This window comes from Leptidea sinapis, chromosome Z (genome assembly GCF_905404315.1).
Source record: "Leptidea sinapis chromosome Z, ilLepSina1.1, whole genome shotgun sequence".
Taxonomy (NCBI): Eukaryota; Metazoa; Arthropoda; class Insecta; order Lepidoptera; family Pieridae; genus Leptidea; species Leptidea sinapis.
In genome coordinates this window covers 11,300,746-11,372,834 of record NC_066312.1, presented here as the reverse complement: position 1 = coordinate 11,372,834, position 72,089 = coordinate 11,300,746, and the positions used below count along the sequence as shown (strand labels likewise).

Below are 72,089 nucleotides of genomic sequence, written 5' to 3'. Positions count from 1 at the left end.
CATATTTATATAATCTGCTCCTTATTTTATAACGATAGAATAGAAGGCATTTCTAAAATATAGTGGTGTATTTCATAAGGAAGCAATAAGTTTCATGGAATTTCTCATTTAACTTTTCCGATATGATGAAAAATTGTATAGATAAGCTCGACTCCTATATTTTTTCATGTTTATTAACTATCTTTATTCAGTTTTAATACTGATCCAAATGTAAATATTTTCTAGTAAGAACCCATATATATAACATATTTTAAATTTATTTATATGTACAATTCCGTTACAAGATCAATGCTTCTAAGAAAAGTGTTATTCGAAAATTACTTCAACTTTTGAACGTCTTGTGGTATTATTCGGACAATTTTTCCTATTCAAATGTTAACTGGGTTCAGTAAAGATTATTAGAGTTCACATTATATATTTTCATGTATTACCAGAGGGAGGATGAAATAAAATTAATTTCTTTTCATCATATTTCACAGTGGGTCCAAACTGGAGGAGAAAGTTATCTTTAGAGGAAGCCTATGCAGAAAATAGGGATATCTTGTAAATTTAGTTTTATATTTCTAGCATTTTTATAGTTAGTTTCGGAATTAAAGGACTTATTATCATATAATCATAAAGCATGCAAATACAGGGGTCTAGGCTCCGAATATGATTTTGTCCGATTCGGTGTCGAGACCAGGTTGGTTCGTGGGGTCTTAGTGCTTTTGCAGGAAATAGCAAAAAGGTTAGTCGACATCACAGGAGACCGAAGAGCTGGCACCTCGGATAAAAAATTAGTGTAGCTATTCAAAGGTGGAACGCTGCCATGGTCTTAGGAATCTGGCCTCAAGGGACTCCTTTTAATAATCTATTTTAGTTATTATATTATATTTTTTAAGGTTTTTAGTTTTAGGTTCATTGTTCTAGTAGATATTTTTTTTATTTATGTAGTGTAAATAAAGTTATAAGATTGGCTTTGTATGAATGAGTGGTATAAATTATTTTTTAAATATATAGCATATAATTATTATATATTGTCAACAAAACACACTAAAGGACAATAGTACTGTGATAGCCGGCTTACCTTGTGTAGTAGGGTTGATTGGCATCATACGGATGTCGAGTCAACACTCATCCCGCCAATTTCACCGGACACTTCACTGACACTCGGAACTTGTTTGCGCGGTGAAAAATAAACAAATCAATATATATTTGAGGAGCAAACGAGCGCTTGTGGACAGGAAGCCAGCATAATACAGAGGCCTCCGGTAGGGCAGAACTGGAGACCACGCCTGGGGGCGGAGCAAAGGCTCGCCTGCGCGGATTATCACCCCCAAACATCCCGACTTACCACTCCACCATCGTAATTGTGACAACAAAGGATGAAACTATGAGATGCTTAATGTGACATTTTTGCAGCGCGCAGAGTTTCGTGGCAACTTGATTTAATGCTACTGGCCTTTCAGCTGTATCTTTTCTATCCAAATTGCATCCATTTAATTTGCAAAATATGAATTACGTAATTAAAAACGTGATTATAACGATAATCTTTAGTTTTCAACAGCAATAAGTTAAGCGTGCTGCGTGGGTACCTATACCTAAAATTTAAAATTTCTTTCATATCTTACACGTGTATTGTTATAGTGCATAACTCAGCTTATATTGTCATCTTCGATTGAGAATATGATTTTCATTCAGTGATATGCAAACATAGGGTGACATCTCATTGGGTGATATATATAGATCAAATTTATATCTCAATAACCTTTCGATTTACAAAATATACGAAATAATACTGTTATTAAAAATCACATAAAGGGGTATAGAGTTCAAAGAATCAAAATCACACCCAGCTTACAACTTAACTTAACACATGAAAATAATATGTTAGGGCACTCATAAAGAGTTGCTAGAAAAATAATAAATAGTATCTACAAGGTCTAGTAGTATCTTAAGTATGTTTTCTGCATAGATCATTAATTATACGTATAGATAGGTCATCAAAAAAATTTAGGTTGACAATTAACCTCTATTTTGAGCAGTGCACGGACATTAACACAAAGTGACATTCAAATCGCGAGTGTAATACGTAGCTTGTCACGTACAGTAAAGTAATAAACCTGACCTGTTTTCATCGGTTGTCTAGCAGCAAGAGGCTCTATCTAGACGTATAAATTATCTAAGGCTTTCTGTTCTCTTTCTGATTCTATTCCATTCCGTTCACTTTCTAATCAAAAATAGTTAACCATTTTGTTTTTTTTTTCTATTGCGTCATGCGATTTCAAAGCATCTTCTTTTAGTGAGAGAGGTGCATTGTCTCAACATCCACACGTTGGTAAACTTGTTTATTATGAGCACAAATAAAACTACTATTTAAGACCTGCCTTGTGTTATTGGCATTATCGGTGACATTGGTTCTCCTACGCATTCTCCTCATTTCTGATTCAATCTCGCCGGGAATCTCCAACGGTAGCCCTCTGCATTGCACTCTAAGCAACCTATGTATATGGTTTTATTATTCCGAATTTTTTTATGTCTTTCAATGGGCTCGCAACGTGCTTGCCACTAAGCACGTCTGGACAGGCAGTTTGTGTTGTTGTTGTACAAAAAATGGCAAAGTGGACCGAAGACATAACCTATAAATTTGTGCAGGAGTATATAAAACACGAATGCCTTTACAAATGTAAAGCCATAAGCTTGCACCATGAATGGGTCATCTATTAATCCATTTTCGAACCTATATTTTTCGTCTTGCATGTTCAGCTTCCAAAAGTTCTACGGATTCTGATACCACCGCGTTTAACACTTCTTTAAGTACATCTTGCAACTGCAAGCGCGCTTCTCTTTGTTTGGACGAACACTAGTTGCGGATCGACACCTAACAACTGAATTTACTAACCAGACCCACTAAACACTATACACCTGCACTAATCATCCTCAATAACTAATCACTTTCACTCGCACACACATTAAGTAGGTACATACATAGCTCTAGGTAAGTATCTACTTAAGAAAGAGTCAAATCAATATAGATAAGTATTACGCCAATTAGGTATGTAGAATTACAGTAGATATTTTAGTTAGGTAAAACTTAAATCAAGTTATTACTAGACAGTTATAACATTACTATTATTCAGTTTTACTAGGCACCTATTGAAACAACAATTTTACTCAACATATAGATTGATAAATGCTAATTACAAGCTTCCACATATGTTTTTAAAGTACTTAAGCTGAGACTTATACATAACACAAACAATAATGTAATACAACAAATGAATTCTAACTTATGAGCTTAAGTGCTTTCTTTATGTTAGACTTACATCGACACTGTCTTTGGTAAGCACATCATCGGTCAACGGCCGCATGCATCTACGACTACTAGTAGGAACATTAAGTTTAATTTAGCTAAAAAGCTCAGGACTATCAATGGTATTTTGGGCTACTTTAAGTAAAAACGCGATGTCGGAAATGTTTCGCCTCTGATATAATGGGAGTAGATGCATGAGTATACTTCGCTGTGGACATTCAGTCATTGGTATTTTAAATTTATATGAGAGGTAACGTGTGAGTTTCCATTGAATTCTTTCGATGTTGTCTGAATATATTTTATAACAGGGATTTCAAATTTGAGACCCGAACTCTAAGTGACTACGTACGTAAGCGCTACAATGACGTTCTATACATATGGACATATCATTCGCACACTGATAACGGAACGGCAAAAGTGTGCTTAAAGACAATGTAAGCACACTTTTCTCCTTAGTCGTGTGTCAACCAACAAGCCTAAGTGTGCTATAAAAAGTGCTTAAATATTACATTAACGACTCAAAAAAAGACGATTTGATTTATCATCGGTAAGGTTATTTTATTTATATAAGATTGATATAGAAAAAGCGTAAGTAACTTAATAAAAACGAATATTTCCTTATTAAATATGTTACAATTATTGACAAGTCCCCAGACAAGACCCGCTTGTCAGAATGGGACAGATGAAAGCACACAGTCAGAAAGGAAAACAATAGAGTCGCTCTTTTTAACCGACTTCAAAAAAGGAGGAGGTTCTCAATTCGTTGATATTTTTTTTTATGTTTGTTACCTCAGAACTTTCGACTGGGTAAATCGATTTTGATAATTGTTTTTTTTTATTTGAATGCTGGTGTAGCCGAATTAGTCAAAAGCGCGCCAATCGATTTCGATAATTCGTTTTTTAATGGAAAGGATATTATTCAATGGTATTTTGGTGATAGTTTGATTAGGTATTGCTTATGGGATCGATGACAAAGTAACGGAGCTCTTCAATTCTTAGGACCAACGATACTAGGCCGAATCTTTTAAATGATATCCAGACATTTGAGTCACCTACCGTAACGTTGTTATGATCAAGTAATTGTCGTCTTACAGTAAGCGTACGATCTGTTGCAGAATTTCTAATAGTCTGTAATAATATTGCAATGCGTTTACGTTCATTGCTGCATTGCAAAATTTAGGAGATCTATATAAATTTAGAGAAATTAATAGTTAGTGCAGTTCAGATTTACCACAATAAATAAAAAATAAATTAACAAAAAAACAACCGACTTAAAAAACACTATTCCAAAACAATAGATATAATATATATATATAATACTTGCGTATTTTTATACAATCTAATTCTAGTAACAATAATTATTGTTATTTTTGGAGTCAGTGTCGGCCTAGGCAAAAAAAAAAATTAATAGTATAGAATGGTTAAGAGGATAAAAAAGACTGTAGAGTAGTACTTAAAAAAAAATTAAAAGAGCACTTTCTTAACGTCTCCACATAAGCCTTAATATTTAAAGTAGTATAGTTTAGTTATATGTATACAGGTAAGATTTTAACATGTTTTTAGGAATATTATGAATTGATAACTAAGCAATGATATGTGTATTAGTAATAGTGTATAATATAACGAACAAATTAAGTATAATTTATTATAGATGCACAATAGTATAATATTGTCTAAGAGCGTAAACTCGCCAACAAACTGTTGCAACAGTTTGGCGAGATGTAAAATTTAAAGAAATGCGAACGATAGAACAATGTTTTTAACCGACTTCAAAAAAGGAGGAGGTTTTCAATTCGTCGGTATGTTTTTTTTAAGTTTGTTACCTAAGAAGTTTCGACTCTGTGAACCATTTTTGATGAAATATTTTTATTTGAAGCTGTTGGTTCCATGTTACTAGAATCAGATTTATTAATTAGGTTGTACAGGGTGGCGCAATACAACGTGCATATTTAAAATATTGATTAAAAATAAATACAAAAGGTATAGTTAAAATAAAACTGAGGTATTATTAAGAAATAACTTAAGTTTATTTTTTAAAAATAACATCGTCTTAATGATGACCCTATCTACGACGACACTCCTCTAATCGCAAACGGAAGTTATTGAAAACTTTCTTCAGTAATGCTGGTGTAATTGCTGCCATTTCACCACGGATATTCTCCTTGAGCTGATCGATGTTTTTCGGATTATTGCTATAGACTTTGTTCTTGAGGTACCCACAAAAAAAAGTCCGGAGGCGTCACGTCTGGACTACGTGGAGGCCATGGGATATCACCTCTTTTCAAAATCAGTCTGCCAGGGAACATCTGTTTCACAACCGCCATGGAGTCATTTGATGTGTGACAGGTAGCTCCGTCTTGTTGAAACCAAGTCCTAGAATTCACTATTCTTGAATTTTTAAACTCTGGAGCCAAAAAACCTTCAAACATCGCAACATAGCGTTCGGTATTAACAGTGACGTTTTGCCCCCGCGCATTTTCAAAGAAAAACGGTCCAATTATTCCTCTACCAGAGATTGCTGCCCATACTGTCACTTTAGGACTATGCAGTGGTTTCTAGTGCTTGAGTTTGGGATTCTCACTGTTCCAGTAACGACAATTTTGACGGTTTACGAACCCATTGATATGGAAGTGGGCCTCATCTGAGGAAAGGATATTGTCAAAATTGGAAAATCGATTAAGCATTTCATTAGCAAATGCGAGCCTTGCTCCGAAGTCAGACTCTTTCAATTCTTGTGTTAACTGCAGCTTGTAAGGATGCAGTTTAAGATCCAAGTTTAAAATTCGTTGCAAACTTCGTCTCGATAAGTGTAAGACAGACGATCTCTTGCGAGTAGACATTTGTGGATCTCCTCGTACAGACTGTATAACTCTCTCAATATTGTCGTCGGTCCTAGATGTTCTTGGACGACCTTTTGCTTGTGGTTTAAACGTTGAACCAGTCTCTTCAAAACGCTGTACCCATATTTTAATTAAATTAGCACTCGGAGCTTCACTAATTTGCCGTAGTCCATATTCAGAACAATATAAACACCTAGTAACGATGTATGAACGAGAGTTCTCGTAAAATGCGCGCACGCAAAATGCGCGATGCTTCCCGTCGAAGTGACTCATAGTGACTAAAACTCCATGAGCCCGCCTACCCAACGATGCAGACTCCCCCCGCCCGCGCACTTTCTACCCCGCGAAAAGAGATAATGGCATATGCACGTTCTATTGCGCCACCCTGTATAAAATACGCAATTATTTAAGCAATATTGTATTTTATGTAAAGTGAACGCTTACATACTAGTGCTATGTACATGTTAATACGGAAAAATCGTTACATAGTGATAATTGATACTTATCTACATCGCAAATATGTAAAAGCATTATTTTTCAGCTTTCCCGTACATGAAAGAGAATTGACGCCTGTCATACAAATAATTGTTGATGTCCGCTACACTACATATAGCAAAAAATACCCTGGCAAAAGATATCTAAGTCTAAAAGACAATTTTAATTTAATTTAAGGAACTTAACATTTAAATAACCAGTTTAAGTACAACAACAAGTGTAACAAAAGCTGTGAAGTCGTTGGAAAACCTATAAAAATCCTCGTGATTATCAAGAGTTTTCTCTGTTAAGAGCGCGAGTGAAAATGCTTCTTAAGATATGTCATAATCGGTATATTGAATGTGTTGAAGATTCCCTAAAAAGCAACATTAAACATTTTTGGAAATATACTTCATCGCTAAAGCAATCAAACTCAGGATATCCACATATCATGAAGTACGGAAATACTTCGTCCAGCGACCCAAACGCCATTGTTGAAATGTTTTCTCAGTACTTTCAATCAGTTTTCGAGCCTTCAGCAAACGAGGTTCTCTTTGATTCCAGTGCAGTTGGTGAGAGTATCGTCAATGACTCGCATGTTCTAATTAGTCACGTATGCATCTCCCAGGCAGAAATAAGCAGATAACTGCGTACACTCGACCGCAATAAGGGCCCTGGACCACATAATATCAGTCCAATATTTCTCAAACACACACACGAGTCAATTTGTGTGCCACTAGAAATTATTTTTAACAAGTGCCTGTCAACAGGCTGTTTCCCCAGACTCTGGAAATCGGCCTACATTACACCCATCTTTAAATCTGGAGCAAGAAATGACATAGAAAACTATCGTCCCATTTCTATCCTCTCTACAATGATTCCCAAAGTACTAGAAAGACTATTGCACCGTCATGTCCTCTCCAGCTTAAAAAATGTTATTATTTATCAACAACATGGTTTTGTTGCCGGCAGATCAACTCTCACCAATCTTCTTGTATTTACCAACTATATTTTCACCGGCTTAGATTGTAAAACACAAATATACACTATATACACAGACTTCCAGAAAGCTTTCGACAAGGTTGACCATGTATTACTCTTACAGAAGCTATCTTTCAATGGCATAAAAGGTAACCTCTTGAGGTGGTTTGCGGCCTATCTGGGGGACCGCATTCAGTCAATGTATATCGTTCCTCTCCATTTCGCGTGACATCCGGTGTACCGCAGGGCTCTATTCTTGGACCCTTGCTCTTCACTATTTTTATCAATGACATATCTCAGTGCTTTTCACATTGTCATTATTTACTTTACGCTGACGATTTAAAGCCGTACAAAACAGTTACTTGTCCATCTGACGCTGTCGGTATTCAGGAGAATCTTAACAGACTTGATGCATACTGCACACGTAATAAATTATACCTGGCATACAGAAAGTGTAAACATATAGTGTTCACCAGAAATAAAAATATTATCACGACTCATTTTAAGCTCGGCAATCGACAGCTGACATTTAGACCGCACACTAACCCTCGGCAACCATATAGACCATATTCTAATAGCTAGGCTTCATAACACGTATATCCAAGCAATTTAAAGACAAGTGTACTTACACATATCTATATAAGTCCCTCGTGCGACCCCAACTAGAATATGCAAGCCCAATATGGAATCCTTTTTACTCGATCCACGAAAAAAGAGTCGAGCCTGTTCAAAAAAAGTTCTTACGCACATTAAACTATCGTGCAAAAGGAAACCGAGCCCACTATAATGATTTGTTGCTTGAATACAACTTTCTTCAGCTATGTCAGCGCCGCACTATAACAAACTGTGTAACTTTAAAGAAAATATGTACTGGTGAGCTGACATCTTCTGAGCTCCTCAGTCTCGTAGGCTTTCACGTCCCTGCCAGGTCTCTCCGCTCATGCATTACTTTTGAGCTATCGTCCCCAAGAACTAACATTGGGTTTCGCGTGCCATTACACAGAATGTGTAAATCTTACAACAATAGTTTTCTTGACACCGACATATTTTCGTGCTCTCCTGCTGTGTTCAGACACAGTTTAGAATTAAAATTAAAATCGTTCTTATCGTTGCCCCAAGTTTAATTAATTTCATTTGTCTACATCTTTTGTATCAATGCGCATAATCAAATTAGTTACTTCTGTGAATGTTTGCGTTTGTGACTGTATACCTTTGATTTTTCTTTTTGTTATTATTGTATTTGTGAAACATGTGTTAGGACGCATCTATATTTATATTTTGTATCTCTTTCCTATATTGTTCAGTTCTTGTGATGTGTTTGTTATGTTTCCTTGTAATAATAAATAACTAAATAAGTAATAAAACAAAAAAAAATTGTAAATAAAAATATTATATTTGAGTATTATTTTCACTCATTAAATAAAATAAGTTAATGTAACGTACATTAACTTATTAAATCCAAATCCCTTTATAACGTAGAGAAGTAACAAATCTAAACACAAACCAATAAATAAACATAAAAACTTTCCCCTTTATAATATGAGTGTGATTTTTGATTAAAAACGTAAAAGACCTCCGACTGAACAGATCTTTATCGGAAAATGGGGACAGACTGACGAACGTAAAACTTATAGCAACACTCTTTTTCTTCTGGGTTTAAAATAATACCTAACTGCTACTCCATTGATGTCACTGTCCAAATCGGGTTCTAAATTAAAAATACGCAGCTGTCACTGAAATAGTTACATTGCTGCCTATTGACCAATAATATTTTAAAAAACTGGAGAAAACGCATAAATATATAGACATAGCAGTCGAAGGTTAGTATGGTGTCATTTGTGGCATGTGCCATATTTCGGCTTTGATTTTGTATGAGGTGCATTATCTATATGTATAGAACATCATTGGGTATTGCAATAAATATTTTTGACTAGCTGACCCGACAGACGTTGTTCTGTATATAATAAATAAAATAATGTTTTTATATGAATTTATCAATAATATATCAATCAAAAATTACTTCGTAAAATATGCACCCTGCTATCGTAATGAAATTGTTTCACAGCAGAACTGTCAAACCGTGCGTCAATAAATTCTCTCATAGAAATTATGTATGGACACATGAAAGGAAAAACAAATTTGTTGTTTTTATTTAATTTAGCAGTATTTTCCTATTTATTCGCCTTTTAAACCTTCCCTGGACTTCCACAAATAATTCAATACCAAAATTAGCCAAATCGGTCCAGCCGTTCTCGAGTTTTAGCGAGACTAACGAACAGCAATTCATTTTTATATATATAGATAGATAGAAGATGTATTAGGCATGGGTACTGAATCGAATCGAAATTAGAACAGAATACATATTAACAGAAATTACTTAACCCATCATGTACAATATAATATAATAAAACGGATTTAAAAGGTTAATAAACTATTTTAATTTCAATAAACTTACTAAATATAATATAAATATTAAATAAATAAATAAAAATAAAATATCAAAAATCGTTAAAAAATATAATATTATAATTTTTAGTCTACATGAAATTAATCAATACTCTATCACTTTCTTTAACCATTCTTTATTAGCCTATTATTTGTTCTTTAGTGCTTACCTTTCTTTATCCAAATCGAATTTACCCATGACAATTCTCTTGTTCCCATTTGACTAGCCAGATTTTATTAACAACATATTTTACAAGTTTTATAATACATTGTATAGCTTAGAAATGCATTACGCATTTACTCTACGAGTACAAATAATGAAGCAAATTCCCTGAATACACGAATAAAGTAACGACACAAGACCAAAAATAGTTAACAGTCACTTTTATTTTGAATGAATGACATGTCACATGACACTCAAACCAAAACAGACAAAATAGTCGAATATATGTCTAGTATGTAATGAACTAAAAACTACGTAATACCGGAAGTGATTGTAATCACAGATCATCAATGTATGTTTGAATTGTACAATACAAGAAGACAACAGCTAGCAAGTCGTTTTTAAATGTTTTTTATCTACACCCATACTTTAAATCCTTTATTAAAGATTTTGATAACAGTTAGCTTATTGCCAACATTAAAACACCCAATGTCCTAATAACCATTATATCATGCAAACGAGAAAAATTAAAATTCATAATATAAGTTACGCCATAACGCCACATAAAACAGAAGTTTTACAGTTTTGAATTGATATTATTTCCTATTTAAAAATATATTACTGATACATTAAATTAGATGCGTATTTCATTAAACAACTAACCAAAATAAATAATTTTAATAATTACAAATTTAAGCAGAATCTAAATCTTTAAACCTTAAAAAATATAATATGATAACTAAAATATATTATTAAAAGGAGTTCCTTTTGGTAAGGTTCCGAAGATACTGGCAGCGTTCCCCCTTTGAATAGCTAGACTAAATCCTTGTCCGAGGTACCTGCCAGTTCTTCGGTCTCCTGTGATGTCGACTAACCTTTTTGCTATTTCTTAAAAAGCCTTATAGCGCTAGGACCCCACGGACAACGGTCTCGACAGCTGGTGGCTGGATGATCTTGTTACCGGGAGGTCTGCTTGATGAGTTTTTTATTATTATTATTTCCTTTAATGTTAAAGTTATTATATATTTTATTTTATGAAATGCTCACATAATGCCTCTATTTATTTACGGTATGTGTGGATTGATGCATCTACTATATTGTGTTTATAAGTATTAATTTACTTTTTTTGACTTACTCGTGTAAGCCTTTCAGTTTTTGACATTTGAGTATTTTTGTTGCGTCACTTTTCATATATTGTAATTGAAATGATTTGTAAAACAATTAAAATGTAAATCTTGACTTAAAAGGCGGCAATGAGTTTCTTGCTACTTCTTCTCATTAGCTCGACCCTTTACGAAGTAGCGGTAAATTCAATAAGAAACAATATATTTTTTTTTTTTTTATACATTTATAAGTGTCATTTCCGTGACATACATGAATAAAGTGTTTTTAAATTTGAATTTTAATTTGACACCGAATGGGACAAAATCATATTTGGAGCCTAGACCCCTGTATTTGCATGCTTTATCTTTTTCAGCCGCTTTACAATCCGCACCAGCTTTGTTGTTGGTTCCACGTAGATGGGAAGGAGCCAGCGTGTTTGAACAGGTTGCATCTCATACCAGCACCTTCCAAGAAATCAGCCTCATACCGTCAGGTCTCTTGCAATACCAGTCGGCTCAAGTAGACTTGACACGTTGATGGTGGCAAGGGACCGGCGTATGATATCGTTAAGTGCGGCTTGTCTCGAGAAGCGGCCTGCACTTTTTTGGCATGACAGTCCGTGATTTTTCGAGCTTGTCTACATCACTGCCATAGGGACATTTATGAGGAGCGCAGACCGAAACCCCAAGCCGTAGACATGTTGCGATTCGTAGCGTGTCTGGCTCAAGAAATTTTCTTGTATTTGACGAAGGGTACGTACGCGTGCAGCCAGTAGCCGGCCCCATGCGTACGCACGGCCAAAAGCCTAGCACGCGCTGAACCAAGAAAAGTGCATTATGTTTGTAATAAATTAAAAAATTCTAATTATGAATTAGAACAATGGCGATCTTGTGTCTGAGGGGTAACCTAGCTTTGCTCGCCGTTGGCTGGGTCAACTAAAGTTTCATATTATAAAATAGTTTCCACTGAATTCCAATGTCTTAAATAAAAAAAAAATGTGTGTGTATACTTTTGTATGCGCGCAAGAAGTACAACTTATTTGGCGTAACAAAACAAATCCTTAAAATTATTTATTCGTCGTGCTAGTCTACGTATGTAGAAAGAACAATATTGTAAAAATCGCGAAATAAATTATTGAATATTAACGAATACGGCTGTATTGGCTTGAACCCTTTGCCTGTCCTAAACATGGACGAAGAAACAAAAAATAATAATTAATGTCGAAAACATCAGAAAATTTCTCAAAACTTTTATTTTGAGTTGAGCACGCGAAACGTAATAGTCAAAGACATTTAACATCAAAAAGGTATACATAATGTACATGTTTCGCTTTTAATCAATGTAATTTTGCAGTTATAAACCTATTTAAATATTTGGCCTTTTAGTTTGGCCTTGTTACCAATGCTCTAAATAAATATAATAAACAATTGATGTAATTTGTTAGAAATGTGACAAATGCCAATAATTGTTACTTGTCAATAATTATTTATACATATATAATAATAATCTTACGTTCCGGACATTTTTTACCCCTCCGCATCGTCCCATAAGGAACTTTGTTCCAAAAACAAATCTATAGATGTATTGTGTATAGGAACTAACACCATAGCAATGGTGTAAATTGACATACTTACGGACAAAGAAATCCATGTTGCGTTGTGTCTTCTATTGGTCCACGTTGACAAAGTAGCTGGGACAGCTAGTAGCTGGAATAAATTAATCAAAATTTTAAAAGATCCGTGAAGGATACGCACAGCGCTACAAGGTAAGGTGCGCTAAAATAAGTACTTAATTAGGTGAGTACATACAACATACATAGTTTACCGGCCGTTCTGTTATGTGGTGCTTGTGTGGACTTAGTAAAAACGTGACATTTTAATTTTAATGTGTGTTGAAATAGTACTTTGTGATACAAGGGTAGAAAATAGTTATTATTGCAAACAAGCTGTCACTAGCAAGCCCGAGCCGAAGGCGAGTGTTTTTAATGTAACGAATTAAATAGTTTTATTTTTTAATATACATACGTGCATAGATTAATAGAATAATAACTCATTATTAATTAAATTTTGTAAACTTTCGTGAGACATTATAACTTTATTTATTAACACGGCGTTACTCACGGTTTATCGATGTGGGTATCGACTAGTTTCGGACCATTCGGAGGTCTTCATCAGGGTGGTTCGCGATATATGAGACAGGACGTTATCACAAACCCACTCCACTTGCCCTGATGAAGGGTAAGCCGTAAGTAAAACCATATTAATTAATAAAATTATAAATTCTAAAAATTAAGAGTAAAATTCGTGGAATTAGTAAAATAAAGTTAAATTTGCTGCTGTGCTCCTGCAATTTCAACTCCTATTGAAGATTGCTCAAATCGTTGACTTAAAAATTCATAGTAAACTGCAAAATGATCCCACCTTCTGGATGTGTGGCATTCTTCCACAGTGCGGTTTTCAATGAAAATCTTCCAAATACAATCAAGCTGTAGAATGAGCTTCTTTTAGCGGTGTTTCTAGGACGTTAAGATATGGGTACCTTCAAAGAAAGCACGCACACCACAACGCTCTTGTAATACCTCTGGTGATGCTAGAGATCGTGGGCGGCGGTCATCACTTAACATCAGCGGTACGCTTATTTCTCCTCCTCTTCCACAAAAAAGGCACAAAGGCGCCTATGCAAAAGATTTAGTTTTCGAATCATAATTAAAGAGATAAGATTCTCATTATACTCGAGGTTGATGGTTGCAGCCCTCGCCTACGGCTCGGGCGTATTCAGCCGAGTGTCTAGTGAGCAAGTTGGTCCTACGTACTTTTTCAACACACTTGTGATGAAAAGACAAAGATATATTGCATAAATTATACAAAAAATATGAAAAATATGGGAAACGGCGCGCAAGTTTTTTTGCACGCACCAAATTTATGGTGATTGATTACATATAGCCATACAGCCTACTTATTAATATAATTTATATAATTAAATAAATTATATTATTAATTTAATTTTAAATAAATGTTTTAAGTCTTCATTTATTTTTTCCAAAAGTGTAAATGGATTTTCAGCGTAATAAAACCTCTTTGTTGTTACCTAAAAAAACTATATTACCCGGTTAAATTGAAAATGATCTGTTTACTCTCATATAATTTGCAGTAAGGTACTAACTTAACTTTGTAGGATTAATTCCATTATGCATTAGAGTGTATATTATGCACGTGTGTGTTATAGTCCGGTTGATGGGCTTATGGCCCTAAGAACGATGTGTTAATGCTCACTTTACGAGCAAGTGTAAACAAAGCTATATTTTAGATACCAACCTTAACCTTTTTGTCATAATATTTGTCATAAAGTAAACAATGTACCGAATTTGACATTACATTTCAATACAACAATTTAAAAGCGATTTAAAACAAATATTGTATTGTACTTGTCTTGCTCTTTTGTGCGTCTTTTAAATGATGATGATGCTTAAGTTACGTTCATTACTTTTAGGGTCGGTAAGAACTCGTCATATTCTATCGAAAGTCTCTCTACCCGTGGCCCCATCAAGAAGGATGAGTCATGATGAAATACCAAAGCCGTTCGATAATTTACCTTTTAGAGTCACGAACAGGTAAGTCAGCATTTTTATCTGGGTATAATTTGATAATAGACCGATATAGATTTAACTCCCAGCTGACGAATTACCAAGCACAGCTGCTTGGACCTTACGAGTACAACACAGGACATTACGAGATCTTGGAAAATCGAGAAAATTTAAAATTGGTGTACTAAGAATATGTGATTGAATAATTGATATATTATAATAATATGATATATGAGAGCTTACTAAAATTTTATTAAACAGGAGCAGCTCATTGCAACTAATATAATTAATATGCTGTACAAAATAATTACAGCCATCGAGAATGACTTGATTTTGAAATGTTTGCTGGCCATTAGTTGGTGATCAATTAGCCATTTCTGCTAACAGATTTAATTTTTCTGCTCACAAAAATACCAATACTTTGCTTAATTAATATAATGAATAAATATATAAAGTTGGTAAGCCTTATGGTAATATAATTTATAAGATAGGGATAGGTCTATACTAATAAACGGAGAGTCGTTTTTTTCTTGGCAAAACGACGGAACCGACGGGAAAAACGATTATACCATTAGCACGGACTAGTAAAAAAATAAGGAGTCCGTGTCACCTTATATAAAAGTTTAGCACCAAAACAAGCCGATTAACGTGTAAATGCATAGCCCCACGCACACACTTATACTACTACAGGCCGATAGGCGGCCATTATGAGACAGATCAGTTTGCGTCTCAATAAAATATTTTAATAATGCCGTCGTGCGTTGTGAAAAAGTGTTAAAACGATACTATATAAGTATTTGTGGTCATATATTATTATTTAAGGAAGAAAAAATTATGTAACGGTGCTTCACTTGCTAATATCACGGCGCGGAGTCCTTCTTTTTTAACTCGTCCGTGACCATATGATGCAACGAGTTTTAGAGAAAGATAGGTTTAAGTATATAGTAGTATATCCGGAATCCTTAGATAATATATACGTATAGATAATTCAAATTCAAACATTTTTTATCAAAAATAGGATTCAAAATCACTTATTGAACGAAAAACTACCACCCATTCAAAAGGAGCTTGAGGGGTGTTCGTTTCCAGTGATATACAATCGTGAGCGTGAGACGTAGCTTGTCATGCACACTATAGAAATAATCCTTGCCTTGTTTTAAAGCGTTGCCTAAGAGCAAGAGACTATCTAGACGTATATATTATCTATGCCGGAAACTATATTGTTTGGTCTTAGAAATACCTATATATTCGCAATAGAAGAAATTCAGTCAATGATATTACATAATATGATAATACAATGAGCGGGCACGGGTTACTTAAGTAAGAGAAGTAATTAAATGTTTAGCAATTATAAAATTAGATGAGCCACAAAAAACAGCATTTAATAATTTAGTCAGCATACAAAGATTTTGTTTGCAATAAAAAACATCAGGCAGCAATCCTTATTCTGCAAATAATTTTGATAGTGATTAAATCAAAAATTAAATCACAAATAGGCAGCAATATACAGTCCGTAAAATAACTACTTGGTCAGCAAGATTTCATGATTGATCAGCGGATACGCAGTGTATTTTAGTATCTTGTCATAGTTGTCTTGTCTTATTGCCAATTGAAGGAAATGATTTGATGCCAATTGAAAAGATGAAAAGGGAGATGTGACTGTCCAGTCCATAATTAATAAAAATTGGTTAGGTTAGGTTATGTTAGAAAAGTTAAAACAACGCACGAATCGAGCGTAGCCAGCCGCGGCAGCGGCGGGCAAGTGCCAGCATCGAATTCTAGGCGTTAAAATGAACTTTATTGCTTAGCCTCTGAGAGCTTTCCAAAATTTTATTAAACAGGAGCAGCTCATTGCAACTAATATAATTAATATGCTGTACAAAATAATTACAGCCATCGAGAATGACTTGATTTTGAAATGTTTGCTGGCCATTAGTTGGTGATCAATTAGCCATTTCTGCTTACAGATTTAATTTTTCTGCTCACAAAAATACCAATACTTTGCTTACCATTTAAATAACACCCCTTAAGTTAAATGGCAAGACAACCTTTGCCGTTCAGGGTCAGCACTTGTTTAGACAAAGATATATATAGAATGTAATTAAATTCATTTATTTCATCATTTTGAGCTTTCCATGTGTGTGTTGGTTTGCATATAATTAGTAATTTGTATGTTACACAACAATGAATTTAATGAAAGCTAACAACACCTCTCTCTCTTTTGGGATTTTTTTTTTGTTGACATAATATCATTTCTTAAATTAAATATGTTATCGAATATATTTTATATCAACGACGAGTTGTTCATAGGACAGTTTTTTAAATATATGTAGTTACAAACCTACCTCGGCTGACAACGACTCTAAAAGTTGATGTTAGAAATAGAATAGTCAACACAAAACAGCGTTAGCTATTTTTATTAATATGACGGGTACTAACGATATATATTCTAATAAATTGGTGCCGATAATTCGATCCAATTTCATGAAGCTTTAGCCTTAGCTATTATGTAGAGGTACCAAATGAGACGACTGCGAGATTCGCAAAAGGAAAAGTTCTCAATATTAGGTTAAATACTCCAAACACTGACACTATGAACTTCCTAAATATTTACATGTGGGCTATTGTATTTTAGCATTATCAGTACTTACTCGTGAAGAGACGGATCCTTTTGCCTTTTATCTTTCTAGAGTAAATCTTGCACTTTTTAAAAACACAAAATGGATACTCACTTTCTCATCAGTTAAGTCACATCTTACATCGGAGTCCGATGTGTCGCGACTGAAGTCGTAGACGATCAATTAACATGAATGGCTATTGACACGCAAAACTGTGTACAAAGTACCTCGTTTATATATTGATATACCTAATTTAACATGCAGACTAAAACAAACTGACATTAAATGTAAAGTGTCTATGTCAATGACTTCAAAGCAATTGGTTACCTTTATACTTTATACTCCATACTTTTTATTATTACAACATGTACCTAGTATATTCGAGCACGCAAAGCAAGAAGGAAAATGAAAGCGAATCTATTGTAACTATAACCGATTTTGATTGATAAGTTGTAAACAGTGAGCCACGCTCGGCATTAGCTTTGACAAATTAATAAATCCAATTTGGTCACGCATTATCGGTCATTCAGGTCATATATACATATTCTAAGGGCCGTCAATATACTATCAACAGATAGAGATCTATTACTACCTTCTACTGTCTGTAATTAGCTGTCAATAATCGGAAGCTGTCCCAATATTCCCGTTAGGTGATTCTTATCGCCAGTTTACTGTAAATAAGTCGTCTATCTGAGCGCTCCCTGAGCTTACGCAAAAAAAGGAGGAAATTTAGGGAAAAATTTAATTATAGCTCATGATTTTTTTAACAAAAAGGTTACAAAATATAATAATACAACTTATTTTATATGTTTTAATACAAAAAAAAAATTATATAACTTTATTTTATTACTTTAATTGGCATATTTCACTATACGACTTGCAGCAGATTAAGATTTACTCCTATGTTGCCACTTACTAGTACCAACATAGTACCCAATTTGTAAAATCTCAATGTCAGCAGCAATTAGATGTTATCATGTGCCTAGTTTTAAACATGTCAATAATATTACTTACATGAGAAAGCCACAGGACAAATAAAATGTTAAAGGTAAATAAATGATTACTACACAAATAAATAATGGTACTTTTTTATTATACACTATCATAACTTACCGATTAGAGGTTTCTTTTATATCTCCATGAGTTGGAGCTGTTCCTCAGTTTGGTGGGCTTTGTTTCCTCGGGTCATCATTTTTATAACAGCTGACGGATCACGGGAGACGCACAAAAACTTAAGTTATACAAATAAATACACAATAACACTTGTTTATATATACACTGAGTTTTAAAATATATTTTACTTAAATTGAACAAATATTTATGCTAGATTATTTGCTTTAACAATTAAATTGAATTGAGAAGTTGAATTTTGAACTATGCCTTAGGGTTGCCACAGCAAAAAAAAAGTAAATCGTTGATAGCACATTTTGTTCAATCGGAATCTATATGTGATCGTAATCGTCATATTTCTCTATGTAATTTACACGCGCCTCGTAATTTTCATTCATTGTCTTCATAAGATTCCACTCAGTTACAAAAATTCATTATCACTTGAACTTAAGTCCGACAGCGCAAAGAACAACCCTCACTAAGTATTTGACATAAACAAAAAGGATTTTGCACATATTTAACACCTATTAAGCAATAAAATATTTTTTTACTAGGAAAATAATAATGGTCTGCCTTGTGATCCCCCGAAAACGTAGGTTTGACTAAGACATTAATTACTGACAGCTACAGCTACGGATAACATTGGGACGCGTGAATTGAAATTTCCATACACACTTCTATCCCTGATAAGCTATACATCCTCCTATTGACAGACAGTGTGTACGGATAAGACGAGTTACCGTCGATGAGTTTATTGGGACAGAAAAGTCAACGATAGTTTGGATTTTTTTGCTCAAGTAGGCCACAACCGGCGATAGACTGAATATTGGGAACGGCCGTAAGTCTACGTCCCAGACAGTCTGCATCTGGTGGTAAGTGCTACATCACATTAAAATCTTAAATTGACCCTACCCCAGTAATTTTACTATAGAACTATGCTACGTGCTACCATGCCCCTGCCGTTCCCCTTTCACCCCCTCATGCTCGTCCTGTTGTGTCGGTACGGTTTGCAGTTTCATTACCGTTACATGTCGTGATATTCCCATGCTATCACTGCTTTGTTTTTGTAGTTTTCGTTGCTACGTTTTGACTTTTATTGTAAAACTTCAGTAGTTTCTGTTGTTAAAAATGAATTGCTGTTTGTTAGTCTCGCTAAAACTCGAGAACGGCTGGACCGATTTGGCTAATTTTGGTCTTGAATTATTTGTGGAAGTACAGGGAAGTGAATAAATATGAAAGTGTTCGGAATTAAATAAAAACAACAATTTTGTTTTTCCTTTGATGTGTCCCCCGTCGTCGGATATTTGTTTTGTATGGACATATTTTCTATGAGAGAATTTATTGACGCACGGTTTGATGTGTAAGCTGCTGTGAAACAATTTCATTACAACAACAGGGAGCATATTTTACGAAATAATTCTTGATGTTAATGATATATTAGTGACAAATTAATAAAAACATTATTTTATTTATTATATACAGAACAACGTCTGTCGGGTCAACTAGTTAATTTATATAATAGAAAATACTTTTTGTACTTAACCCAGAATCTTTCATAAATTTTTCATAATAATAATAAGCATCACAGCACAGCACCTTTATTGCAATCAATAATATAGAAAAAATAAATCGTTTATTTATTGATAACAACATCCTAGTGTTGCTTGTTTTGCACACCGTAACAAAGCGACGATGCGACGTCATCGACATCAAGTCCAGAGATAATATAGCCTGGGTAGTATATCAACTCAGCTAAGCCGTGTGAACATGGAATGAAAGAAAAATTAAGAAGAAGTGCGAGTGAACATTGTCGCCTGAGTAAAATGTCTCATTCCACCATAAGAAAAAACATTTTGCGCGGTTCGGCTAACCTACAGTCAAGTATGGCATACTTGTTGTTGGCATATTTCATCATTACAAATATAAAATGAATAATTAGGCTATGCGATGCCACAACAGGCAAAAGGAAAAGCTAAGCTTCACCTGACATGGAATCATGGATTTATGTTTCCATGCAGCGCTGTTTTTCCTCCATAAGGTGTTGAGTGGGAGTGGATGTATTATGGCTCCCCGATTACCTACTTAAACTATATTTTTTTAAAAATGTATAATAAAAAAAACTGTTCTTATTACCCTTGCAAGTGTATGTTAGTGTGTGTGTGTGTGTGTGATTGCGTGTGTGCGTAAGTGTGGGCGTGTGATTTAAATAATCTTGATAAATTATTTGCGTCTAGTTTCAATATTTTTTTGTTTATTTTCAGGTACGTGGCAACCCTAGTGTTTGCATTTCTGTTTGGCGTTGGTCTATGGGCGCCATATCTAATTCTCTGGTATTCCATGGCCAAAAGAACATTCTGAAAATATTACCTTATTCAGTTATTTGTATAATAAAAAGTTATATTTCTTCTAAAAGGTTTTTAATCGAACAGTATTCGTCTTATTAACAAATCCTTTACTTAATTTCCTTTGTTATTATTTAAGACAGCAATCGCTTCATGTACTAATTTGCCCCCACAATTTTTGGCAGCAGGTCTTTTAACAAAACATCAAGACATCTAAGAAAGGAGGAAACGACAGAAAGTCATCCAATTTCAAATTTATGCAAATTTTTTGTCACCTAATGTTAAATGATTACCTCCCCCACACTAAATTGCAAAACCAGAGGAATCAAAGGAGCTGTCGGATTATAGGTTGCTTTTTTTGTAAGAACGTTTCTTAAAAGTACCCGCGTAGTATCGTCCTAGAAACAGCTAACAAGTAAGTAAGGTTGGATACCTCATATCTCCGATATTTATGTAAGGACCGATATGTAGAAAAATATATAATGTATTTGTCTGCACCGTTTGTAAATTAGATCTTATAATAGAATCTGGGAGGAAGTGACGGAACTCCTCAAAAGGTGTACTAAAAGCGGTTTCGGTTTACTTTACAACAAATCAAGTATTTGTGTTTACACCTATATATATCAATAGTGAATAGATTCCTCAGTGAAAAGTTTTCTATATAGGGCACGGAAAAGGTTTTTAGGGTCAGATATTTAAAAACGTTGAAGTCGTAATTCCTAAAGGTGTGCCCAAAACTTTCAAGATTATCGAAGATAGAAACAAGGAAAAAGATATTTTGTTGTGTAAAAAGATGCAAAAATTACTGAAATTAAAAATAAAATAGCTTCCCTGGGGCATAAAAAGAATAGGGAAATCCTAGGCCCAAGGGTGTCGTAAGAGGCGACTAAGGGCAAAGAACCCTCCCAATGGTAAACCATTGGGAGGGTTCTTTGCACAGGATGCCGGCTAGATTATGGATACCAAAACGTCGCCTTTTTCTGTCGTGAATCAGTAATGTTTAAGCACTATCGTGTCTGAAGGAACGCGCCGTAGAGAATGAAATTACTGGGCAAATGAGACTTATCATCTTGTCTCAAGAAGTTTTAGGTTTTTCAAGAATCCTGAGCGGCAAAGCATTATAATGGGCAGGGTGTATCAATTAGCATCAGCTGAACGTCCTACTCGTATCGACCCTTAAACTAAGTCTATGGGTCTACCAACTATCGACCAATACCAATCACTTTCGTTCCCTTAACTTGGCAGATTTAAAGAGCTAAAAATGAAAGCTGCCGTTAAAAAGATTGGTATCCTTTCCATGGTTCCAATATTTTAAAAAGGCTTTTACTTACTATCAAAACTTCAAATAAGTGTTATTGCATGTCTTATAACTATTCCAAATTTATAGCTCACTATTTAGAACTAATCTGGCCATAACGGAGCCATTTTCAGGATCTGTAGTCATGACTGACCCACTGAACAAAATCTTAAGACATAAATTTATATTTGCCGTTTGCTCAATATAAAAAAGATACTTAACTTACATAAATCGTTTTGTGGACGAGTTATAATCTCTGCTTTTCATTTCGACTGCGAGGAAATAAAACAGTAGTATAACATGGACATTTTTAACAATTTTAGCAAATTTGAAGAAATTTATAAACACAGAAAAACAAGACCGGTTTTCCCGCCGCTTTTTTACGACATTGATATTAGGCTTGGGCTCCATACCTATACAGCCTACTATTAAATTAATTTTGTAATATATATATATTTTTAATTAATTAAATAACCTACTGTATTTTAATTAAAATTTTAATATCTTTTATGTCTTAAAAAACACATGAGGCAAATAAATTAAAGTAAATATAATAAAATAAATTCTATCTCTGAACTTTTTATTGTGTTTTTTCTTTTTGTCTTTTTATAGACACATTTATGAGTAGATACTTTAGTGCACTTGTGCACGAAAATCGATTTTGTGCAGCCTATATCGTGCACAAATAAGCAATTTCTGAGCATGAGAAGTGAAAAAGTTTTTTTCTTTTTCACACAAACTATTTTATCATGTACGATAATAGCGCTACCTAGATTGCAATGGAAAAACTATAATAAAAAACAATTAAAACCGATTTCTGCTATAGAGCGGTAGAGGGCGCTTATTACAAAAATAACAAAACAGTTCTAGAACCACATTCTAAAAGTTGATGAATGAGTTAATAAGTTTTATTGCTCGTGGATCTCAGGCAAAATGTTAAGAAAGATATATAATAAAAAATTTGCATATATATATGCCAGCCGTTTGATTGTAAAGAGTGTAATATTCTTTGTTATGTATGTAGGCAAAATATTGATTTATTTAATTCAAATTCAAAATAGATTATATAAATACATTGTAGATTAATTTTTATACAATTAATGGTAGAATTTCAGATCTACTATCTACATTGGTCGGAGACAGATACACAAACTACAAAGTCATTCTATTTCATACAAACTATTTTATCATGTGCGATAATGTCGCTACCTAGATTGCAATAGAAAAACTATAATAAAACCAAATTTTAGAACCAGTTTCTGTTATGGAACGGTAGCGAGAGCGCTACAATGAACTGTCAAGATTAACGTCAAAGCTAGTAGTCTAAAACTGCTACTGCTATAACTAGCGAACAACAGAGGGCGCTTATTACAAAATTAACAAAAAAGTTCTAGAACCACATTCTAGAAGTTGATTAATTAGTTAATAAGTTTTATTGCTCGTAGATCTTAAGCAAAATATTTAGAAAGATAAAATTTTATAAAATATTTACTTATATATATGCCAGCCACTTATCTATACTAATATTATAAAGCTGCAGTGTTTGTTTGTTTGAACGCGCTAATCTCTGGGACTACTGGTCCGATTTGAATGATTCTTTCAGTGTTGGGTAGTCCATTTATCGAGGAAGGCTATAGGCTATGTTTTTTTTTCAAAATTAGGGATACGTAATAAAATTGCTATTTTGTAACACAAGGTGTAAAATCGAAAACCTATTTTTGCGTGCGCTGCAAAAACTATTGACAATAGAACAAAATGATGTACAGGCTATAATATAGGCAATATTTTATTACTTATAAAACTATCGCGTGAATTATACTTTATATGGCAAAACAACGTTTGCCGGGTCAGCTAGTTATTAATATGTAGGCAGAATATTTATTTATTTGATTCAAATTTAAATATTTTTATTCAAAACAGGATTCAAAATCACTTATTGATCGTCAAAAATTTCACAGGAGAGCCGAATATATTGTAAATTCATATAACTTCAAGTTGATGAAAAGACTTTCACTTAATGAAAGTCAAAAACTACCACCCATTCGAATAAAGATAGCCTCAGACCAGAGAAGAACTTTTACATTTAATTATAGCCTGAGGGCGGTCGTTCCATTCCCAAACTGTGGAATCATTAAGAAAGTCATTTATGTTATAGTAACCACACAAACGTTTTTTTTTAACAATTCTTATGAATTTCGAAGTACTTTTGTTTTGTTCATTTTCTGCGATCTTGTTGTAAAAGTATATACATCGCCCCACAAAAGACTTACTAACCCATCCCAGCGGAAACTCCATAGGGAGTGCCGCTTGCGCCTCTCTCTCCCCATGAGAAGGTCGCCTTCGATGTAGGCTTAGAGGGCACCTGCCCAAAGCCAACTGCAGGTGGTGTTTAGTGGGTAGGCACCTAGGTTTCACGTGAGTCCCACATAACCAACGCTGACTTAGGCTGCGTTGGTATGCATGAGCATTCACCACCTCCCTCCCGTCGTTATCCCGGAGGATAACATCATCATCAGGTCGGGAGTGCCTCAGGGCTCAGTTCTGTCCCCGACCCTCTTCTCACTCTTCACGAGTGACCTCCCGAAGCCTCAGAAAGTGCAAATCGCACAATACGCGGACGACACGGCCCTTTATTATAGCGTCACTCGGGGGTGCCTCGCGACTCATATAAGAGTGCTTCAGGCCGCCGTTAATGAACTAGGAGACTGGTTCAGAAAATGGCGGATTGAAGTCAATCCCTCAAAGAGTGCAGCGGTACTCTTTGGTAATACTAATAAAATAAAATCTTTGGCCCCTATACCTATTGTTAAATTATATGGGACCCCTATTCCGTGGGCCCAACATTATAAATATTTAGGTGTTACGTTCAACAGTAACATGAACTTCGCAAAACATATCAGCACGGTTTGCAATAGAGCCCGGTTTGTCCTTATCCGCCTGTATCCACTTGTGTGCAAGCGAAGCAAACTACTGTTCAGACACAAGGTGACATTGTACAAGACCATCGTACGTCCCATTATGTCGTTCGCAAGCATCGTGTTTGCCAACGCGCCGCCGAGCCACTTGCGGCGTTTGCAAGTGGTTCAGAATAGTTTCACGCGCACGGCCACCGGAGCGCCGTGGTTCGTTCGTAACGTAGATCTCCATCGCGATCTTGAGCTGCCGACCATCGCTCAACATTTCAAGGAGCTATCGCGACGCTACTTTGATAAGGTGGCCGAGCACCCTAATATCTTGGTGAGGGAGGCATGTGCTTACACTGCTCTAGACCACAGTCTGAACAAACAGAGGCGACCTCGACACGTACTAGTCGACCCGGACGACCATATTACGATCGCGAACGCGACACCAAACCAACCACACCGCCCTCGAAGACGTAGGCGCGGCCGTGTGCATCAAGCCGCTGCCACTCGTCACTTTGACGATTTCCAGCGGCCACAACCTAATATAATACGATTCACACACTTTGATAGAAGCCCGACGAGATAGTCCTCGTCCTGTAATCGTTTAACACCACTCACACTCACATCACAAATCACACACCTACAATAACACTACACACAAATAGTCACACACTTATATACACTCACACATACTTACATACATATATCACCGCACTCGCCGGCGAGTGCGAAGTCTCGTCAAACCTAGAGTCTACTGGACTAACAGATATATTAGATCGTTAGTGATCTTCTCCATCCAGCCTAGTGAGCAGACGGTCCGAGGTTCGAGTCTCTGTCCGAGACGCCCCGCCCCTTGAGCTACATTTTCGGCCTCCAAGACCCCCGCCCGGCTTCGCTGTAAAAGCCTTCAGAGCTATCAGCACAGAGGAGGTTTTTAATCGGTAGGGGGTGTTTACACCCGAGCCCGACATATGGGCCCCGTTTCGAGGTCTTCAATACGTAAATGTATTTTACTCCTCTCGAAGAAAAAAAAAAACTTACTAACTCGACTTAACGTAGTAGGCATAACAAGTTTATGTCTGTTCTTCGTGTTAACATTATGATTGTCTCTGATTCTAGCTAATTCCTCATTGTGCTTATGTACTAGAACAAAATCTCAGTTGACATCAACATGTAGGAAAAGTGTAATAACTCAAGGATGGAGCACTTAGCCTTAAGCAATTGTATGGCTATATAATAGTAAGGTTTATTGCCTTCATTGTATTTGCCATTTCTATTTGATCCGGTTAATAACTGGCTTTTTATCGTTCTCTTATGGAAATTATGAGTTTTTAAGTTTCAAATTAGGGTGAAAATAATACAAATGGGGAAGTATAGCTGTGGTTCCCAATAATTTTAGCATCTGGTGACTGGTACACAAAGTGAGAAGAAAGTAGGCGGGAGTGTGATGACACCACACTGCTGTGTTATAGTTATCCAGAGCTAACAGTGTGGATCTTACCACATAATTAATAATTTATGTATTTAAGCAGTAAAATGGGGTTTTTGAATTTTCACCCCTAAGAGCATAAAATAATACATGAATGTTTGTATGTTTTTTATAAGGTTATTTATTAATATTATATAGTTTTTGTTTTGACCTTTAAATGTACCCAAATGTTAGTGTTACATAAAATTATTTTAAAAGAGCAGTTAGAGCATAGCAGTGCAAAATATTAATTGATTGTAGTATTTTTTCAAATAATCTTTTTTTTATCACAGTAAGGTATGAGATGAGGTCATTCAGCTGATGGTAACTGTTAGTTTCCACCCATTACAATCCAGTTCCGCTCAGGATTCTTGAAAAACCCGCAAATTCCGATGTGCACAACAATTCCTACTTCATAATCTACTTGAATAAAATATTTGACTAAGACTTGAATATATCATTTTCAAAGTAAGAAGCATAGTTGATGATTTGTCTGCTTCTGGTTGGAAGTAAATATTGTGCTTATGTACTAGAACAAAATCTCTGTTGACATCAACATGTAGGAAAAGTGTAATAACTCAAGGATGGAGCACTTAGCCTTAAGCAATTGTATGGCTATATAATAGTAAGGTTTATTGCCTTCATTGTATTTGCCTCTTCTTTGTTCTCTTATGGAAATTATGAGTTTTTAAGTTTCAAATTAGGGTGAAAATAATACAAATGGGGAAGTATAGCTGTGGTTCCCAATAATTTTAGCATCTGGTACACAAAGTGAGAAGAAAGTAGGCGGGAGTGAGTTTATGTAATGGAGGGGTGAGGAGTGGCTTTCTTATTAATCTGAGACTTGACAATTTTCTCCCAGCTATAATGTTGGCTATTTTAGGTTATGAAAATATTAATATATTAAAATTACCAAATAATACTGCTGGACAGCCAAATTAACTTTAAAGCAATAAGAAGCAAAGCTAAGACATTTTATTTCAGCAGCTGAAATGATAAATGCAATTACAAATTTCGTGGAAAGTAGTTATTAAGTAGTGGGAATAGACTAAGAAACAAAGAAACTCAAAGCTCCACTAAAAGGTTCTCTCTTAAGCAGAGAAAGTAATTTGCTACATAAGACTAAATAAATATGTAGATGACAAAGCATGGGACTAAAAAAGTAAAAAAATGGATTATAGCACATTGCAAAACCTGAGCTAACAGCTACTTTAGTAGACTCAATACAAAAATAATCCGAAAAATTGTATTTCCAGGGAAATTCATTAACCACCTCCAAGTGATTGATATAATAGTAAATACGAAAGACTATCTGTGTACACTTGTCTTTTCAGCTCAAATAATATTTTAAAGATTATACATAATATATAATTACTTATCCTTACTCAGTGATTCATCATTGCAGATCCTAAGTTCGGGCTAACCTGAGATTTTGTACAATTATTCAAAACACATTTAGGTGTGTTTTAACACACAATATAATATTAACTATTCACAATCCATGCTATTATTGAATGTCTAAATGCCTTTATAGTGTGATGACACCACACTGCTGTGTTATAGTTATCGAGAGCTAACAGTGTGGACCTTACCACATAATTAATAATTTATGTATTTAAGCAGTAAAATGGGGTTTTTGAATTTTCACCCCTAAGAGCATAAAATAATACATGAATGTTTGTATGTTTTTTATAAGGTTATTTATTAATATTATATAGTTTTTGTTTTGACCTTTAAATGTACCCAAATGTTAGTGTTACATAAAATTATTTTAAAAGAGCAGTTAGAGCATAGCAGTGCAAAATATTAATTGATTGTAGTATTTTTTCAAATAATCTTTTTTTTATCACAGTAAGGTATGAGATGAGGTCATTCAGCTGATGGTAACTGTTAGTTTCCACCCATTACAATCCAGTTCCGCTCAGGATTCTTGAAAAACCCGCAAATTCCGATGTGCACAACAATTCCTACTTCATAATCTACTTGAATAAAATATTTGACTAAGACTTGAATATATCATTTTCAAAGTAAGAAGCATAGTTGATGATTTGTCTGCTTCTGGTTGGAAGTAAATATTGTGCTTATGTACTAGAACAAAATCTCTGTTGACATCAACATGTAGGAAAAGTGTAATAACTCAAGGATGGAGCACTTAGCCTTAAGCAATTGTATGGCTATATAATAGTAAGGTTTATTGCCTTCATTGTATTTGCCTCTTCTTTGTTCTCTTATGGAAATTATGAGTTTTTAAGTTTCAAATTAGGGTGAAAATAATACAAATGGGGAAGTATAGCTGTGGTTCCCAATAATTTTAGCATCTGGTACACAAAGTGAGAAGAAAGTAGGCGGGAGTGAGTTTATGTAATGGAGGGGTGAGGAGTGGCTTTCTTATTAATCTGAGACTTGACAATTTTCTCCCAGCTATAATGTTGGCTATTTTAGGTTATGAAAATATTAATATATTAAAATTACCAAATAATACTGCTGGACAGCCAAATTAACTTTAAAGCAATAAGAAGCAAAGCTAAGACATTTTATTTCAGCAGCTGAAATGATAAATGCAATTACAAATTTCGTGGAAAGTAGTTATTAAGTAGTGGGAATAGACTAAGAAACAAAGAAACTCAAAGCTCCACTAAAAGGTTCTCTCTTAAGCAGAGAAAGTAATTTGCTACATAAGACTAAATAAATATGTAGATGACAAAGCATGGGACTAAAAAAGTAAAAAAATGGATTATAGCACATTGCAAAACCTGAGCTAATAACAGCTACTTTAGTAGACTCAATACAAAAATAATCCGAAAAATTGTATTTCCAGGGAAATTCATTAACCACCTCCAAGTGATTGATATAATAGTAAATACGAAAGACTATCTGTGTACACTTGTCTTTTCAGCTCAAATAATATTTTAAAGATTATACATAATATATAATTACTTATCCTTACTGAGTGATTCATCATTGCAGATCCTAAGTTCGGGCTAACCTGAGATTTTGTACAATTATTCAAAACACATTTAGGTGTGTTTTAACACACAATATAATATTAACTATTCACAATCCATGCTATTATTGAATGTCTAAATGCCTTTATAGTGTGATGACACCACACTGCTGTGTTATAGTTATCGAGAGCTAACAGTGTGGACCTTACCACATAATTAATAATTTATGTATTTAAGCAGTAAAATGGGGTTTTTGAATTTTCACCCCTAAGAGCATAAAATAATACATGAATGTTTGTATGTTTTTTATAAGGTTATTTATTAATATTATATAGTTTTTGTTTTGATCTTTAAATGTACCCAATTGTTAGTGTTACATAAAATTATTTTAAAAGAGCAGTTAGAGCATAGCAGTGCAAACTATTAATGGATTGTAGTATTTTTTCAAATAATTTTTTTTTTATCACAGTAAGGTATGAGATGAGGTCATGCAGCTGATGGTAACTGTTAGTTTCCACCCATTACAATCCAGTTCCGCTCAGGATTCTTGAAAAACCCGAAAATTCCGATGTGCACAACAATTCCTACTTCATAATCTACTTAAATAAAATATTTGACAAAGACTTGAATATATCATTTTCAAAGTAAGAAGCATAGTTGATGATTTGTCTGCTTCTGGTTGGAAGTAAATATTGGTACATGTTTTACAGCAATTTATGGGTAATAAATGGGTTCAATTTGTTTAGAGGCAGTTAATTATAAAATTAAATGAAATTTATGAGTCTATTACTCTTATGAGTGAGGTTATTACTTCCATCTACATTATTTTGTTTATCTTTATCAAAGTAATCTTTCAGTGACACCAGTGGGTAACATGTCACACTTGCTAAAAGCAACTCTATGTTGCACCCCATTGAGAAATAAATGTTATGTAAAAAAATGGGATTGTGGAATTAATCGAATAATTGAACAAAATAAAAATCACTTCAGTTTTCTAACTTTATTTAATCCATTGCTGAACCTATATAATTAAATATTATAATTATATTATAATCATGGCCATGATGGTTTATCACACTCCTTAACATTGCCACCATAAAGTGCTGATTTATCTCTAAAGTTTGTCAAACGTAGAGTTTCTTGATCATCCAAATATTTTCCAAAAAGAAAACCAGAAATCGGCACTGCAAACCATAAATATTGACGAGTGATTCCAAATAAACCCATCTTGCCTATTCGTCTCTCTGTTCTCTTCCTGCTGCAGTCAGTGCTTTCCACTTTCTGGTGTGGCTCCAATCCAGCCAAATGCAACTAATGGCTATTGAAGGAAAAGCGAGACTGACAAGGTTTTTTCTAAAGAACTGTAATAACCCCATATATCTACAACAAATAATGTGTGTTAAAGAATATTCTTACACAAAATACATTCTTTTTTCTATTCTTATTCATTAAAGTATAAAATAGACTTAAATTAAAACTGAATGTAAAATTTTGAAATCAATGACCCATCATGACGTCAATGATGCCATCCTATCTTAAAATCAGTAAAATTATATGGAAACGACAGTAGGAGAGCAGATTTATTGCGTAATAATAAATAATTAAAATATAAATGATAGTAATTTAGAATACTCCAAGCCATAATTTCTCAAAAAGTTATGAAACAAAAGTTAATTTTAGTAGTAGAAGTAATGAATTAACATAAATCTACAGCCAGAATTAGAATCGAAATTATTCAATTATGTAACAACAATACTAATATACTAAAGAACGCATTGAAAAGTAAGCTTTTTAGATTAGTTTGGACTTCGTAAAACAGTTATTCAATCTATTTATTAATGAATATAAATCAGAAATAGAAATCCTACGTAAAATAAATGAAATCACAACCTTAAATTTTAAGTTTTAACCATAAAAATCATAACAATAGCCTACAGCACATCACAAAATATCACAATCACCATTCAACACAGGTACACCGACCTGTCAGGCTGTCACCTAGTGAAATAAATGTGTCGTGAATATGACATGTTATGTCAGCAGCTGTGCCAGCAGATAATGTGACCATAGTGCTTAAATTCTCTTTGGATAATCCATACAATAAATGTGTAGAGATCGAATTTCTGTATAAAGAAAAAAAATTATCAAAATCGAGTCAAGGGAACGTCAGAAGGGATATAGAACAAGTCCCGATTAATTTGGAATTTTTTGTTTCTCTGTCTGTTTGTACGGGCTAATCTCTGAAACTATTGGACCGATTTAATTTAAATTTTGCATGATGATGATACCTTCTATACCCGGACAACATCTTAGATACTTTCCATCCCGGAAAATCAAAGAGGTTCCGTGGGACAGTAAAAAACCTCTACTTCCAAAGATAGCGTATTACACAACAACGAACATGACATTATTTAATAAAATTTGGCACGTTAACACCTTATATTGCCAGTCAACATCTTAGATACTTTTCATCCCGGAAAAGTAAATAATTCCCGTGGGACTGTTAAAAATCTCTTCTTACTTATAAAACGAACCTTGGCACATAATTTAATAAAATATGGCATGTTGATACCTTAATAATTGCCAGTCAATAATTAAATAAAGCCGAGTTATGATTAAATAATTGAATAAAAATATATAAATTATTAATATCACACTTATTAATATAACATTCTTATTGAATATTAACGAATATGGCTCTATGGGCTCGGACCTTTTGTCTGTACGATGGACGAAGAAAATATAACGAATGTCGCAAACGTCAGACAGAGAACTTTTAGTTATTATTTATTACAAAGTAGTCATAAATGAACAAATACACCTGGAGATTTTCAGAAAATATTACTGAGCAATTTGAAACAATTTTTTAAACCATTAAATTATATTGGTTAAAAATTGTTTCAATTGACTTTTTTGTGCCGGAAGTACTAACGTTACTTCCGTCAGAAAAATATTCTGTGTTACCCCGAAGCCACGCGTAAAGAAGTTTTGATTCAATAATGACACTATTACCACAGTAGAACATATTTCTACTGTGCTATTATTTATTACTCTAATCAAGTTTCACATTATTTTATATTTTACTAAATTTAGCAGAATAAAACTTGACTTTTTTAATTTTTTGTTTATTTTTACATTGGCGATGAGGCTATCAGCTCGAACCGAAACATATTTTCAGACAAGAAAATGTAAAAATAATTAATATTAAAGTGTTCAGTAACCAGATATATTCGAGAACATTCATTCATTTCTAGAAATGAATTTTGATTATATGATACCATTACTTGTAGTAGTTGTTTGTAGTATGTAGTATTCGTGCAGTATTGTAATAGTAATATATTGTAATGTAACAGTAATGTCAACTAGTACTGCTATGTATTAATTATAATTATCTGACATTATTACTAGGACATTTAAGTGGGCCGTAGTAGCCAAATAAAGAATTTCAAATTAAATTAAACTGCACCTGCCCTTTGCTGCTTACATACATTCCAGCTCATAATAGTTTGTCGTTGATCGTTGTTTTTTTATTTTTCCATTAAGTTTTTATTGTTATATTCTGTTTTGTGTTCATCTGTTCATTTTGATAAATTTTTAATGACTAGTTTGGTGTAATTTATTTACTAAGAAATGATTTGCGGACGATACAAAGATCTACGCAGGCAATGCATAAAAATGAACAAATCCCTTTCAAGCTATCCAAAAATGCGTGACACCAACAGCAAATTATTCTGGTATGACAGCAGTCTTCTGGCAAGGAAAGAAAGGAAAAAGGATAGTGACAGGTATTGACATCTTTGATCAAGGTGTGATCAATAGATGTATTCACAACTGAACGTATTGTCTAAATTCTCTTTGTTACCCTTAAACAGTTACAACGAAAATTAATAACTAATATCAAATGTAATGGATCAAACACCAGCTTAGGCCGAATCCTAAAGAATCGTTTCAAAGGAAGAAAATTGAGAATGAATGTAAAGATTTTATCGAGCAATCAAATATTTGGTCGCCGGGAATTGAATACTTGAAAAGCAAGTATCGCTTGAAAGGCAGAACTTTAATATACACGGACTAGTCATATTATGTTGGTTCATCTTACATTGAAGGCGTGGGTCGTCAAGTCTCTGATGGGATAAAGAAAGAAAAAATATGAAAATATCAAAGAATTGTAATCGCGCACACTGTCCTGGAATCCGGTTTCTTACCCTACACGCTTTTTCTTTATGCATAAGGCTATTACATAAATCGGCGAATATCATGATAACATGAATATACACTGGCCTTCAAAAGTAAGGATCACACTTTTAAAATTGGGATAACGTTTTAAGTTCACAAGATATACTTTCGAAATAAAAAGGACTCCAAAGAGAATTTAATTTTGTACATAAAAACTTTAAAGTCGGTAACCTTCTTTTAAGAATTGGCTGAAAAAAAAAACTTCAAAAACAAAACCATTCCTTTTTCAAATTGGACATTTCCGAATTACAATTTTACCATTCACATTTTTCTTTCTGTTTTAATTTTTTTTCAAGATGGATGGGTCTTGTTTTAAAAATTTATGCTAAAAAGCACATAACATTTATTTATCATGCCTCTTTCAGTTAAAGAATTTGCTAGGATCATGGCTTTTCTGGAACTAGGCATCAGCATGCGTCGCACTGCAAGAATGGTGGGTGTGACGGTACGAACGGTCCAGAAGGTAAAGCGAAGGTACGAAGAGACTGGACACCATCGGAGACCTTGTAATGGCAGACCCAAGTGTACCAGTGCCCGAGAAGATCGTTATATTATTTCCACTGTGTTAAGAAATCGCCACCAAAATGCAGTTGAAGTCCAGCAACAGCTACTTCAGACCCGGAGGGGCTACATTAGTGACAGTACAGTGAGAAGACTTGCTGAAGCAAATTTGAAACCCCGAAGACCAGCGAGTGGCCCAAAACTCAAGAGACAGCATCGAGTAGCGAGACTGCGATACGCCCGTGAACACATGTAGTGGGATGAAGAAGAATGGTCAAGAATTTTGTTTGCAGATGAGTCTCGATTCTCCCTTTACACTTCTGATGGAAGGCGAATTGTTTACAGGCGACCTGGTGAGCGATACCTTCATGCATGCATCTCAGAAAGAGTCCAATACGGTGGAGGCAGTGTCTAAAAATGTCTATTTTAATTGTTTTATCTTTTTTAAGTTAAAAATGTTACTAATGTATAATTTTAGTTTCTAAGAATTAAAGCCTATAAAATAACGCCAACAAAACGTTTTTAATCTTAAATCTCTACCTTCTATAGTTAAGAAAAGAATTTAATTTGAAAAGTGTGATACTTACTTTTGCAGGCCAGTGTAGTTAATCATGATAACAGTAATAACTATGAAAAATGGATAAGAAATAAACAATTCAGATGTTGTGGTGGAAAATGCGTCCTATTAAAAATATTGGCCGTTGAGTTTTTGTGTGTTCTTCTCATGAGCTCTTTTCTTTTCGAACATATGGTAGATTAAATAACAGTAATCATTCAAAAGTGCCAATGTATTCATTCAAACTGAATATAATCACTGGATGCTGCGGCTTCCCCTTTACCATCCAGATGGCATGGGAAGCAAAAAAAAATTATACGTTCAGGCTCAGTTGGAAGAGCACTCGGATGGAATCGTTGCGTTGGAGAGATGGAGAGGTTGCGTGTTTGTGTCCCAGATCGTTCTTAAATTTTGCTTACAAACTTTATTTTTGTATAAATGTACTTTATTTTCAACTACAAACTCATAATTTTAACAATACGTTACCAAAAAAGCGTTACTTGTAATTTGTCCAGTAAAAATTAAATGAAATGGGGGAAAATGAATGAGGTCATTATTGAAAACAATAAAAGAGGAATACAAAAAAGTGACGCTGTCATCCACATAGTGGCAGACAAAATCATTATTTATGTTAATGGAAATGAATCCGAATCTGAGTAGGAAGAGCAATTGGGTTCAAGCAAAGAAAGTGATACTTCAATGCAAGCCTTTGGCATAAAATTATAATAATAGTTTTATTATACATACATGTCGGAGAATAAGAATATAAAAGTAATATGGCCTGTATGATTATATTCTACTCTGTGTATTGGGCTGAACTGATGGCGAACGTCATCTTTCAAAGTGTGTTTGAAGTTGACACTGTGTACGTCACTGTCGGTGGCGTGATTGAAGTTAGTTATTATTGTCCATCAGTAGAGCGCTCATTGAGAAGTCGCAGTCGTCTTCAAGCAAGCGCCCGCGCCGGTTGTGCGCACTGATCGACTTAAAACAGCATGGTGGATACCAACACCATGACGCCCGATTTAAAATCCAAATAAATCTCCGAGACACATATTTTTGAATTTTATAAAACTTACTTAACTCTCCTCCCCAGTATTGAAAATTATCACAAAAAAAAACACCCATCGTTACCATAAGCATCGATTCAGCGAAAGAGACCAAATAGATAACGTCATCCAAATTAGTCAAATATATAGACGAACGTTGTGAGATAGTGAGATATCTAACCTTATATAAAAACATAGGTGTGTGAAAGAGACGGAATAGACCATGAAACCATTTTGAAACAATTTACTGTACATTAGTCTACTATCAAATTGGACCGCGTTTTAATTTTAGTATTTTTATCGCTATTGTTCTTTGTTTTAACGGATATTAAATAAAAAATATGAAAGTGTCGTGTTCTGTAGTAGATTGTGTTGTTACATAATAGCAACAATCAAACTACAGAAACATTTCACAGATACTTTGATTCTTCAATCTAATTACGTGATGTTAATTTCGAAGTACATAATATTATGCACTTAAATACTAAATATTACAATTTATATTCACAGTAACCTCCTGAAACCTAATGTTCTCACAGAAGGACTTTACAAAGAACTGGTATCCGCCCACCTTAGATCAGCGTAATGAAATCCTGGTGGCACAATGTTCTCATACGAGGACATTATCGTTCATCTAAATTATTTCGAATATTCGCGGCCAAACAGAAATTTGTTTAGTTACACCCGATTGGAGAATATATGCGTGACTTATTCTTTACTTGACTGACCAGGGGCCAATCAGAAAACATCTCTCATTTTGTTGCTGAAGTGTCAAATATTCGCGCGGTAGAGGTAAGTAAAATCACTATTTATATGTGGATCTGGAATCCAATGACGTTCTATACATATGGACATATCATTCGCAGTCTGACAGTGGAACGGTAAAAGTGTGCTTAATGACACTATAAGAACACTTTTCTCCTTAGTCGTGTGTCAACTCTGTATCAATCAACAAGCCTAAGTGTGCTATAAAAAGTGCTTAAATAATACATTAACGACTCAAAAAAAGATGGTGTGACTTATCATCGGTAAGGTTGTTTTAGTTATATAAGATTTATATACAAAAAGATGAAATAATTTAATAAAACGAATATTTTTTCATTAAATATGGTACAATTATTGACAAATCCCAGACAAGATCCGCTTGTCAGAATGGGACAGATGAAAGGACACAGTCAGAAATGAAGAGAATAGAACTGCTCTTTTTAACCGACTTCAAAAAATGAGGAGGTTCTCAATTCGTCGGTATATTTTTTATGTTTGTTGCCAGAACGCAGAACTTTCGACTGGGTGAACCGATTTTGATAATTCTTTTTTGGCAACCATGAGAAAACCATAAAAGTCTTAAATTTGCTATAAGTGTGTGCGCAACAAATTTACGAATAACTCAATATTGCGCCAATAATAGATATAATATGCACTAAAAAGTATAAAATTAATTGCGTTTTTTTTTCCACCTGGTGTTAAGTGATCACCGCAGCCCACATTCTCTTGCAACACCAGAGGAATCATAAGAGCGTTGCCGGCCTTTAAGGAAGGTGTACGAGCTTTTTTTGAAGGTACCCATGTTGTATTGTCCCGGAAACACCGCACAAGGAAGCTCATTCCATAGCTTTGTAGTACGAGGAAGAAAGCTCCTTGAAAACCGCACTGTGGAGGACCGCCACACATCCAGATGGTGGGGATGAAATCCTAACTTGTGGCGTGTCGTGCGAAGGTGGAATTCGGCGGCAGGAATCAGGTTTTTTTTGTTTAATCTAATTAATAAATCTAATTCTAGTAACGAGTATTGTTATTTTTGGAGTCGGTGTCAGCCAAGGAAGGAATGAAAATAACAATATTATATTTGAGTATTAGTTTCTCTCATTAAATCCCTTTAGAACGTAAAGAAGTAACAAATAGAAACACAAGCCAATAAATAAGCGTCACTGAATGGTTGGACTAACAGCGGTTTTACTCCAAAGGAGCTCATTCGGTCAGAAGCTGCAAATATGATAAACAACACAGATGGCTATGAGCAAATGGACTACTTTCACCAATACATTGATAAAGTTGACTATCGAAAAGAGAAAATAATTCAAGTCGACCAGTAAAATTTATTCAGATGAGCCGAATGATTATTTCGATAGATTACCAAACAGTTCGCGTGATTTGACACAATATGTTAAATCAATTGTAGAGTAGGTACATAGCTGGATTTGTAAGCAAAAAAATTATGAAATCTGTACATTGCATTGATTACGTTCTATCTCTACAACAAATGCGATCGCGATGCTCGTTAAATAACAGTAAAGTATTTGATGTTCATGGCTCCGGTTTTATGTCATATCCATCGAGAGACGTAATCCACATTTTTGTCAGAAATGTTAAATTTATTTCAGGAAGCGCATTAAAACTGTTATTAATTTGATAAGAATAATTTTAATAAAATAGTTTTATTAATTTTGAGAAATTTAACGACAATGTACCCATTCAATCTATGCAAATAAATGACTTGATTTGATTTAATTTGAAATATTGTAACTGACAATATTTTTTGCAGTTTAGATAAACATTTATTTGACCGGGGTCCGTAGCGATATTTAATATTTAAATATTATGTAATTGAAATTACAATGAGGTTAAGAATGGGTTAAGATATGAAGCGTCATTAAAAATGTGTCAACAAACATTTAGAATTTATCTAAGAAAAATTGTGTTGTGTAGGGGACAATACAATTAATGAACTGCAATAAAAAAATAATTTTACATTTTACATTGTTTTATTTACTATGCAGTTGACCACTTGAATTATTATTATTATAGAATGAGTTTAGTACCTAATCAACATAAAACGCTGGAGAAAATTAAAGATACGTTAGCGTATTTTGTTATCATTGTTATAATAATGATCTTTTTTAATTTGCATCAAAATATATACTATGTGGCATTAATATTGCTGAATTTTTTTCATCAATATTGGAGTAACGTCGATGTCACTTCACTTACTCAGTAATACATCAGCTGTAAAACTAGCACACATGAATTCTAAACAGTTATTCCGTGCTCTGTTCGTTTTTTGAGGTATACAAAATTATATCCATTATTAGTAATAAATTTCGTGAATTTTCAATATTTTTTTATAGTTTGAAAGTTATCTACTACTATTTATGAAGGTATTGAGTTGACATAGTGTGTAAGTAGTAGTCTATCCTTCAATCCTGTTTCTATAATATATTAATTTATAATGTGGGTTTTTTTTGTTTAGCAGAAGGAACTATTCATGTTTGAAACATGAATAGTTCCTTCTATATTTTATGGCCTGAGCTGATAGCCTTGTTGCCAATCCTTTAAGAAAATTAAAAAAAAATATTATCGATTCAAGAGTTTGATAGTTGACACTATAGGAAAAATTATTCTTTGGTGGAAGTGTTGAAGTGTAAAGTACTGTGTTGGGCGTACTGCGTAGTTGAAATATACTATAATATTATATAGGTATATTCTCTTGTACTCCATACTGCGTAGTTGGAATTTTGAAATTTTATTTTTTACTTCTAATTGTTTGGGACTAGAAATATGTTTCTAATATTACAGTGATTCGTGATATAAAGTGGTGAATGGTGATGTTGACCTTAAGATTATCTTTATTTCGTTATGAGACTGTTGTAGCATATAAATTTAATATAAGCCGTCAGAAATCTAGAAAGCTTCAGCCATTTGAAGCTTTCAGATTGGTAAAGTGAACTATGAACCTAGACCCTTTATCGTTGAGCTTGTTAAAAATCAATAATCTCATCTCAAATTTAAACAAGAAGAACTTCAAGCAGACTAGTCAAGAGCTGTCACAGGTGAGAAAAATGCCTAAAAAATTATTAATTATAGTGTGATTGTCGCCATATTTTTCTGTCTTGGCCACGAGTTGGTTTCTTACGAGGGGCTTTGTCGTTGGAACTATTTTATTGATTGTGCTTTGATAAACTTATTGAGATTGCGCATGACTAGTTTTTGCTGCTTTTGTGAATATATCGATTAGTTCTTTCTTTTTGTTCTTTGGTATGTCTCAATACCGGATTGCCAACCTTCCCAATGTCGTAATTTGAAATCATTGCATTGTATTTGTAATAAAATATATCTTTTAGTATTTCATTGTGTTTTAAGGTAAAATTCGTTAACTATAAATGTACTACATTTAATTAAAATAAAAGTTTTTAATTTTTTTTTTACAATTACTAAAGATAAAGGATTAGATCAATCAACCAATGCCACTAGGTTGATTTGTGTTGTTTGCAAATAATCTAATCTTAAGAGAGTGGTTGTCAACCTGCACAATTGGGGAACCACCCCAAGGTGTCAAAGTTATTTTGTTCTACCCTAGTTCAGTTCTGCAGTATGAGTTTTAAATCTACAATTATGTGATCAAGTAAGTCATCAACCCACCACCACCGATAGCGCTCTGTGCATGGCCTACACACTGGCAGAGGAAACAGCTACGCATCTATTTCTCCATTGTTCAGGTATAGCAACCTACACGACTTAACATCTTGGCACCCCAAACAAACTTACGGAAGTATTTAGGAAGAATATGCGATTGCTAAGGTTTCTAGAGTAGTTGGGGTGGCAGGAATAACAAATATATTCACACACATGCAAAATAGGTGCACATATATCGAGTTGCGGAAATTCACCCGATTATACCATACAAAGTGATGGACCCGCACTATGCCTTACCAACTTTTGATTGAGCTGTGATTTTAGGTCACCAAGTCTGTGTCTAGCCTAAGATAATCTTACAGTTAATTTTACCTTTTGGATATTATTTTACCAACAGTTATCTGATTTTGACACTTGGCACAGATATTAACTACCTATGTATATCAAAATGAAACATGGTATAAGTAATGATTTTGAATAATAATATAAAATAGAAAAAAATGCTTTCAATTGCTATGATTTGTTATTTTATTATATAGTTTTGTGTTTTGCAGCAATTTGTCCAGAAAGTTAATAATTAATGAAATTTCCTTATGAAATTCATGTATAGAATAAGTTTTATCGTCATCAGCCAAAAGACATCTACTGCTGGAAAAGGGCGGAGGCCCAAAGATCTCAATGTCAATAGGTTCCGCACTGCCTTCATCCAAACTTTTCTGGTATCTTGACCCGATCATTGGTCTTGCGGGGGCCTACCAACACTACATCTTCTGGTGTGTCACCATTCGAGGACTTTCCTGATCCAGTAGCCATCTGTCCATTAAACTTTGTGCCCTGCCCACCGCCACTTCAGTTTCTCACTCATTTGGGCTTTCTTGGTGACTTCGGTTCTCCTACTAAGTTTAATACTATATATAATTTGTTTTTATGGATATTTACTAAGCAAGACTTGTATTTTTAGCGCGGGTTAGATGTAAATCATGTGGTGTTCCCTGATCAATTATCATATAATGTTAACTTTAATTAATCTTATATTTATAGTACAATGCAATGCTTATTTTACTTGCTATTGCTATTATTATATTTGCCAAGGAAATTTGATAGCACTTTCATTTCTTTAAAATTTTTTTGTGCAGTAATTTATTTTCATTAATCCTAAAATAAATTGTATATTTATGCATGTTATCTTAATGGCTCAATAAATAATAATTTTTTGACTCCATGCCTGCTGTATAGAAAAATCATGCAAAGTTTATCAAACTCCCATTCAGATGTTATAATTCCAGGGCTATATATATATGAATTTTATTAATTGTGAATATTTAAAGCTTAGCAGCGAATGTCTATAATATCATGCCATAAGCGCGGGCTTAAAATAAATGTACCCTTTTTTTTTTGCAATAATCATACTTTCCTGTTTAATCATCTTCAATTGTTGCTGGTCCAATATTATTAAGATAGTAATGTAACCTGTAAATAAAGTTTTATTGACTTTTTTAACTTATAAATATATTCCAAAATTGTTTGGAAGAAAAAATCTTATCCTCTATTAATCTTTAACTCAGATTTTTTGATGTCTTCTTTATACAGAGGTTCTACTGGACAAACATCATTGGAAGTTACAATATAATGATAATAACATTCACACACATACTTGGCTATGCAAATAAACTCATTTGCAAAAAAACGGGTGGTTTTATTTTTTTCTGTCCCCTTACCCCTAACGAGGTTTTTTAATAATTTGAGAATATAACTGACACATTTATGAAGTGTTGTAGTGTATAAAAAAGTATATTCCAAATTCAATGTAAGACATAGTGGGACTCTAACAAAAATTGCAATTAATTGTGTATAGTGGCGGGAATTGTTGATAGTTTTTAATAACTCTAAATTATTTTTAGATAATTATTATCGGATTGTCCTATTTCCTTGATATATTTAAGTCTTGAAATTATTTAGCAGTTTCGAAAATGGTTGATAGAACAATAACAGTGAGGAAAATTATAACACTACTTGAGGAAGTGTGTTATGTGTGTAGAGGCTAGATCTGAGTTGTTCGGAAGACTTAGCAACAATATCAAGAGACTGGTTCCATTAGTAAAGACATGGGTCTGGAAGAAAACCATGCACAGAAGCTCGAGATGACAGCTTCTGGGTGAACCAGGCATTGAGAAATCACAATTTTTCTTCTTAGCTTCGCTCGAAATTGTGGGACATGGACTCTAGAGGACTGGAGTATAGTATTATTCTCGGAAAAAGCCAGAATATCAATAAAGGGTGACAACTGACGTCGGTGAGTACTGCGATAGTGGGAATGTTTCGCAGAAGTTTGAAGAAGAAGCTCAATTATACCACCGTACCAGACCGAACGAAGTTAGTCTTCATAGAAGACAGCACTTTGAATGCACACCGGTATATATCAGAAGTCCGCCTTAACGGTTCTTGGAGAACTTGATTTTTATGGACAATAACCCCCATGCTCACCGTTCTGGCTATGTAGAAGCGTATATTCAAGAGGTCGTTGATTGAGATCGAGGTTGATTTGTCATTTGGATTGGCCAGCTCGAAGCCCTACCACAATCTCATAGAGCATATTTGAATTCTAATACAGAGATTTAAGATTGGTGTAGCCCGCTCAGCAAATCAGGGAGCTAAGGAATGTAATTGCTGCACAGTGGGAGCATATTGCACAAGAAACAATTAAGAATAGCATAGATAGCATGCCCAGACAAATAAAAGGTGTCATTTTAGCAAGAGGGGTCCACACTCAATATTAAACTTATACTTTTTATGTTAAAAGAAACTTAAGTTTTTAGCTTGATTTTTTACTTAATGAACAAACAGGCAACTAGCTGTTTAGACTTGACAGAAACTACTTTTTGCTTATTTATTTAAAGTATTATGATGATACAAGCTGGTTAGAATTATGAAATAAGCTAGAGATGCCAGTGAAACAGGCTATTTACCTAGGTGCCCGTTTTCTTGCAAAAGGGTACATAATATAAAAGAGTTATGTGAACGAAATACAAACTTGACAATAAGTCCATGTTAATATACATATACAAAATTTCACATGCTTACTGTTATCAACTTTGCATAGCATTTGCATATTATTATTTGTTGAGCCAAGATTGTCTTAAGCTGAGCTTGTTTTTCTGCAGGTTCATAGGTATATCTGACATACTAACAGTGCTAAAAATACATGTCTTGTCATGGGTGTCTCATGCTGTACCTCTGCACTTGTCCATTTTGAGGTTAGAAGTTAGCACATATTCATTTTCAGGATAATGTTCTGTTTTTTTTTTTTTTTTGCTTTATAGGTATCCCTTTAAATTATTTAAGAGATATTAACATAATATGTATTTGTACTAGTAACAAATTTTTCATTATTTCTCCACACAATGGTCTTAATTGAAATTTCTGAACACAGATTGTCAATGATCACGGATTTGAAGCTGAGAATCAAGTGCTAAAATGTCTTTTTACTGAAGTCATCAAGACATCTTGGGATAACGATCGAGCTGGATCTGCAAATAGTGGTGTGCACTCGTCCTTACTCACCCAAATACTGTCATCTGTTCTTAGTCATCCTGCAAAATCTACAGTGCTCTGCAGAACTGTTGACATCCCAGCACAGTCACTTCAGAAGGTTATATTATATTTGTAGTAAATAGTAAATTAGTATCAGTAAGTATTAAATGATGAGATATTTTGCTCTGAAGGATTTGATATTATATCGATTACAGAGCATTATGATATTAACTATTGTATTGATTCATGTGCATAATATTATTTTAACTTTAATGAAGAACTAAGAGCCATGTGTTACCTGATAATATTATGAGATTATTTTTTGTTAAAAATAAATGTACTTTTTTAATTTTTAATGTGGATATTATAGTATTAAAAAAGTTATAGATTTATTTTGAATATCCTCTTCCTTGATTTGAATTTTTAATATTATTTATAAGACATAAAAGGTAAAACGCCGGCAACAACCTGGTCTCACAGGAGAGTGTGGTCATAAGTGTTACCTTCTAATCATGTTACCTATATGCTCGTTTGTCCTCCTCTTCCATACAAAAAAATATCAGGAAAAAAGTGTATATGTGTATGATAAGTAGAGTCGCTTTGAAAAGTGATATTGGACACATCCTTAGCTTGATTATATTATTAAATACCTAAGTCATAATAAAATTAATAATTTAGCCTATCTGGCTACACCATAATTATTTTAGAATATTGGTCAGTATTTTAAAGTGACTATTCGAATTTTTATTGCAGACATTAAAGCCATCAAATACATTACTTGCTCGGATTGCAAGGTATCTCAAGTTAACTACAGCTCAAGATGTTGCCTTCTCATTGGTATTGAGAAGAAACTCTTCAAAGCCTGAGATATCAAATTTAGCGAAGCAGCACTTAAAAAAACGTTTCTTGGACTTAGTACAGTGTTATCTTGACGCAGGTACTATTCATAATGGTCCTATTATATATAGATAGTATTTAACTACTACTTATAATCACACAAATAATTTTTACAGAACGTGGACACCAAGCAGAGCGAGCTGGTCTGCAAGAATGCAGTCCTGAAGTTTTACAAACACTTTTGACTAGTCTCACACATGAAAACTTCAAACTAGCTGCTGTAACGAAGGATCTATTCCTGCAACGTTTACGAAGTGACTTTCCTCGTGAAGTGGTGCCTATAGTATTGGCGCCACTCTTATATCCAGACGATACGAAGTCGCCCCTTGTGGAAATGACTACAGCTAATGACCTTGCACCATCTATGATCGATAGTTCACTCTCTGATATTATTCGTGATGTTGGATATGGTTTGACAGTTTCTGTAGAAGAATGTAAAACACATATGATGAACTTTGGTGTTAGAGAACCTACAGCAATAGAAGTTGCTAGGATTATATCTCATATGGTTAGATATATCCCTCCTCCGCAGGAACCACCTCAGTTACAGAGTCCTGGTAATTTTTGGGTAAACCATGAAGCTAAAAAAGAAGCATCGCTGCCTTGTGATGGCTGGAATGCTGAAATATTTGTTCAGGCATTAAAGGAGTTGGCATCTAATTTAAACTGGAAGGAAGTTATCTTACAGTTGGATCATCCAGAATTCATTGTGCTTGATAGGCAAGGACTCAATTTACTATTCACCATACTACGCCTTGGCTTACAAAGTGCAGGATATCCATCAAATACTTTCCCTGTAGAATACTTGTGTCGTAGATGGACCAACTTAGACGGCCAGATGAGTCTTATTATAAATATTCTTAAACATCCAGATATTTTTAGCTTCGCTGATTTTCCATTCCATCCCGTGTCTATCGATCTACTGAAAGCTCCACCTGAAAGTGATAACAAGGAAGTGGCAACTTGGCGCTGTTTATATTTAGTCGAGTTGCTATTATATGCAGCCGAACGGGGATATTACTTACAAATCCATGAGCTATTTAAGTTTCCATTACAACATTGTCCTGACATCTTGCTACTTGCTTTGCTACAAATCAGTTTACCAACAATAACATTATTCCGGCAAGAGTTATTGACAACGTTGATTCCGATATTTCTGGGCAATCATCCAAATTCTGGAATTATTCTTCAACATGCTTGGCATACTCAAAACCCTAATGTAAAGCCAATAATAATGCATTCAATGGCTGACTGGTACATACGCGGTGATTGCGACCAGTCAAAGTTATCAAGAATATTGGATGTTGCACAGGACCTCAAGGCGCTATCCATGCTATTGAATGTACAGTCATTTCCATTTATCATAGATTTAGCATGCTTAGCATCTCGGAGGGAGTATCTGAAGCTTGATAAATGGCTCACGGATAAAATAAGAGATCATGGTGAACCGTTCGTCACTGCAATGGTGAAGTTCCTGCAACGCAGATGTCCACCAGTAATGGGAAAGATGCCTGAAGAGCAGATACCTAAGGCTGCACAATTGCCACCAGAAACGATTGCTACCATGGTTGCCTGCTTACAACTTTGTATACCAAATGTACAGCTAGAACTGCAAGAGGCTATCTATGCTCTAATAACAAACTGTCAAACACTTTTAATGAGCAAAGCGAGGCCGAACTTAGTAGCGCGTCCACTCACGAGAGTAATTGAGACACCGTTTAATCCTGCTTTAGCTGGACAACTTTACACACCGCTTGTGGATCCAATGACAAATTTAGCGACTAATATGACAAATCTGAATCTTGGAGGTCCTTCGAATGCGCCTTTCGCTATGCCTGGAACTCTAGGACCTTTAGTAGCGGCCCCTGGTTCACCTTCCCGATTAATGGCACCAGGACCTAACAGTCCTTTTACTATGATGCCTATGCAACATAATCCAAACATAGCCGGTATGGGTATACCGAGAATGCCAACTGGGCCAACAATGGACAAACTTAGAATGCCAGATCCCATGCATTTCCCGGATATGATGCCCAATGTTTCGAAAGAAATTGAAGACGAAGCAAATGGATACTTTCAGCGCATTTACAACCATCCCCCTCATCCTACCCTGTCTATAGATGAGGTTCTCGATATGTTGAAAAAGTTCCAAGACTCACCCAACAAAAGGGAGCGAGAAGTTTTTTCATGTATGTTGCGTAATCTGTTTGAGGAATACAGATTCTTTCCGCAATATCCAGATAAAGAGTTGCATATAACAGCTCAGCTGTTCGGTGGAATTATTGAAAAGGGTCTTGTGCCTAGTTATGTGTCTTTGGGACTTGCTCTGCGATTTGTATTAGATGCATTAAGGAAACCAGAGGGAACTAAAATGTATTATTTTGGCATAGCTGCTTTAGATAGATTTAAGTCGAGACTTAAAGATTATCATAAATATTGTGAACATGTAAGGGCAATACCACATTTTGGTGAATTCCCTCCGCATTTGATTGAATACATTGAATACGGCCTTCAGAGTCAAGAGCCGCCAACAAAACCCCAAGGTGCAGTGCTGCCAGCGACTTTAGCTGCTATGTTAAACCAAGTCACAGTCGTTACTGTAACTGCACCCTACAGGTAAATATTATGTTATTTGTATGTTATAAATTATACAAAAAAAACTATATTTCTTAGTAATGCTATACTGTCACGCCGCGCTGATAAGCCTTTTATATCTAACAAGCCTTGCCACAGCTCCCTCTATTTCTTAAAAAATAGGAATTTATATTATATTAATATTTTGACTAAAAATTATTTTTGTATTTATTGTAAATGTATTTTTTAAACTGTTGCAGAACAATTGTGGCGCCTAATCCAATAAGTGTTATGTCTAAAGTTGCTCATTGCATTGCTGGTGGTATAGGAAGCCGCCCTTCTATTGCAAATGCTACAAATATCGACACATTGTTAACTGCCACAGACAAAACGGACAAGTTGAATGCACCACCAGAAGCTATTCAAGACAAAACAGCATTCATATTCAACAATCTGAGTCAGCTTAATTTGCAACCTAAATGTGATGAACTCAAAGAGATAATTACTGAAGAGTTTTATCCATGGCTTGCTCAGTATCTTGTCATGAAGCGTGCTTCAATCGAACTGAACTTCCACGCTCTTTATTCAAATTTTCTCGATGTGTTAAAAATACGGGAAATGAATAGACTTGTGACGATTGAAACTTACCGGAATATTAGAGTCTTACTGCGGTCCGATAAAGGAATAGCTAACTTCTCCGATCGATCTCTACTGAAGAACCTCGGTCATTGGTTAGGCATGCTAACCTTATCTCGCAACCAACCAATCCTTCAAATAGACCTCGATCTCAAAGTACTTTTACTTGAAGCTTATCACAATGGCCAAGAAGACCTGTTATATGTGGTGCCATTTGTTGCCAAGATCTTAGATTCTTGCGCTAAAAGCACTGTATTTAAGCCACCAAATCCCTGGACTATGGCTTTGATGAATGTTTTGGCAGAGTTACACCAAGAACCAGAATTAAAATTAAATTTAAAGTTTGAAATAGAAGTACTTTGTAAAAACCTCGGTCTTGATATCCAGAACTTGAAACCAACTCTATATTTGAAGGATCCAGAAAAAATACGAACTATTGAGTTTCAACTGTCGCCACCAAAAGAACAAGCACAAATAGCTCAACCTCAACCTCAACCTCAACCACAACCTCAACCTCAACAAAGTATGATTCCTATGAATCAAAATATGGTTCAGGCCCCACATTTACAGATGATGCCTCCACAAGTTCAGATGCTACCGCTTGATGATTTATCCGGAGCTGATCTGACGGCACCAGGCGGCTTGATGAATGATCCAGCCATGATGGGAATTATTGGAATTCCAGAACCAAGATTTAACTACCTTGATGTGAATGTATCGACAACTTCAGCATTTCAGCAGAAAATTTGCTTAAATCCACACATTATTTTGTTTCAAAGCTATCCGCATTTAAAACAGTTAGTAAAGCCAGCAATCGAGCGATCTATCCAGGAATGGATTCATCCAGTCGTCGATAGATCGATAAAGTATGCGCTGACGACGTGTGAGCAAATAATCAGGAAAGACTTTGCCTTTGACCCGGATGAAGTACGAATGCGGACAGCTGCTCATCACATGATGCGCAATCTGACTGCAGGGATGGCTATGATCACATGCAGGGAACAGATTATAAATACCCTTACGGCAAACTTCAAAGCGGCATTTATACCCGCCCTCTTACCAGCCGTCCCTCAACAGGTAAAATATTTGAATTCATTTATAACAAATACTATGTTTAGTAAATAATTTGAAAAAATTTTTATACTTAATGATTTAAAGAATATTTGCTTTTCAAAGGAAATCATTGACAATGCAGCAGCAATTGTCGCTGCCGAAAATATGGAATTGGCTTGCGCTTTTATACAAAAGACAGCAGTTGAAAAGGCTTTACCCGAACTTGACAAGAGGCTCATGAATGACTTTGAAGTGAGGAAGATTGCCAGACAAGAAGGCAGGAGATATTACGATGCGATCATACTCAGCTACCAAACAGAAAGGATTCCAGAGAGAGTACAATTACGCATGGGTGGCCCGGCTGAGAGTCAGATCGCTGTGTATGATGAATTTGCTTGCAATATACCCGGGTTCATGCCTTTACGAGACGTGGCAATGTTTATGCCTAAACAAACTCCTCAGGATCAACTAGCCCAAATAACATACGGCCAAATAATGAGTCAGGGCCAATTTGGTGTAAGTATACTGAAAATCATTAACATGAATATCACTTTTAAAATTTGCAGGTAGTAACTTTGTAATGCCATGAATATTATATGCACGACTATACTGTATAGTGGCCTAACTACATATATTTATAAATTTATTTTATTTTTTACACTTTTATTTATAATATTATATATTTTTAGACTGACATACTTCCATTATGAATTTGAATATGAATGAATGCATTATTCGACATGCATCAGTCCTATCATATTGGCTGTTCTTATTCTTATTACTTTTAACCTGGCCGGTACAGCTTCGATCTGAAATGAATCACTTAAATTTAGGCTTCTAACGCATTCGCGGCCATTGCCGTGACGGGCTGTTAATTCTGGGATATGAAAGCAATTGTAATGAGCGACCAGCTGCCATGTGGACGTCGCTAACTGGCCGCCGAGTGCGTTGACGCTCTTACTGTAATAACCTGTGAAATGACGATCAAGATCGGCGTTATGTGCTGCTGCGACTGGTCATAAGTATATAAGAAAATACACTATTCAGGTATACGGCAACGACGAAATGGGCGCTCTAATAAACACTGCGGAGATGTTCATCAGCAGTGCCCTTGCTTCTCAGTCATTAGCAGTACAAGCTACGCACATGCACGCTCTCCTCGAGTGTCTTTTGATGGCTAGGAGGAGCTGTGACCTCGTCTCCGGTTTTGCGCTCTTACAAAGGGTAAGTAGGAAAGTTTCTAAACAATGCATGTGTAAAACCCCCATTATTTTAAGAAATAATAATTGTCCATACATCTGAAATTGGAAAATTAAGATGAGTAAATCTTTTTTTTTTAATATTAAATAATATATTACTATGGTTTAATAACTCATCGTCTACACCAAGGGTATATAACATATTCGATAAGTTTTAAATATGTTTTTTCGTTCAATTTGCATGATGATGCACTAGATGATTTTAGCGGACCTACTTATTGTCTCCAATTTTTCTAGTCTGAATAAAAGATTTAATATTTAAACATAAGTTTTAAATAATACAGTTGTATTATTTAATTCATTATTTTTTTATTAAAATTTTAAAATTGTTTTATTAAATCTGAAGTCGTAAGCCGAAGATAATAAGCTCGTTCTTTATTTTTTCAATCAATATTTTTTTTCGTTTACTTACAATTTTGTTACTCTAGGCCGTTGACGGACTACTGGACAGCCACACTCCCCACCAAAGCTCAAGCCCTGAGCACATTGATATGATGAACAGATATCGCGATACCCACCTTCGCGTTCTCAAGCTCCTGGAAGAGTCGAGGCTCTATGGTCCCGCGTGGACTACCAATCAGATCACCTGCTACGTCTCGGAATGCAGAGACGAGCTCAAGTACAACTTGGAAGCTGTTGATTGTCTGATACGCAATCGTTTGATTAACATGCCACAAGTAAGACCATTGCACATATTTTAGCATTTTACTAGCTGACCCAGCAAACGTTGTATTGCCATATAAAGTAATAAAAAAACTTCAATAATAAAATATTTTGGGGTATAAAAAACAGATGACGACCGATTCTCAGACCTACCCAATATATTGTAAATAAAATTTATCGTAATACGATAATCATTAAATTCAATTGCCATCTTGCAACTCTATTGCGTATCTGTGGATGGAAGAGAACAATATTAAAATCGCGATACATAAATAGGTGTTGATCGTAGAAACCGGTGAAAATTTGATGTTGTATGTATTTTTTAATGTTGAATCATAATAAAATTAAACAAAATTGTCCAAAAATTAAAAAAAAAATGTTAAGGGTGAACAACCGTTATCACTTAGGGGTATGAAAAATAGATAGTAGCCGATTCTCAGACCTACTGAATATGCATATAAAATTTTCTAAAAATCAGTAAAGCCGTTTCGGAGGAGTAAGGTAACTAAGGAGTAAGGAAAAAGGTAATATTGTGACACGAGAATTTTATATATAAGATATTTATTAATGATATTATTTTTGAATATAATTATGTCTAAAATATTATAAAAAGAGCACATAAAAGGCAATTCATTGAAACTTTTTAGTAATTAAGTTAGAACAATTGAAAGTTTTACAGTTCTGTTAGTTTTTTAGTTTACACAAGCGCAGACTTAAATTCTAGGCAGCTAACTTGTCAGGGAGTAACTATTAACATTAACAGGATATCGCTATAATTAATATTACCCAAATAGTTAAGAGTGATCGAATTTTTTTCTGATAAATGGTCAACCTGGATGGCTCTTAGGTATGTTAAGAACCAATAAGGTTCGATATTTTTTTGGGTTTCGTACTCGATGGGCTAACAACAGCACTACCTATGATTACTATGACACCGCTGTGTGTCCGAGTGTCCGCGGGCTGTATCTCATTTACCAGAATAGTGAGCTAAAATATAGCCAAAATAAGAATAGTTACCGCCATTCAAATTAAATCATTAGTTCTCCTACAAAAGTATTTAATAAGCATGTTTACCAGTGGGAGGCTTTTTTTTTTATATGAGAGGGGGCAAACGGGCAAGAGGCTCACGGGATAGGGAGAGGTGAGGCAACCGCCCATGGACATCCGCAACAACAGGTGTGTCAAGAAATGCGTTGCCAGCCTTTAAGGTGGGAGTATGCTTTTTTATTGAAGGTCCCTAAGTCGTATCTGTTCGGGAAGACCGCTGCAGGTAGTTGATTCCACAAAGTGGCTGTGCGAGGCAAGAAATTTCGAACAAAACGCGCGGTTGTGGAATGCCAGACGTCTACGTGATGCGGATGGTACTTTGCACGTAATGTCCGTGACGGAATTCGGCCGCTGGAATCAACCCGAACAGTTCCTCTGAGCACTCCCCGTGATAAATGCGGTAGAAGATGCAGAGAGAACCCACATCTCTACGTAATGATGGAGAATCAAACCGATCGGAGATGACTTGATCGTCGATGATTCGAGCCGCTCTTCGTTGTATGCGGTCAAATGGAAGAAGCTGGTACTGGGGAGCACCCGCCCAGAGGTGAAAACTACTCCATGTGAGGCCGAATTTGCGTCTTATAAAGTTGCAGGCGGTGGCTTTTAGTGAAGTACTGTCTCGCCTTACTGAGTACACCAAGCTTTTTAGAGGCCAGTTTGGCCTTCTCTTCCAAGTGACCACGGAACTGAACGTCGCTCGATATATCGACGCCAAGTATGCCAATACAGGCTGTGGCAGTTAGAGGAGTGATCTCGAATCGAGGGGATACGACAAAGGGAGACTTTTTAGTGGTGAACGCACAAACTTGTGTCTTCTTGGGGTTGAATTGGACTAAATTATGTCGGCCCCATTCCGAGACTTTGCAAAGCATAGTCTCGATTTCAGACACAAGTTTGTTCCGGTTCTCGTCGCCGCTATCCCGGGACATGTTGGCACGGCCGGTGTAGGAAGCATACCCTGTGCTGTCTGCATAGCAATGAATATTGCTGATTTGCAGCATATCATTGATATGCAGAAGAAACAGCGTAGGGGATAGCACGCAGCCTTGCGGGTCACCAGCGTTTATGGCTTTTAATTTGGATAATATACTGTGGAACTTGATGCTCCAATCGGCCAAAAAGCTAGTGACCCGAAGCCCATAGGATGGCAGTTTTGCTATAAGCGCTTTAGGCCACACCCGATCGAAGGCCTTCGCTATGTCCAAACTCACCGCCAACGCCTCTCCCTTCGACTCAACCGCTTGCGCCCATTTATGGGTGGTATGCAAGAAGATCACCAGCTGAGCGATCCTGACGGAAACCGTACTGGCAGTCGCTGATCAGCTGGTGCCCCTCTAGGTATCCCAAGAGCTGGCGGTTGATGATCGACTCCATTACTTTGGAGAAAATGGAGGTAATGGCAATGGGGCGGTAGTTGGACGGATCTGAGCGTACACCTTTCTTAGGGATCGTTGGCACTAAAGCCGCCTTCCATAATTTCGGGACTACGCCTGATGAGTAGGAGAGCCGGAAAAGACGGGTAATGACCGGCGCCAGTTCCGGAGCACATGTCCGCAGCACTATCGGGGGAATGCCATCGGGCCCGCTCGATTTGTGAATGTCCAAGGTGAGAAGCGCCTTAAGCACGGCACTATGCCAGATTTTTACCTCCGGCATATATATATCGCACCGCGGAATATGCGGTGGTGGTGCACCTTGGTCATCCAGAGTCGAGTTGGTCGCGAAGAAGGTGCCCAGGAGATCAGCTTTCTCTTTCGCGTCATGGGCCAGCGAGTCATCATCCCTGTGCAGTGGCGGAATGGCTGGCTGACAGAAGTTTCCTTGCACAGCCTTGGCGAGCGACCAGAACGCACGAGTTCTCGAGGGAAGGCGTGCAAGTCTCTCGCCAATTCTGCCAATGTGCTTCGACTTCGCGTCAGCAATAACTCTTTTGAAGGACCTGGAGGCATGATTGAAGTGTTTTTTAAGTTCGCTGGAATTGGCTCCTTTGCACAGGAAGCCGACTAGATTATGGGTACCACAACGGCGTCTATTTCTGCCGTGAAGCAGTAATGTGTAAGCATTACTGTGTTTCGGTCTGAAGGGCGCCGTAGCTAGTGAAATTACTGGGCAAATGAGGCTTAACATCTTATGTCTCAAGGTGACGAGCGCAATTGTAGTGCCGCTCAGAATTTTTGGGTTTTTTGAGAATCCTGAGCGGCACTGCATTGTAATGGGCATGGCGTATCAATTACCATCAGCTGAACGTCCTGCTCGTCTCGTCCCTTATTATCATAAAAAAAAAATGTTGCGTTCTCTCTTCTACGAAGGTACGAAACCCTTTGCGCCTACTCGCACGTAGTTTTTACATTACATGATAATTTATCAAATTTAAGCCGATCCAAGACTAAGTTTTAAAATAAATGGTTTTAGTACGATCTTGCCTTGGCGCATCTAATGGACAATGGAAACAACTACGTTGCTGTGGCGTTTGCGATGCAACTCGTTCAAGTTTATCTCGTTGACGACAGAAACAACGTTTACGCGAACGAATCCGACCTGTACCATACTACAGAGACTTTGGTTAGAATGATGTCTAACCCCCGCCACCCGCCACCTGAAGGCTTGGCGTCACTGATCGAAGCTGTTCGCATTAATCAGGATCCCAGTACATATCTTGGAGAGAAGTCACCATTGGGACCCACTTCACATATACATACAGGAATTATGCAAGTTACAGTAAGTTTACAGACCTAATTTATTTAATGAATTCTCATTCGACACTTGTTTGCTCTAAACTTTTGCTGATACACAATTTTTTTTTTAATTTAGGGTTTTGACAAAACATTTTCGTGGTAAATGGTAGCCCTCGATTTTACACTTCAGGAATCAAAATCTATTTTTGTCATAGTATATAGCAAAGATGTATATGCGTAGTATTATATGACGTCAGTGATCATACTGGCTGACTGATTACCAAACGGTAATAATTTGGATTTTTTTTTTTTTTAATGTCTGCTTAGACCTGACTTCGCCATGATCCATACCTGTCCCCATATTAATGAGCGGATATAACATAAACAGCAATAATATATTTAAAAATATTTGGTTAAACCGACAAAATATGTGAATTAAATTTCCAGAACCGCGAGTACGATGACCCTCCAGGCCTGCAGGAGAAAACTGACACTTTACTCCTCGAATGGCGTAACGTTCTAATGAGTCCACTTACAGAAATTGAAATTGCCCAGAACTTCAATATTTATGTACACCGAATGAATATGAACGGAATTCTCAAATCGGACGACATGATCTCCCGTTTCTTCAGAATTTCAACTCAACGTTGTATAGAAAATGTCTATCAACTTTTGAACGAGGATAAGCAGAACCCTCCCAACGTGCCAACGAAGAGGGAGAAATACTACACGGCTTGCGATTCCTTTATCAAGCTTGTGTCAATGCTCATCAAGAACACAGCAGAAGCTGGCAATCCGACCCCCAAGCTGAATTTATTAAACAAGGTAAGTTATGTGCACTTATCCATTTCTTATTTTGAAGTGATAACCCTCACTCCTCACCCCTCGGGTTCATAAATTGTGGTTACAAATTTAATATTTCTAAGTGCACTGTACAATGCCATATCCTATGATTTTTTGAACACGTTTCGTGACGTGTTATGATGTAGGTACAGTTTTCAATAATAAATTAAATAGAAATTGTTTCTCTTAATAAACCAGCACCAAATATTACTTAACTTAATTGAAGCATCTTTAAGATATTTGTGTTGGTGAAAAATGTGTAATAATAAGTATTGGTATGTATATTGGTTCTGTTTTCGTTTTGATAGCATAATATAAGATTTAATATAGGTATATTAATTATATATATTATGGGAAAGTTACTATGTAAATAAAAAAAACAACACTGTCAAGACACATCGAAAATACCGGACATTAAGCAGATCTGAATATCTGTTTTACGATACAGTTTTAAATAATATAAATATGTGCTTAATAGATTCAATAGAGACAAGAAATGGCAAACGTTACTTGCGTAATATGAACTTAAAAAAAATGTGTAAAACCTTGCATTAATAATATGTGGTGAAAACATACCGTGATGTAGGTACTCTCTTCCCATTACGAAAAGGATCATACAAATATAAATGTTATATCAAATATTTACTTACCTATTATAGTCCTTGTGATAGTTAAAATAGAATGTATTTTTAAAAAAATCTGGTATTATTTATGCACACACTACACAAAACCATATAAATATGTCAAAACATGAACAAGCGGCCAGTGGACACTACTCACACGTCCCAGATCTCAATGGTCCGGAGCATGTGTGATGAATGATTGTAAAAGTGCAACGTTTCGCGTGGTTGTATGAAGCTTAGTCTCTGTACCGTTTTATTTGCTCTTGTGGCGATATAGTCGGTAAAATACTATTGTCAGTTTATTTGTAAACATTTTGCATATTCTTGGTTTATTCTCAGATATTACTTATAAACAGAAATAAACTTTTAATCGTATTCTTATTGCACTCTTATAGTTTTTCATTGCAGTATACAATATATCGATATGATAATAATTATCTTATTATATCCATAGACATTTCATGTAAATATAATTATGAAATTCATAGAAATATTGTACGAAAAATATTTTAAGTTCCAACTTATCTCCCGAATATGAACGGTAATCGAATGACTCAATGAATACTTATAGTAAATTTAATACTTTTATGGTTTTCCCATGGATACCATTGTCAGATCTGGACCAAATGGCAAAGGGACCGCACGGGAAGCACCAGCTTTCTATAACTAATTTCTAAACATAAGAATCGTTCTCGAATAACAGCCCGAAAAATCTCGTGAAGCACTAGGTGTGTCTAATGCATACATCTATATTTATGAATGCAACTTATTTGGTAATTATTAATATTTTATCGTACAAGAGATAAGCGCAGCAATGCCTGAAGAAAAATATAAAGCAGTATGTATTATATAAAAATTAGTCTTAATGTATACTAAAATCTATCATAATCTTTTCATGACTACAGTAGCTTACTAGGCAGAAGATTGGCATGTAGCAGTGTTTTATATTCATATATGATTTTTGCAGATTCTTGGTATAATAGTCGGGTGCTTGCTGCAAGATCACGAGGAGCAGGGTCGCAACTTCCAGCAGTTGCCTTATCACAGATTGTTGCTTATTCTGTTCCTTGACATGAACACGGCGGAGCCTGTATTGGAGAATATGAACTATCAGGTCAGAACTGAAAATAGTCGCGAGTGTCAGTGTAAGGATTGTAGCACATTTATATATAGCACCGGTGCCGCATAATAAGTCACACCAACACCCATACAACCACACTCGCACAAATACCACGTGTTATTATAAATCCGTTATTAGAAGTAAGTTCAACTATAGTATTATACTTCAGACCTTAATAATAAATTTTACGGGGAAGTATTAAGCGAAATAAGTGTGGGTTAACTGATTGTAGATGACTCACAGCTTCTTCTTACAGTTGGATGCCTTGATGTACCACACATCAATTACATTACACTCTATCTACAACGCAATGAGGATGGTAAATAAAGTTGTAGTGGGCCTTTATATTGAATCATAGATTCATCTTTTGAGCAAACACTTCAAATCTCAGTTGATACATTGCTTTTAGGAAGATCATTATTGTTTGTTTTCAAAGTACTTTACGCATTGTGATATCCACAGAAGTAATGCATATTATGTAAAGCTGTCTTGTTTTATAGCAATTTTTAACAATATTTACTGTGAGTGGCGAAGGGTGATGAGAGATTAAAGGAATTTCACCCATTCTTAAATTTCAATGATCATGCATGATTAGAATAGAATTAAAAACACTTAGCAACAAAAAACACACAACACATATATTACATTAAATATTAATTAAAATCTTATAATACTAAATATTTAATTTAGGTAACGAAAATTATTTAAATCCAAAAAAAATAAGAACTTATCGGCACGTGCTTCCCTGCTAAACGGAGCTGACCCAGTACATAGTTGTCTAAGTACAGACGACACCAACACAACAAAAAAGCTGAAAACCAGTTTCAGCAGCCCCCCGTGACACTTGGAGTTGACATTTGCAGTAGTCTTCCCATTGTAATTAAAAGAAATAAAAGGCATTTATTTTCTCAAAATGGAGATTTTCTCTTTTTGATGTTATTTCTAATATATTATAGTATCTACTAATACTGCTTCGGAAACAAAAGGCGCTCTGAGAGAGAAGAAGTGGCGCAAGAAACTCTCCCAGCATTCTTTTTTTGCGCTCTTGATAAAATATACAATATTGTACTGTCATTGCTAATTAATTTGTGTATTAAAGGGAATGAATGAGTATTATAGTGTTATTAAATAAAAATAAATAATTGTCATAATTACTAAATCATATTATGATTTGTACGTTAATGTATATAAGACAGATTAGAATTCTAAACTATTTTCGTTTCAACAGGTTCTAACAGCGTTTTGCCACACGTTCCGTATTATAAAACCAAGTGTTGCGCCAGGGTTCTGTTATGCCTGGCTGGAGCTAGTTGCCCACAGGGCATTCTTGAACAGAGTATTGGCTGTGACTCCACAACAAAAGGTAATACCCCCATTTATTTATTCGTTGACCCCATTATTACTAGCTGACCCGACAGACGTTGTTCTGTATACAACGTGAACCAGAAAGGGTATAACATCCCTTCAATGGTACGTTATTTGGGTCATATGCAATGGTATGGTGATGTTTAAGTTTTAATAAATAAATAAAAAAAAGAAAAAGACTTCACTACGAAATAAAAATATTATTTTTCGATTTCTTTTCTTAGACAACCCTAAATTTAAAGAGACTGCCACTTTTAGGCGGGGCCTTTGTTTATAAACAGAATGAGGTCACCTACCTATGGACTTAAACATAAAAATAATCTATGATTAAGGAGTATGCACACTACATGAAATGTGGCTTGTGTCTATGTTATTATTCATTCATTTTTACTTCCTGTTATTGAAACAAATAAACAAAATAAGAAATTACATAACATTACACAGTTTCACGTCTGTATTTCTGAAGGGTTAGAGGTGTATTTTTTCCACCCACGTTTCACTATGTTTAATTCCCACGTAATAGGGGGCGAGCATCTACATTTCTGAACTATGGGCTGCTAGTGAGAAATTTCCTATGAAAAACTCAATAACTGCCCCATTCCATAACCAGGCCGGGTACAAAACCCGGTCCGGGAATAGAGTACATATTATTAATACGAGGATGGTCAAAGATATCTTTGATAAAAAAATCCGTGAAGAACAATTTCTTAATAGAAGTCTATTAGAATTATCTTTATTGGATAAAACATTTTTGAATTAAAATGTCAATACTCATTTGCCCAGTAATAAGAACAGCTACAGTGCCATTCATACCAAACCATAATAATGTTTACACATTTTTGCTTCACGGCAGAAAAAGGTGCCGTTGTGGTACCCATAATCTACAATTACAAATTTGGAATTATTTTCAATGTAACTTGAAGAAAACTTCAAATAATTCTACATTAAAGTGCTTACGTAATAACTTATCAAAAATGTGAACTCATTTAATTTCGAACATAATAAACAAATCTAGAATTAAAAATGGTGCAGTGTGTAGGGTGCCTTTAGAATAGACATTTACACACACACAGAGTAGTAAATATCGTGTTTCAAAGCACAATGCAAAGAGTATTAACGCAGACAGGCCGATCTTTTCAACCTAACATATTTAAAAAAACACAGAATGTAAAAACACAGTTACAATTGCACTAGTTTTTATCCTATAAACGTGTTTTATTTAAATTTGTAACACTCGCGGAAATCAGAAAAATACTAATGGTAAATACTAACACAACATAGTTTCATAATAAGATTAGAATTAAAAAAAAACTTTATTGGGTAATACGTAACTACAGTAAATACAATTTTAGAAGTATTTTCAATGTCAGCTAAAGCAAATGCACATACAAAATAACTTTGTCTTCATGGCAAAATGAGAACACAAATTGCTTCACAGCTGCAATGAATCGTAGGCATTTTACTATTATCTGATATTATGTCACATCTACGTTTTTCATCTGTTTAAGGTCAAAGAGAGTTTAAAAAAAACAGCTGATTAGGGTTGAGGGAATCATAATTTTTCCGAAAACTTAGCACTTTAAATATTGTATTAAAATATAATGCTAATTCATTTCTAACTTCACATAGTCATTAGAGATGACCTAAGGAATGTCTGGTTCAAAGCATAGTAGACCCATTTAGTTTCACCTTGTATAATAAATAAAATAATGTTTTTATAAGAATTTGTCAATAATATATCATAGCATCAAAAATTTATTCGTAAAATATGCACCCTGCTGTCGTAATGAAATTGTTTCACAGCAGAACTGTCAAACCGTGCGTCAATAAATTCTCTCATAGAAATTATGTATGCACATCAAAGGAAAAACAACTTTGTTGTTTTTATTTAATTTAGCAGCATTTTCCTATTTATTCATTTTATAAGAATTTATTTTATAAGAAATAATTGTATTTTTTATTTTTTAAGTAAACGATGTCATAGTGTATCCTATTCCTACACTGTTTAATTTGCGTGTGATGTTTGATACTTACCTATTTCGCATTTCAGTCCGCCATCAACGCATTTCAAAGTTTTGGTCATACATTACTACATAATACATTAATTAAGCTTCAAATGATCAAATTTATTCTAGTCACTACACGAATATCCTTTTAGCCATCTGCTAATCTATTCAGCTAGATGTTTATTTGAGGATGGGGATACAATCCTGCCCATTGTTCTTTAGGGTTACATTTTACCGGAACACCATGGCTGCGCAACCAGTCGCCGATACCAACAAAATACAACTCCATACAGAGTAACTCACCTGGTGGCTTTTTAATTGCGTTTGTTAATTGCATACAATATGGATATTTTCGATTCAGAAAGGTCTATTTATCGAAATTCATAGAAGACCATTAATTTAGGATAATTCCTCATCAGATTATTCCCATAGAGATTTATAAATGAACTTTCTTGTCCTACTTGGATACAGCAGTAGTGCTATCTCTTCAAGGCACATTTTAATACCGTCTCATGTCGTGGTGTGGGCGACTATGTTGCCTGGTTTGGTAGCTTACGGACACCAAGGTGGCGCGACTGGTTGCGCCGCCATGGTGTCGCTGTGAAATATAGCCCTTATGACAAGCCTTTATGTTTACTAATACAATACGGTGTCATGGTTAAATATTACTAACTTGTACCATTATCTGATTTTGTTATAGCAGACAGAATTGATGAAAACACAATGTCCCATTCCTGTTTTTCGTACACTGAAACTTAGTCGCTAAAGGACTATTTACGAGTCATTGCACTGTATATTCAGTTTAATTTGATTGTATTTATAGTAGTTTGGTTAGAATTTAGATGACATAAACATAGATGATTTATACGTCTAGATAGACTATGATTGCTGTGAAAACTGTAAAAAAAATTGATTTATTTTGAGCAATGCACGCACAATAACACAAAGTGTCATACAAATCGCGAGTGTAAGACGTAGCTTATCATGCACACTAAACTAATACTCCTGGCCTGTTTTCATCGGTTATCTAACAGCAAGAGACTATCTAGACTTATAAATTATTTAAGGACAAATTATAAAATAGATGAATAATATAATTTTCTGCAGTTAAAAATGTATAATCTATACCTAAAGATTTAATAAATATATAAATGAGGCTTGGCTCCATTGGCATAAAAATATTTGAATAGACTCTAGAAAACAATATTATCACATTTATTTCTTTTTTAATTCACGCATAATAATACGTATCTAATCTATTTAGAATTATTATAATTAATATTTGAGATTATGTTTTAGGCTACTTTCTATGTTCGTGATTTTTTCACATAATAGCTCTCACTTTTACAGGGATGGGGGATGTACTCCACACTGCTCATTGATCTGTTTAAATTCCTGGATCCGTTCTTGAGGAACACCGAACTAGCCCCACCTGTAATGACGTTATACAAAGGCACGCTCAAAGTGTTGCTCGTGTTATTGCACGATTTCCCCGAATTCCTGTGTGACTATCACTACGGCTTCTGCGATGTTATCCCGCCAAATTGCATACAGATGAGGAACCTGATACTGTCCGCTTTCCCTCGCAATATGCGTCTCCCAGATCCATTCACGCCAAATTTGAAGGTGGATCTGCTTCCCGAAATCAGTTTGCCCCCTCGCGGTGTAATAAACTACAAAAACATCATACCGCAATCGCAGTTTAAGAAAGATTTAGATGCGTATCTGCAGGCGAGGACACCAGTAACGTTCCTGTCCGAATTAAGAACTAATATGCAGGTATGTGCTTCACTAATGTATTATGTAAATTAAGGACTAACATATATCATATACAGACAGCCGGTATCTTTGGCACTTACTAACGGCCGTTTCCTGATATACTATCTACAGATAGAGCTAATTACTATACATATAAAGTGAAATGAATAGAATAAAATATCTTGGAAAACAGATGAAACTGCTACTATGATTATTGTAAGCGTCTGGGTGGTAACATTCAACCTCTATTCTACAAGTGGAATGAATGCCTAAGAAATATATAATTAATGACAATTAATATAGTATTTTTTTATTATTAAATCCGTGTTTTCAAGGACAGGAGCTTAACTTATCTCAGGGTGGCAGTTGCTTCGAATTGGGACAGATACAGGAATGACCTACACTTTTGTGGATGAATCCGGTGCTATTAGCAATAAAGGAGTATACATACATTATCACGCCTCTTTTCTGGTAGAGGTGTTTTAAAATGATTCAGAAGAAACATACTGAAAAATCTAATATAGTCACCTGACGTAAACTTGGAAAATTAACAAGTTTAGCAAGGCCAGACATCATGATGTTTTCTCAATAGTAATAACGATTTTTGATTACCCTTACTGTTGCTGTAAATCGGTGTAATGAAATGATTATCGCCGCTTACATTGTCTTGCAACATCAGAGGAATCACAGGAGCGTTGTCGGCCCTTAAGAAAGGTGTATGCGCTTTTTTTGGATGCAACACTTCCTAGGGTGGTAGATGGTCTTTGTTTGAGGTTCTTTCATGCCTCAACCACTTATCGTATCGACATGAAACAACCACCATTCGATGCGAAATTTATCCTTGATGGTTTATGGCTACCTATTTTTCTAATTCCTACGTTCCTACTTTTTAAAATTCGTTCAGCGAAGCGGGCGGGAACGGCTAGTTAATAATAAAATAAATTGCCGCGTAACTTTACTGAGACAAGACATACTTTCTAAGATAAGATGGATCACCAATCCACCTAATTTGATATGAACGTACTGCTGACACAAGTTATTGTATTCATACCTCTTTCATACTCTATTTTAATTTTAAATATATTTATGATTTTTGTTTTGCATGGAATAACGAGTACATTATATTTATATAACATATATATTAAATCTATTACTATTTAAATACGTTCTTTTTTGGTTTGATTTGTAGTTTTATCTTTTTATATTAAGTGTATCCTGTGAGTGTTTTGTGAAATAAATATTTTTCTTTCTTTCTTTCTTATATTTTTTAAGAATTAAAAATTTGGCAGTTGACTGCCGATAGAAGTGTACTTTTAGTATTACAATTAGAAATTTTATTTTGTTTAAAAAATATTAAATTATTAATTTCAATGTATTTTTAAAACTTATTTTCAATAATATATTAATAAAACAAAAACACTATTTCAACAATGCACAATATATACAGATTGAACTTTTCACTAAATCCATTCGATTTCACTTATCAGATATATACAGCACCCAATCACCCAACTAAAAAGTGTCCATCTAATATTTGTATATATATTTATATTTCATTTTTAAATATTTATTTATCGCGTACGCCAGTCACGCGATTTTCACTTCTATAAATTTCTTGATGTAATTGAACGGGGTATATCTTTAACAAATAATATGTGATGCGTTATGTTGTTAGGTGGGTAGTGAGCCGGGGCGTAAGTACAACACTCAACTGATGAATGCCGTAGTGCTGTATGTGGGCACACAAGCCATCGCCCACATCAGGGCAAAGGGACTATCCCCAAACATGGCAACTATCGCACATTCCGCTCATATGGACATCTTCCAGAACTTCTGTGTAGACTTTGATTTCGAGGGACGGTAAGTTATAATCTTACTTCTTCTATATTCGATCTCTAGTGTGAGATTATTTAAAACTAGCTGACCCGACAGACGTTGTTCTATTCATAATAAAAGAAAAAATTGCGGATGGAATTTTGGAAAATCCGTTCTTAGCTGACCTCTAAATTTCAAGTCTTTAGCGTCCATTATTAGAATAGGCAAATGGTTCAAGCCCGTACAGCCGTATTCGTTACTTAATAATTAATTGTCAAAACTATCTTAACTAGTATAACTTCTTGCGTGCATACATAAGTACACACACACTTTTTTTTCGGTACATGATGTTTTTCTTTTCGTAGATACATATTCCTGAACGCAATAGCGAATCAGCTGAGATACCCGAACAGTCACACACACTACTTCAGTTGCTGCCTTCTATACCTGTTCGCCGAAGCCAATAGCGAGGCAATACAAGAACAAATCACCAGGATGCTTCTAGAAAGGCTCATCGTGAATCGACCACACCCATGGGGCCTGCTCGTCACTTTCATCGAACTCATCAAGAATCCTATGTACAAGTTCTGGTCGCATGAGTTTGTACATTGCGCGCCGGAGATTGAAAAGTGAGTAACTGCCTTTTTTATACAAAAATATATCCATATACATATATCGCATAATATGTAAATTTAATTTTTTTACACATGTTTATATATGTAATAAACATAAAATCGACTTATTATTTTACTGCCTTAATAACTATTTAAATTATCAATACCCCCTTTTTAAGGATGTCCCACGACAAGTGGCATTCAGAAAACATAAAAAATCGTAATTTGTTCTTAAGCAGCACTGTACTTTTTTTAAAGCAAGTATTAATCTGATCTCATTGCATTGATATTTAGTTCTATTTCTATACTGCATTTGCGTTTATGACATTTCAATGTAAAATATATTAGAGTCGCTTGGCCAAAGCGTAATTCAATAGAAAAAAACATTATGAAAACAAAAGGATTTTTTTGTAACTCAGTGGAACTTTAAGATGCTCAAGCTGAGACAAATTGATAACATTTAGCAATTTGCTTTTTAGGAATTCTCAAAAAACATAATTAATTGATAAGATTACAAGAAAACCCATAAATATCAATTAGCTGTCATGACACGCCATATCACAAAAATTTAATTGACTTTGGTACAGAAAAATACTAAAAACTTCCATATTACATATAATAAATTCCTATCAATTTGAAATATAAAAATTACTGCCACCAGCGCCACCCATCACTACCTATGTTCGTCGGAGTGGTCATGTCGTCCTTTATAATGTGTGCAAAGTTTAATCTCAATTGGGCTAATAGTATATATTATATATATATATAATAGAACAAATTGTTAGGTTTACACAAATTATTATTTTAAATGTTCAGTTATAATTTTACGCCCGTTTTAATCCTTTAGAAACTTTTAAACGAAAGAGATTTTTAAACTGCTTGGAAATATAATTATTCTAATTATATTTTGCGAGTTTTATTTTTTTCGTGCGCCTTAACTATTGTCCTCATCCGATCATCATGAAATTATGACGTAGGTATGTATCACACTCATGTGTGTACCCAGGGTACATGTATGACTAACACCTGAGAAGTTCGCCTTGTTTCATATCATAGTAATAACTTTGACCAATAATTTTTAACCGACTTCAAAAAAGGAGGAGGTTCTTAAATCGTCTTAAAACTGCAATTTTTGGTGTCGGTGTCATCCAAGATAGGTTTGTAACTACATACATAGTTATAGGTGAGATGTGCTTGAGTCGTGCGGAGACCAGAGAGCGGGCCGCGGCTGAAGGACACCGATCCCAAAAATAACAATAATCGTAACTAGAATTAGATTAATTAATTAGACTGTATAATAGTACGCAATTATTTTTATACTTTTTAATGCATATTATATCTATTGTTTTGGAATAGTGTTTTTGAAGTCGGTTGTTTTTTTTGTTAATTTGTTTATTTAAATAAATTGTACGTACACTACTCGCCTTGAATCAGCAGTTTATTTTTATTTCGATTTAAACATCGATATTTTTTAGTTTTTTAAATTCTTAATTATTAACCAATGATGTCATCTCTATCAGTGGTTCGTGGGCGGAACCTACGCCACTTTATTTTATTTCGTTTTTTTGTACTTTGCTCTTACTTTTTTGTACTTTCAGACCACTTTGTTTAATTTTGTTTTATTAATTTTCTCGCCACACACGCACCGTTCCCGAATTTGAAAGTCTTTAAGGACTAGTATATTTGAAGGTGTTTTTTTCTAGCCTAATAGGTATTTTCGCTTTGTATAAAGAATACGGTAAAGGAACCGTCGCCGCCTTGAAGGTTCGTTAGGATTCGACTTCCACGAATCATGAGATTCGCGGGCTTCACTCTTAATAGAACCGCCACCGCGGAATCTATTAAATAAATTATTTTTTGTAGATTGTTCGCGTCAGTGGCTCGCTCATGTATAGTGGAGAAGCCAGCACTCGCCGCCCCAGGAGTTGCTGGACCGTCGTCGAGTACAAGCGGGGGCGGGGGAGAGAGGGACACGGTTGAGTAGCGTAAAGCCATTTGGGAGTCTTTCCGGTTCAAGCCCCAGCTTAGGAGCTTCCCCGAGTTAGGTGAGTCGTAGGACCTAGTAGCTGGTTTTGCCCTAACCTACATTTAGAGGACACTTAAACGACTCGCTTTGCGTTTTTGTTTTGCTATGCTAGGATATATTGGCTTAAAAGTGACCAACCTGACTGTAAGTGACTGAACTGCTTCAACAGATGTAGAATTTCTCTAAGTTTCCAGGCCCTCCAGGATTTCCACACTTGGCCTACCAAGTGATGGTTATCTACTATCTATCTACTACCTTAGTAGTGGGAAGATAACCATCACTAGCTACTGATTCTATGAAAAAATTACGTGCAGGGTTGTGGTTCTGTATAGGGTTTTGTTTTACATTTTCAATATCCATTAGTATTATTACGTCATACCTAAATTATTTTTTATCTGTAGACACATTGATATCAATGACAAATTGATTTTTTTTATGTGCTACTTTGCAATCAGTAATCTTTTGTGAGGTTTAGTCGGTTCAAGTGCGTCCTCCAGCGAGGACTCTATTCTTTGTGTTTCCATAATACACATGAAAGGACGTCTTTCCTCTTGATAGGTTTTTGGAAAGCTCCGCGTGGTTAGACTCGCCACAAGTACAATTTGGATGATTTTTCAGCTGTTCTTGTTGTTTTTTTCCATAAGGCCTGAATATACTCTTTTAAAGTCGTCATAATTAGGTGAATTGTGGAGTTGGTGATAAAACACGGAACATGCGCCATGGTGTTCTGTAATATTGCGATTTGATGGTGTCTTGATGTTTGATATGTTGACTTCGAACGTAGTAGTAGTTAGTAGGGGGAGATATGTGTCGCTCTTGGGATAACGTTCATTGGCCCACGCCAACCGCGCGAGCGAACTTTTTTTACGGAATTTTTTAAAAGAAGTTACCTTCCTCGCAGTCCAACTGACGAAGCTCAGAACCCCTTGCCTGTGTGCTTACAGGGTTAGGAGTCTGAGCCACCCCTTACGGCCTGGATAGTTCTGTCGGGGCTATCGTGCCTTATCTTGGGTAGAAGACCCACTACTGCGGGTGTCGGGGACGTGTATGTGTCTGACTGGGTGATGTGCGCATGTAGTCCACGTGGCGCCCCTGGACTAACGCTACTGTTAAGATCGGCTTTTCGTAGTTGCACATCACCAAGGAACATATACACCACTGATGCCTACCACCTTCCTACCCCAAATGTTAGTAGTAAATCTAGATCGTAACAATGACCGTAACAAGTTTAGCCTTACCTTAAAGTTCAAAAACAATATTTGTCTATCTGAGGCTGAGCGGACTTTGCAGTTAGAAAGACGGCTGTCCGTGCATCACTTCAAAATACACACTTTGAATTTTTTTTTAATATTAATGAATACCATGTAATCTTTTAAATTGTTGACTGATTAACTGTTTCAACACTGTATTAATTTTAAATTTACAGTCTCTCAAGAGGCGCAGGCGGAATGTGCCCCGCAACCCTCGACGTCCCAGCCCACACCGAAAGTGATGCGGTGGAGCAAACTGTTCAAGAAGTAGACGCTGAAGCAGCGTCAAGTGGCGAAAACAAAAGCTTAGTTTCTGAAAAACAAACATGAGTTACTGTAACTCATGTGTTTATTGCGATCTAAGCTTTAGATGTAATGATAAGTGATGTTTGTTTCGCCGGACACAGCGCCAATTTAGTTTGATAAGAACTCATTTAAACTATAATTTTTTTTTAAGTATCATATATTAGACATAAGTTTCTGCACATGTTTCTTCTTCAGAACTCAGCTTTTGATTGAAATGAAATGTGATGTATGTTTCGAGGGAGACAGGGATAAAATGCCATTTCGGTTTTATTAGTATTTAAACTGTTATTTCTAAGTATGATATCTTGATTAGGAAGGTCGTTTCATGTTTTAGATTCCCGTTTCGAGACGGAGAGAATAGATCACGACCCTAGTGTATTTCAAGCGTTTCGCTCGTAAGCAAATGCTTTTGTGTAATCATATAATTGTAAGTTTTCGAATCCTAAAAACAATAAAATATTAAGAAAACACTTTTAAGTATAATAAGGGTTTTAAAAATTCATAATGTTCTAGAATATTACTAATTGTGTAATTTTTATTATTGAACATCGGGCTTATAACATACGCGTTTCAACTGTTCAAATCACACAAAATGCTTTCTAAATATGCTGCTGAAGGATTACTAGCTTCATGTGTAATATAATATTTATATTGCCTAAAATTCTTAGGCTGAGATCTTATAGAGCGTACTTACACTTTACTCAAGTAAAACTCAACTGAGTTCAAGTTAAGCGCAATCTTTTATTTGGTATTTATAGTGGACTTATACTAAGACAGCCCAAGAAAGGTTAAGCGCGCGTTTCATTATACGCGTACTGTGTATAATTAAACGAGCGATTGTCGATTATTAATAAACTAAACTTACAATAGAAAGTCATTTGATTATTAGTTTTATTGAACAAGTAGAAATCTATGCATAATTATTGCCCTATGCGGTCTTGTTAACTTATATGATATGAGAAACAGAAAGCATTTTAGATGCGTGACCGCTACGGATGACAAGAAAATGATACAAACACACCTACATGACAATGAGAGGTACAAACACCTAACTACACCGATGTGTGTATTATACGGGAATTTTAAAACGACGAGGAACAGCTGTTTTGAGGATGGAAGGAATTATGGTCGTCCTATTTGTTCTGCTTATACTCTGGGTTAAGTTTCCTAAGTCTTCATTATGGTGGACTTAAGTTCCAGCTAAGCTCAAGGTTAGCGCGCATTCAAAGCGATGTTTCTAAATACGGACTCAACTCGCTAGATTAGTCTGAGCAAAGTCTATGTTCGCTCTTAGATCTCAGCCATAAGTCCGCCATTAGAGTACCTGCATGCTCACTGATATCCTAATAGCGTTTATTTGCGGAAAATCGTCTGAATGATAACAAAGTAGGAACATATAATAATTATGAATAACATCAAGTAGGTACAGTTAAGAAATAATTTTGAGAAAAACACGTCGTAGGTCAGGAACCTGTCACGACTTACGATAGAATATTATACAGTTTACATTCTAGATCGTATAAATAGTAATCTTTTCGATTACTTTTTTTTTAACTTTCGATTAGTTTACTTAAAAAAATCCTTAACAGTATAAGTTCTTTAGAAAGAAATCGAAATTCAGTAAAATCAAATTGGTCATTGAGATTCTACAGAACGCATGTGTTTGTCGCAATACTGGGCCTAATGTATCCTAATAATTTGAATAAAATTCATATTTTCTAACTGTTGTAATAAACGCCCTCAATCGTTCGGTAGCTGTAACGCTGCGGCTTAACTCTATGCCGGTTGATAGCTGAAATACGTTTCGGGATCAAATAAATGAAATATTTCCCAATGACCGTTCTATGTACTTAAATTTCTTAAATAATCTCAGTCAAAATGATATTTTGATTAGGCCGCAGGTGATGATAGTTGTTCTCCGTAGTAAAGCCCACGTGAAAATGATCGTGTAGTTGTTCAATAATATAAATTATACACACGTATAACGTATATAAAGTAACTTAGTACGTCATAAGATTCTATTGCTTAAATAACTCTCGCGTTTTGTTGATTTACACAAAATCGATTCAAATCTCACATATACTGATTATTTCAGCTAACAGTGATTTGGGTTTACGTACAAATAAAAAAGGGTTAATTTTTTTTTGTTTAATTAATTATGGTTGAATAATATTCTAGATGCCTTTAGTATGTAATTGCTTAACTACGTAAAATAGGATTTTTGATCTTTATAGCTTGTAGTTCGTGATTGTTTCAATCCATATTAAATAGGGTCTATAATCTTTATATTTCAATATTGTTAGTTTAAATAGTATGTAGAATGTTTAAACTTATCTTCATGTTTAAAATAATGAAGTCCGTTACGTACTATATTATAACTAATGGATTGTATGCCAGATAATATATCTGAAGATCCCTGTTCGAATGTTGAGCGGTGTCATTTATAATGAGCGCAGAAGTCGCAAAATAGGGCCTCAGTGGAAAGGACCCGAGTTTTTTTCATCGCACGTATGTTGACGTAACGATAATATAAATGTACGCGACTATTATTACTATTCTTGCGCATAATCTCGCTCACCGCTCAAGATCCGCAGCGATACGTACGCTATAGCAGTAGATTTAGTTAACATTTATCGTGACTCGTATATTCTATCATTCAATGGTATCTAGAAGTCGTAGTTATAGTCAGTTTTTTGAATGTATTTAAAATAAAAGTGTTTTCATCTATTGATGTTTTATTTCTGATAGACCATTGTCTATCAGGTTATACCATTGTATAACCTCAGATTAGAGATAGATATCTACATATAAACAGAGATACTGCTCCCACAATGTTAAACGGCCGTTAATTGCATAAGAGGAGTGATGGTGGTGAGCAGTAGGAACTTAGAGAAATAATTTTTTATTGGTTTCTGTCGACGTTTCGAGTGAGCTGTGGTTGTATCATCTTCTTCACACAGGTATGTAATTATTATTATCATATTATGATTATAATTAAAATGATGCTTAGTGGTGTTTCCTGGGGTTTGAAATACAAATGATTCATGTAAGTAGCATCTATCATTAATTTAACTCTGGGTTTTCATAATAATTACTGGGCAAATAAGACTTAACATCTTATGTCTAGAGGTGACGAGCGCTATTGTATTGCCGCTCAGAAATTTTGTGCTTTTCAAGAATCCTTAGCGGCACTGCATTGTAATGGGCAGGGCGTATCAAATACCATCAACTAAACGTTCTGCTCGTCTCGTCCCTTAAACTCGTAAAAAAAATAGCTTACCGTTTATTATGTTTATCAATTTGGATTTGATTGTTTGTATTTTATTTTTGAATGTGAGTACAGTTAAATTTAAGATATATGAAATTTATTTTTTAATTTTAAAAGGCAAAGAGGGTCCTATTGGAAAGTATGGTGTTTTTTACTAGGTAGTTATTTAAATCCAAACTGAAGAGCTAATAGGGGTTGGAATTTATGTACCTACGCTCGATATTTCAAACGTAACATTGTCATACAATAGTATAGTGGATCACTTCTGCCGGATTACACTCTTTTCTTCCGCTACTAGCCGTCAACGCGATATCAAAACGGAAAGATGTCCGATGGGGTGTTAACCCCGGAACATACAAGACAACGATATACTTAAAACAATATGCTTAGTTAAGCATAAATTAATATTCATCATATAAATATTTGCACCTACCGGGATT

At 35.0% G+C, this 72,089-nt stretch overlaps 2 protein-coding genes across 5 annotated transcripts; one reads left to right on the top strand and one right to left on the bottom strand.

The window, feature by feature from the left end:
- Nucleotides 1-30,550: 30,550 nt before the first annotated feature.
- On the bottom strand, nt 30,551-30,937 carry LOC126979103 (NADH dehydrogenase [ubiquinone] 1 beta subcomplex subunit 1). Its single transcript, XM_050828318.1, has one exon. It carries the CDS (start codon nt 30,790-30,792, stop codon nt 30,619-30,621), a length of 174 nt encoding a protein of 57 aa, XP_050684275.1. The 5' UTR covers nt 30,793-30,937; the 3' UTR covers nt 30,551-30,618.
- An 8,378-nt stretch (nt 30,938-39,315) lies between these two features.
- On the top strand, nt 39,316-71,108 carry LOC126979022 (CCR4-NOT transcription complex subunit 1-like). 4 transcript variants are annotated; one of them, XM_050828173.1, is made up of 17 exons: nt 39,316-39,734; nt 43,748-43,966; nt 44,602-44,785; nt 44,862-47,361; nt 47,580-49,032; nt 49,132-49,524; nt 50,056-50,232; nt 50,696-50,944; nt 54,393-54,698; nt 55,103-55,480; nt 57,089-57,235; nt 58,470-58,604; nt 61,963-62,391; nt 64,046-64,230; nt 64,551-64,814; nt 66,663-66,844; nt 68,252-68,401. In XM_050828173.1, the coding sequence occupies exons 1-16, from the start codon at nt 39,633-39,635 to the stop codon at nt 66,781-66,783; spliced, it is 7,242 nt and encodes a 2,413-aa protein (XP_050684130.1). In that variant the 5' UTR covers nt 39,316-39,632; the 3' UTR covers nt 66,784-66,844; nt 68,252-68,401. The 4 variants fall into 4 exon arrangements, with proteins under 4 accessions (XP_050684130.1, XP_050684129.1, XP_050684128.1 ...); XM_050828172.1 differs by having other exon boundaries at nt 49,114-49,524; XM_050828171.1 differs by lacking the exon at nt 66,663-66,844 and having other exon boundaries at nt 68,252-71,108.
- Nucleotides 71,109-72,089: the final 981 nt, after the last annotated feature.

Excerpts from the sequence above, each read along its gene's own strand:
- LOC126979022 (XM_050828170.1), top strand. The coding sequence starts at position 39,633 with ATGAACCTAGACCCTTTATCGTTGAGCTTGTTAAAAATCAATAATCTC. Across the intron at positions 39,735-43,747 it reads CTAGTCAAGAGCTGTCACAG|ATTGTCAATGATCACGGATT; the intron begins GTGAGAAAAATG and ends TTCTGAACACAG. Across the intron at positions 49,033-49,113 it reads TACCAGCCGTCCCTCAACAG|AATATTTGCTTTTCAAAGGA; the intron begins GTAAAATATTTG and ends AATGATTTAAAG.
- LOC126979103 (XM_050828318.1), bottom strand. The coding sequence starts at position 30,792 with ATGGGTTTATTTGGAATCACTCGTCAATATTTATGGTTTGCAGTGCCG.